The following is a 72,089-nucleotide window of genomic DNA, read 5'->3' on the forward strand; positions in this document are numbered from 1 at the left end:
GGCTTAAACTAAAAAAAGCAGGGGAAACTACTAGGCCAACCAGGTCTGACTAAATCAAATCCATTACGAATATGTAGTAGAGGTAACAAGTAGATTCAAGGGATTAGAACTTGTGAACAGTGTGCCTGAAGAACTGTGAACAGAGCTCCCTATTATTGTACAGGAAGAAGCAAGCAAAACTATTCCAAAGAAAAAGAAAAACAAGAAGGCAAAGTGGTTATCTGAGGAGGCTTTACAAGTAGCTGAAGAAAGAAGAGAAGCAAAAAACAAGGGAGAAAGGGAAAGGTATATCCAGCTAAAGACACAGTTCCAAAGAACAGCACAGAGAGACAAGAAGCCCTTCTTCAACGAGCAGTGCATAAAACTAGAAGACAACAAAAGAAGGAGAAAGACCAGAGATCTCTGCAGTAAAATTGGAAATATCAAGGGAACATTTCACCCAAAGATGGGCACAATAAAAGACAGAAAGGTGGAGACCTAGTAGATGCTGAAGAGATCAAGAAAAGATGGAAAGAATACATGGAAGAACTGTACAAAAAAGATCTTAATGAACCAGATTAATATGATGGTGTGGTGGTCGGACACCCAGAGCCAGACATTCTGGACTGCCAAGTCAAGTGGGCCTTAGGAAGCACTGCTGTTAATGAAGTTAGTGGATGCGATGGAATTCCAGGAGTTACGCAAAACCCTAAAGGATGATGCAATCAAGGTGTTGCATTCAATATGGCAGCAAATCTGGAACACTCAGCAGTGGTCACAGGATAGGAAAAGGTTGATCCTCATCCCAATTCCCAAAAAGGATAGTACTAAAGAATGTGCTAACTGTTGGACAGTTGCACCTACCTCCCATGCTGGTAAAGTCATGCTTGAAATCTTGCATGCTGGGTTTCAGTGTTATGTGAACCAATAACTTCCAGATGTCCAAGCTGGGTTTAAAAAAGGCAGAGGAACCAGAGGCCAAATTGCCAACATTCACTGAATAACAGAGAATGCAAGGGAATTTCATAAAAATATGTACCTCTGTTTCATCAACTATGTCGGTGTAACCCTGTTTGTTTAACCTATACGCTGAGCACATCATGAGAAATGCCAGGCTGGGTGAGTTACAAGCTGGAATCAAGATAGATGAGAGAAACATCAACAACCTCAGATATGTGAATGATACCAGCCTAATGGTAGAAAGCAAAGAGTAACTAAAGAGCTGCTTGATGAGGGTGAAGGAGAAGAGTGAAAGAGCTGGCTCAAACTAAATATTTAAAGAACTAAGATCATGGCATCTGGCCCCATTACTTCATGGCAAATAGAAGGGGAAAATGCAGAAGTAGTGACAGATTTCCTCTAATTTGTCTCTAAAACCACTATGGATGGTGACTGCAGCCATGTAATCAGAAGATGATTGCTTCTTATTAGGAAAACTATGACAAACCTAAACAGTGTGTTGAAAAGCAGAGACATTACTCTGCCAAAAAAGGTCCATATACTCAAGTCTAAGGTCTTCTCAGTGGTCATGTATGGTTCTGAGACCTGGACCAGAAAGAAGGAGGAGCCTGAAGAATTGATACTTACAAACTGTGATGCTGGAGAACACTCCTGCAGGTCCCTTGGACAGCAAAGAGATCAAACTAGTCAATCTTAAGGGAAATCATCCCTGAATACTCATTGGAAGGGTAAGGCTGAAGCTGAAGTTCCAGAATTTTGATTATCTGATGTGAACAGCCAACTCATTGGAAAAATCCCTGATACTAGGACAGACTGAGGGCAGAAAGAGAAGAGAGTGTCAGAGGATGAGATGGCTGGATGGCAAAACTGATGCAATTGACGTGAACTTGGGCAAACTTTGGGAGAGGGACAGGGAGGCCTGGCGTGCTGCAGTCCATGGGGTCGCAAAGAGTGGGACACACCTGGTGACTGAACAATAACAGCAACAGCATAGGACTACTATCACTATTATCGTGTCTGACATTCATCGGATGGTTACTCTGCTAACACTTGAACAAAGCATTTAACAAATACATCTCTTTCACTCTCGTCACAACCGTTTGAGATTGATAGAGAAAGAGAAAAGCAACCTCTGAGTTCCAAGACCTGAGCTGGTACCACAATGGCCCTTCTGTTCTCCTGCTCAGCATAAACATTTTACAATGCTTCCACGTCAATGAGACCATTCTGGGTTGGTGAAAGATCTACACAAAAATAGGACATTGGATAATCATGTTTGAGCACTGAGCAAAGGAAACATTATGCAAACCATCGATATGACCAAACACCTTCCTGTCTTGAGTGACTGTTAGTTTTTGGCCAAGTACAACTCTAACCCCTATCTAGTCTTTGCCTCTTAGAGTTAAGATTAAGATACTCAGAGAACTATCACACTTCCTAAATATCATCCATCCAGACAAAGCCAGCTATCTGAAATCTTCCCCAAATTCAACTCAGAAGCCCACATCTTATAAGTTCTTTTTAAAATTGTCTGAAGAGGACTGACTATTGTTTTCCAAGATAATACCACTTCCTTGGTGCAGTGAGTAATAAACCCAACAAGTTCAACTAGAAATGGGAGTATTTTCGTGTTCTCTGGTTAGAAACATTGACAAGTACAAGCCTTCTCGTTATTTTTATAAAGAAAGCAAAGCTCAGAGATGTTGACAATTTTCCCAGGACTGGGAAGATATGAAAAAGACCACCAACACCCTGTGTGTTCTCCTTTATTCAAAAACTAATACTAATACTTGCTCTGTCCTCTGTGACATAGTGAAACAGATATTGTCTGTTTCCAAAGTTGCCTCCATTCTAAATCTCCCAAGATGCTGAGAAAGAAAGCATCATCAAAGACCCTCTGCTTGGGAGAGTGGGATTCCCTGCCATGTTAGGAAATGAATACAGCAGCTAAGTGCCATCACTATGTCTCCATCTCCTGCCTTGAAGGATTCTTAGCATGATGAATAGAAAAATGCAGGCAAAATGCTAACACAGAGCCAGGGATACTAAACAGTAGTTGCCCTTTCTTTACCTGAAGTTAGAAGCCCCCTCCCCACACGTGACCTCAAGGAATCGGATTTCTTAGAAAAGTGGACAACTGAACCTCATGCCCATTCTCTTCTGAAAGTCAGAAGGACAACCTGCCCCCCAGTTTGACTGAACTTAGAAGTAAGGAAGAAAAGCTGTCATGTTGACATGTGTATCTCCCAGGATTCTGTGCAGTTATTAAAAAGTTGTTTAATGAGTTTGCTTCCTATGCCCAGTAGGGCACAGTCTGTGGAAAGGGAAAGGGGAGGTGCCCACTGTCTGCAGAACAGTGAAAAGGACCACCATTTCCATGGACCCTATTGGGTGAGGTTTGTAGTTACAAACAACAGACTCCACCCCAGTCAGTTTAATTTTGAATGTGCATTTATTAAAATATAACCCATAGTGCTTGAGGCTACAGAAATGAAAATTGCAAATCATTGTACAATCAAGAAACATTTTTAAATGAAACTCTTCTCTCATGACTGATGTTCAGGACTGGATGCTGGAAATACCATCTTGGACACCCACAAGGAGAGCAGTGATGGTGGGGACAGGGATGTAGGTGAGGATGCCGTGAGGATGGGGGTGAAAACAAAAATCCTGTGTTACACTGCAGGCTCTGAATTAATGTCATGAGGAATGTGTTCCTTCCTTACTCCTTCCTTACTCAAATAATTATAAACAGCCTCTTTGGTGTCAGGAACTGTGTGAAGTGCTAGGGGTAAAAGGAAGACATGCTCTCACCGTGATGAGAGTCACCTGGATAGAACAGAATTAGACATGTTGACCAATAGAGGAAAGGAAATAGGCACGCTCTGCTGAGGAGGGTAGGGAGAGAAGGACTGTGAGGAGACTGAAGAGGTTCAGATGTAGACACAGCCCACCCTGCAGGAGTCCTCCTCGGACATCAGAGTTTCAGGGACTACTCTTCACATGTCATCTGCAGAAAGAAAGGAACTTGTTGAGCCATCAGTGTAGCCCCAGACCTAGACAATGGTCAACTTAATAGATCCCATATTTTCAAAACAATATGGAACCACATTCCCGAATCACGAACAAAAAGGAAGTGAATTTTCCAAGCCTAGGTGGGGCACTCAGGAGCACTGTAGACCTGCCCCTGGAGGGTGGCTGAGTCAGTGTTCCCAAATGAGAAAGAGGAGCATGTGATCAGGCTCAGATGATCACAAAGAGATATCTGGGGTTGACCTTCTGCCATCCTCTCCCTGGAGAACTCGCTCAGTGTGGGTTTCACAGGACACTGCAGCCTCTTCTCCTGGCAGCAGCGAGGAGGAAGACACTGTGCAGGGGGAATGGTGTGTGGCCCCCTGAGCTCCACCCATTTCCCCAGCCCTTCCCTCCTCCTGTGCCCTGGCCCCTGTCTTACCACAGGGACTGTGCCTTTGGATAGCAGGTCTTCATGCACTCCTCCAATGTTGGGAAGTTGTTTTCGTTTCCTCCGCAACCGCTATATACAAACAGCTCACAGTGCCCGGTCTGGGCATTGTAGAAGTACCTGGTCATCGAGGCGTTGCAGACACCAACAAATTTAGGCTCCACGCAGAAAGCAGGCATAAAAGCTGGGGAAACTAGAGGGGCAATGGCTCAGTTATGAGGATGGTCATCACTGCTCCGTACAAGGACAACAACTAGAACCACTGGTTTGTTTGCAAGAGAGAATGTTAAGGTTGTGGAGTGTGGTCAAATTGAAATGCCCATTTGAAAACACCCCTTCTGGGACAGAATATGAATGTTGCTAGGGATGACATGATATAGTAATCATATACAAATGTATATCTCCTCATGAAGTCTTCTAAGAAAGATAGGTATAATGCCTTTGATAAGCTGAAGAACATCTGTAAGACTTCTGAGGTGGTCCAGTGGTTAAGAATCTGTATTCCAATTAAGTAGTCCTGGGTTCAGTTCCTTGTCAGGAAACTAAACTTTCAAACGCTGTAGACACTAAGGAGGCAGGGCATAAATTCTTTATATTCATGACTGGAACTCTGTTCAAAGGATGTATGTAATATATTTCCCCTCTTCAGATGAGGAAATTGAAGATAACTTTTCCCATGAAACAGAGCATGTGGATGGTAGAGTCAGGACAAGTTACTATGGTGTCACAATGCATCTGATATAATATATGATTCTACCAGGAATTCGGGAAACACAGTTTACTTGTAAGAGTTTCTGGAGCTGCCGACCTACTTTCATTACTTCCTTGTAAGTAAGGTAACCTAAGCCCCCAAATCAAACGGCAGACTGAGCCTGGATTTATCCTATCACAAATATGTGGTGTCTTTACCAACACTAAGCAATTCTCCAGACACCCACTGGGTGTCCCCCAGTCAATTGATGTCTGGTATGAAATCTATACAGTTACCCCCACAGGTTAAGCACCCAAGATTGTCCTCACTTTAGTGCAAGCAACGTGGTCCCCACTTAGTTTTGCTTATGACCAAATGGTTAAAATGGAGAGGTCCATGATCCCAACTCCATGTTCAATAACTAAGTGTTAATGATGACTAAACTTTGGACAACACTTACCTACTGTTCCCAGATGAATATACATGAAACATCACAGTGAAATGGAGGAGAGGAGTAGGGCCAAGGGGCAGTGGAGGTGTGTGGAGCCTCCATTCCCCAATTAGTACAGCACCTTACAATGGTATTGACCACCCAGAAAACTCTCTGAACCCAAATACTTATGCACTGTTCAGGTTTCAATAGAAAGGCTTATGGAAGGAATCATTGGTCATTGATCTGAATCTCAGTGCCCTTCCCTCTTCCCCAAGGTGCAGATACTGCTGCTGCTGCTAAATTGCTTCAGTCATGTCCGACTCTGTGCAACCCCATAGACGGCAGCTCATCAGGCTCCCCTGTCCCTGGGATTCTCCAGGCAAGAACACTGGAGTGGGTGGTGCAGACACTACAAACCTTTATTCTCCTCATTGAGTGTTGAGTATTCCATATTGAGTGTTGGCAATTCCTCTTGCGTATGGTTATCGAACTGTATTCTGGAAATCATCACCTGACCTATGAAGGAGAGTAAATTTCAAGAATTTCAGGAGGCCTGGTCCGTGAAACAGGAAAAGGATCAAACATGGATAAGATAATACTTACCTTATGTGTGATTACTATAGCGATTACTATAACTACAAGGTATAATTTTACTTTATTTAAATTTTATGAATTTGAATGTTTTTTACACTAACTTTTCCCAATAAAGTCCACTATGAAACCAAGAGAAAAAAAAAAGACAACAAGGGAAGGGGCCTGGAGACTTTCGTTATATTTTATCAGCCTTGCTCCCACAGGCTACCCCACAAGGGCTGTTTCTTGCTTTCCCTGCAGTTGCCCTCCTCCGTGGTTCGACATCTTTTGATTACTCTTAACACAGGAATAAACATTATTTGATAGAGAAATACTTTTACTTGGCCAAACTATGTAGGCAGACATCTTCTTTCAGATTAAAACATTCTGATGGAAAATGGACAAATCTGTTCATGACGTGTGAATAAAGTCTTTCTATTCGTAACTCATCATCCCTTCTAAGAACTAATGTAACATGTTTCCTCATGTTGATGATTTGCCTCAGGAAACAAGCATGTGGCTGGCCTGGTCAGGACAAGATACTGTCATGTCACATCACATTTGATACACTATTGATTGGCTAGGAACTCAACAATACAAATGACCAGTGAGCGTTTCCAGGTCCAGGGTCTTACTTTCACTACTCACCTCTCCCCAAGCCTCACCTGAGCCCTCACATCACAGGGAAGGGTGAACCTGGCTGAGTCTATTTTTCTGACACCAAATACATGGTTTTTCCACCAACCATCCAATTCCCAGCACCCAACAGGCCTCCCATTGTCCATTGACTTCTGATATCATATCTGTGGAGTCAGGGCCGATGCCACAGGTTGAGGTATCAGGAATGCCCTGACCTCAGATGCCAGCCATCTGAGGTCAGGGCATTGAGTGTTCTCGAGTTATCATGCTTCTGACCAAGTGACTGAAACTCGAAATTTCCATGACTCCACCTCCATGCTCAAAAAGTCAATAGAACCAGCGACCAAACTCAGGAAAACTCAATCACTGTTCTCGGACTAACATACAGGAAATAACTCAGAAACCATGAAATGGAGGAGATCCTTCGGACATGGGAGGAGTGGAGGTGGACGGAGCCTCCATGCCTTCCTGAGCAGAGCACCCTCACCTCATGACCATTTCTTCCCACGTCATAAGCTCTCTAAGCCAATATTTATGGATTTTTATTGAGGTTTCACTCAATAGGCATATGTGTTGAATCATCAGCCAGTGGTGACTGACCTCAGGCTCAGTGCCCTCCTCTCTCCCCAGAGGTGCAGAAAGTTCTAACCTTTAAGTGCTTTCTTGACTATCTCAGCCAATCCTGTTAGTATACTGGCTCCCTTTCCGAAAATCTTGGTACCTAAGAAAGACAAACATTTCAAAATTTTCACAACTATTGGACCATGAACAAGGACAACATTCAAATATGAAAAATAAAATCATAGGGAAAAGTGGAGAAAGGAAAAGGCCTGGACAATTTGCTAATATTGTTCAAGCCTTGGTCCCATGAGCCAAGGGCTGGTTTTCATCCTTTCCCAGCAGTTCCATTTCTGAGTGGTCAGGGTCCGTGTAATTAATTTTTAAATAGAAGGATAATCATTATTTGACCCATAAACATTCTTTCTTTTGGCCCCAAGTAAGTAGGTAGAGAAATATTTCATGAACATATCCTTGTGGAAAATGACCAAACATGGCCATGCAATGTGAATAAACTGCTTATATTTATGACTGATAATACGTTCAGTGGAGAAGGAAATGGCAACCCACTCCAGGATTCTTGCCTTGAAAATCCCATGGACAGAGGAATCTAGCAGGCTATAGTCCATGGGTCGCAAAGAGTCGGACATGACTGAAGAAACTTTGCTCCATGTTCAAAGAACTCATGCAGCACTTATCTGCTGATCACATGAGAACTATAGATGACTTGCCAGAGGACACATGGCATGAGGGTGACAGGGTCCAAACAAGATACACCTTGTCACAACCCACTTGATACACTATCCTATTCTGCCCTGAACTCTGAAAATACCAACACCTGGTAACAGCTTCTGGGTGCAGTGTCCCACTTTCATTACTCCCCTGGCCCAGCACTCACCTGAGCTCCCAAAGCACAAGGGAGAGTGAGTTGAGTTTCCTTGACACCAAATATGTGGTGTCCCTTGAAACAACATCCAATTCCCCAAACACCCACTGGGTGTGCAACAACGCAATTTAATTTGGATAGGAAATTGGGGGAGTTAATATACATTCTTCATGCTGAGGTCTCAGAACTGTCCTCGCTTCAGATACCAACCATGTGGGCACATCCCTCATGATTTGACAAAGTGTCTAAAACTGGGAAGTTCCATTACTTCACATCCATGTTCAGTAATTCAGTTAATCTGAGGACCAACCTCAGGAAGACAACTCACATGCGGATCTCACAGTAATATTAAGGATAAATCTAGACACACCAAAATGAGTGAGATGTGCAAGGCAAAGTGGAAGTGAAGTTGTGGGGAGACTCAATTTCCTAGAGAACACAGGACCCTCATATCACCAACCTCCCTAATTTAACAGCCCAAAAGCTTTCTGAATGCCAACTTTTATGGATTCTTCTTCAGGTTTCATTCAACAGGTATTTTGATTGAATCATTGGCCAGTGGTTACTGTTCCCAAAATCAGGGCCCTCTCCTCTCCCCAGAAATACAAGAAGATCAAACCTTTAATCACACCACCTAGGATACTTTTGACCACATGTACTACTGAACGCTTCTCAAGTACCCGCTTCTGGCTTGTCTCCACACCTGTGAAAGACAGAAAATTCCAGATTTCAGGAGGCCTGGTCCATGAACTAAAACAAGGATCAAATATGCATAATAAAATGGTAGTGAAGAGTGGACGAAGGAGGGAACAAATATGGATAATAAACAGCTGTCAAAACAGGACATGGGAAAGGGACTGGAGACTTTCCTAATAATGTCTCAGCTTTGATATCAAGAGTCAACCTACAGAGGACTGTTTCACACATTCCCTACAGAACACTCATACCAGGTTTTTCTAATTTCTTTTCATGATAGCAGAATACTCATTACATGACACCTAAATATTTTTCCTTGCCCAAACTAAGAAGGTAAAGAAATTTTCTGAGAATTATACATCTTGGTGGAACATGCACAAAACTCACCATGAAACATTTATGCAATGTTGAGGTCTCAAGATATAGGTTTATTGATTGAATCATTGGTAATTGGTCATTGATCTGAATCTCAGTACCCTTCCCTCTTCTGCAAGGTCCAGAAAATACAAACCTTTATTCTCCTCACTGAGTGTTGAGTATTCAATCTTGAGTGTTGGCAATTCCTCTTGTGTATGGTTGTCGAATTGTATTCCGGAAATCATCACCTGACCTATGAAAGAGAGTAAATTTCAAGAGTTTCAGGAGGCCTTGGAATGGAAATAGGAAAAGGATCAAGCATGAATGAGATAATAACAATCAAAAGACAACAAGGGTAAGGGCCTGGTCACTTTCATTATACTGCATCAGCCTTGCTCCCACAGGCTACCCTACAAGGGCTGAGCTTCTTTCTTTCCCTGCAGTTGCCCTCCTACATGGCTCAACATCTTTTGATTACTCTTAATACAGGAATGAACATTATTTGATAAAGAAATATTTTACCTGGCCAAGGCATGCAGGTAGAGAATCTTTTTTCACAATAACACATCATGTTGGAAAATGGACAAATCTGTTCTTGACATGTGAATAAAGTCTTTCTATTCGTAACTTGTCATCTGTTCTAAGAACTAGTGTAGCCCTGTTCCATTCTTTTGGAATCCTGTTCCAAAACTAATGTTTCCCTTGTTCAGATGAGGAAACAGCAGATGACTTGGTCAGGACAAAAGCATGTGGGTGGCCTGGTCAGGACAATATACTATCACATCGCAACTAATTTGATACGCTATATATTGGCTAAGAACTCGACAATACAGAGAACTGGTGAGAGTTTCCAGATCCAGGGTCTTACTATCACTACACACCTCTCCCAAGACTCACCTGAACCCTCACATCACAGGGGAGGCTGAGTCTGGGTGAGTCTATTTCTCCTGACACCAAATGCGTGGTCTTTCCACCAACCATCCAATTCCCAACACCCAACGGGCCACCCACTGTCCTTTGATTTCTGATACCGTGTCTGTGGAGTCAGGGCCGATGATGCAGGTTGAGGTATCAAGACTGCCCTGACTATAGATGCCAGCCATGTGTTCTCGAGTTATCATGATTCTGAACAAGTGACTGAAAATGGAACTTTCCACCCTACCTCCATCCTCAAAAACTCAATCAAACCAGTAAACAAACTCAGGAAAACTCTGAATCCCTGTTCTGAGAGTAACGTACAGGAAAAAAACTCAGAAACTGTGAAATGGAGGAGATCTTTAGGACATGAGTGTAGTAGAGTTGGATGGAGCCTCCATGCCTTCCTGAGCAGAGCACCCTCACCTCATGACCGTTTAGCCCCACCTGATAAGCTCTCTGAGCCAATATTTATGGATTTTATTGAGGTTTCACTCAAGACTCATATGTATTGAATCGTCAGCCAGTGGTGACTGACCGCAGGCTCAGTGCCCTCCTCTCTCCCCAGAGGAGCAGAAAGTCCTAACCTTTAAGTGCTTTCTTGATGATTTCAGCCAATCCTGTTAGTACACTGGCTCCCTGTCCAAAAATCTTGACACCTAGGAAAGACAAACATTTCAAGAATATTGCACCATGATCCAGGACAATGTTCACGTATGAAAATAAAACGATAGGAAAATGTAAGACAGAGGAAAGGCACAGAAAATTTTCTAGTATTGTACAAGCCTTGGTCCTTGAACCCACCACAAGGCCTGGGTTTCATGCTTTCCTGGCAGTTGCTGTTCTCAGTGGTCCAGGTCTGTGTGATTAATTTTTATATAGAGGGATAATTATTACTTATCCCATAAATATTCATTCTTTCTGGCCCTAAGTGAGTAGGTACAGAACTGTTTCATGAAGATTTACTGGCATAAAATGATCAAACATAGCCATGAAATGTGAATAAGCTGTTTATATTTATGACTCGTAGTATTTTCCCAGAACTCATGCAGCACTTATTAGCTGTTCAGATGAGGACTATACATGACTTGCTGGAGGACACATGGTTTGAGGGTGACAGGATCCAAACAAGATACACCCTGTCACAACCAACTTGATATACTCTCCTATTCTGCCTGGAACTCTGAAAATACCGATAACTGGTGACAGCTTCTGGGTGCAGTGTCCCACATTCATTACTCTCCTGGCCCAGCACTCACCTGAGCTCCCAAAGCACAAGGGAGAGTGAGTTGGGTTTCCTTGACACCAAATATGTGGTGTCTCTCAAAACAATATCCAGTTACCCAAACACCCATGGGGTGTGCAACAATGCAATTTAATTTGGAGAGGAAATCAGGGGAGGTAACATGCATTCAGCATGTTGAGTCTCAGAATTATCCCGAGTTCAGGGGCCAGCCATGTGCACCCCTTGGTCATTATTTGTCAGTCTAAAACTGGGAAGTTCCATTAACCCACCTCCATGTTCAATAACTCAGTTAATCTCATGACCAAACTCAGGAAGATGCTCACATCACCACCCTCCCTGTTTTAACAGCCCAGAGGCTCTCTGAATGCCCACAATTGTGGATTCTTCTTGCGGTTTCACTAAACAGGAATTTTGATTGACTCGTGAGCCAGTGAGGACTGTTCCCAGTCTCAGTGCCCTCTCCTCTCCCCAGAGCTACAGGAAGAACACCAACCTTTAAGCACGCCGCCGAGGATACCTTTAACCACAGGTAGTACTGCACGCTTCTCAAGTCTCTGTTTATGGCTAGTCTCCACACCTAGGAAAGACAGTAAATCCAAGAGTTGCAGGAGGCCTGGTCCATGGACTAAAACAATGATCAAATATGGATAAAAATAGTCATCAACAGTACAAATGAGGGGAAAAAATATGGGTAATATGCAATAGTCAAAATAGAACATGGGAATGGGCCTGGAGACTTTCCTAATAATGTCTCAGCTTTGGTTCAGGAGTCAACCTACACAGGGCTCTTTCTTATATTCCCTGCAGAACATTCATCCCAGCTTGCCTTAATTATTTCTCGTGATAGCAGAAGACTCATTATTTGACACCCAAATATTCTTTGTGGCACAAAGTAAGTAGGTAAAGAATTTTTTTTGATGAATGCATATTGGCAGAACATGCACTAATTCACCATGAAATATTTATGCGCTGTTGAGATTTCACGAAATAGGTGTATTGACTGAATCATTGATCATGGATCTGATCTCAGTGCCCATCCCTCTTCCCCGAGGTCCAGAAAATACAAACCTTTATTCTCCTCAATGAGTGTTGAGTATTCAATCTGGAGTGTTGGCATTTCCTCTTGCGTATGGTTATCGAACTGTATCCCAGAAATCATCACCTGACCTATGAAAGAGAGTAAATTTCAAGAGTTTCAGAAGACATGGTCCATGAAACTAGAAAAGGAACACAGATGCATAATATAATACCAGTCAAAAGACAACAGGGGAAAGGGCCTGGAGACTTTCCTAATATTGTATCAGCCTTGCTCCCATACGCTACCCCAAAGGGCTGTGTTTCTTGCTTTCCCTGCAGCTGCTCCCCTCGTGGCTCGGATCTTTTGATTACCCTTAATAATATGGGAATAAACATTGTTTGATAAAGAAATATTTTTACTTGGCCACAGAAAGTATGTAGAGAATGATTTTTTCAGGTTAACACACTGTGTTGGAAAATAGACAAATCAGGTCATGACACATGAATAAAGTCTTTCCTTTCATAACTCTTCATCTGTTCTAAGAACTAATGTAACTTGTTTCCCCTGTTCAGATGAGGAAACCCCAGATGACTTCCCCAGGAATAAGCATGTGGGTTGCCTGGTCAAGACAATATATGATGATGTCACAAACCATATGATACACTACTGATTGGCTAGGAACTCAATAATACAAAGAACGGGTGAGAGTTTCTAGGTCCAGGGGATTACTTTTACCACTCACCGCTCCCCAATCCTCACCTGAGCCATCAAATCACAAGGGAGGGTGAGTCTGGGCTTTTTCCTGACACCAAATATGTGGTTTTTCCAACTACCATCCAATTCCCAACACCGAACGGGCCACCCAGTGTCCATTAACCTTGGATACCATATCTGTGGAGTTAGTGCCAATGCCACAAGTTGAGGTATGGAGAAGCCCAGACTTCAGTGCCAGCCATTTGTTCTCAAGTTATCATGTTTCTGAACAAGTGACTGAACCTTGAAATTTCCTCTCTACCTCCATGCTCAAAAGCTCAATCAAACTCAGGAAAACTCTTAATCACTGTTCTCAGAGTAACGTACAGGAAAAAACTCAGAAACACTGAAATGGAGGAGATCTTTAGGGCACAGGTTAGTGGAGTTGGATGTGCCTCCATGACCTTCTGAGTAGAGCACCCTCAACTCATGACCATTTAGCCCCACCTGATAAGCTCTCTGAGCCAATATTTATGGATTTTTATTGAGGTTTAACTCAAGACTTATATGTATTGAGTCGTCAGCCAGTGGTGACTGACCTCAGGCTCAGTGCCCTCCTCTCTCCCCAGAGGAGCAGAAAGTCCTAACCTTTAAGTGCCTTCTTGACTATTTCAGCCAATCCTATTAGTATACTGGCTCCCTTTCCTACAATCTTGACACCTAGAAAAGAAAAACATTTCAGGAATATTGCACCATGATCCAGGACAATGTTCACATGTGAAAATAAAACGATAGGAAAATGTAAGACAGAGGAAAGGCACAGAAAATTTTCTAATATTGTACAAGCCTTGGTCCATGAACCAACCACACAAGGCCTGGGTTTCATGCTTTCCTGGCAGTTGTTGTTCTCAGTGGTCCAGGTTTGTGTGCTTAATTTTTAAATACAGGGATAATCATTACTTGTCCCATAAATATTCATTCTTTCTGGCCTCAAGTAAGTAGGTAGAGAACTGTTTCAGGAACATTTCCTGGTGTAAAATGACCAAACATGGCCATGAAATGTGAATAAGCTCTTTATAAATATATCTTTATATTTATATCTCGTAATATGTTCCCAGAACGCATGCAGCACTTATCTGCTGATCACATGAGGACTATACATGACTTGCCAGAGGACACATGGTTTGAGGGTGACAGGGTCCGGACAAGATGCACCCTGTCACAACCCACTTGATATACTTTCCTATTCTGCCTGGAACTCTGAAAATACCAGTAACTGGTGACAGCTTCTGGGTGCAGTGTCCCACTTTCATTACTCCCTTGGCCCGGCACTCACCTGAGCTCCCAAAGCACAAGGGAGAGTGAGTTGGGTTTCCTTGACACCAAATATGTGGTGTCTCTCAAAACAATATCCAGTTACCCAAACACCCATGGGGTGTGCAACAACACAATTTAATTCAGAGAGGAAATTGGGGGAGGTAACACGCATTCTGCATGTTGAGTCTCAGAATTGTCCCGAGTTCAGGAGCCAACCATGTGCACCCATTTGTCAGTATTTGGCAAAATGTCTAAAACTGGGAAGTTCCGTTACCCACCTCCATGTTCAAAAACTCAGTTAATCTGATGACCAGACTCAGGACAACCACTAACATAGGGATCGCACCTTGTTACTAAAGATAATTCTAGGCACACCACAATGAGTAGATGTGCAAAGCAAAGTGGAAGTGGAGTTGTGGGGAGCCTCCATGTCCTAGAGAACACAGAACCCTCATATCACCACCCTCCCTGTTTTAACAGCCCAGAAGCTCTCTGAATGCCCCACATTTGTGAATTCTTCTTGCAGTTTCACTAAACAGGAATTTTGATTGAATCATAGGCCACTGAGGACTGTTCCCAGTCTCAGTGCCCTCTCCTCTCCCCAGAGCTACAGGACGAACATACCTTTAAGCACTCCACTGAGGATACCTTTAACTGAACGCTTCTCAATGCCCTGTTTATGCATTGTCTCCACACCTAGGAAAGACAGTAAATCCAAGAGTTGCAGGAGGCCTGGTCCATGGATTAAAACAACGATCAAATATATATAATAAAATAGTCGTCAAAAGTGGACAAATGAGGGAACAACTATGGATAATACACAATAGTCGAAAGGGAATGTGGGAATAGGCCTGCAGACATTCCTAATAATGTCTCGGCTTTGGTTCAGGAGTCAACCAACACAGGGCTCTTCTTACATTCCCTGCAGAACATCTCATCTTGCTCTAATTATTTTTCATGATAGGGGAATAATCATTATTTTAACCCAAATATTCTTTGTGCCCAGAGTAAGTAGGTAAAGACATTTTTTGGATGAATACATATTGGCGGAACATTCACTAAATTCACCATGAAATATTTATGCACTGTTGAGGTTTTACAAAAGACGCGTATTGACTGAATCATTGGTCACTGGTCATGGATCTGAATCTCAGTGAGCTTCCCTCTTCCCCGAGGTCCAGAAAATACAAACCTGTGATCTCCTCACTGAGTGTTGCGTATTCAATCTCGAGTGTTGGCAATTCCTCTTGAGTACTGTTATCAAACTGTATCCCGGATATCATCACCTGACCTATGAAAGAGAGTAAATTTCAGGAATTCAGAAGACACGGTCCAAGAAACAAGAAAAGGAACACAGATGCATGATATAATACCAGTCAAAAGACAACAGGGGAAAGGGCATGGAGACTCTCCTAATATTTTATCAGCCTTGCTCCCACAGGCTACCCCACAAGGGCTGTGTTTCTTGCTTTCCCAGCAGCTGTTCCCCTCATGGCTGGATCTTTTCATTACTTTTAATTATATGGGAATAAACATTGTTTGATAAATACTTTTACTGGCCACAGCAAGTAGGTAGAAAATCACTTTTTCCCCTTAACACACTGTGTTGGAAAATAGACAAATCAGGTCATGACACATGAATAAAGTCTTTCCTTTCATAACTCTTCATCTGTTCTAAGAACTAATGTAACGTGTTTCCCCTGTTCAGATGAGGAAACTCCAGATGACTTCCCCAGGAATAAGCATGTGGGTTGCCTGGTCAAGACATTATACGATGACGTCACAAACCATATGATACACTATTGATTGGCTAGGAACTTGACAACACAGAGAACGGGTGAGAGTTTCCAGGTCCAGGGGATTACTTTTACTACTCACCGCTCCCCAAGCCTCACCTGAGCCATCAAATCACAGGGGAGGGTGAGTCTGGGTTTTTTCCTGACAGCAAATATGTGGTTTGTCCAACAACCATCCGATTCCCAACACCCAACAGGCCGCCCAGTGTCCATTGACCTTGGATACCATATCTGGGGAGTTAGTGCTGATGCCACAGGCTGAGGTATCAAGTCTGCCCAGACTTCTGATGCCAGCCAAGTGTTCTTGAGTTATCAAGTTTCTGAACAAGTGATTGAAGCTTGAAATTTCCACTCTACCTCCATGCTCAAAAACTCAGTCAAACCAGTTAATAAACTCAGGAAAAGTCTTATTCACTGTTCTCAGAGTAACGTACGGGAAAAAACTCAGAAACACTGAAATGCAGGGAATGTTTTGGCATTGGTGTAATGGAGTTAGATGGAGCCTCCATGCCTTCCTGAGCAGAGCACCCTCACCTCATGACCGTTTAGCCCCACCTGATAAGCTCTCTGAGCCAATATTTATGGATTTTTATTGAGGTTTCACTCAAGACTCATATGTATTGAATCGTCAGCCAGTGGTGACTGACCGCAGGCTCAGTGCCCTCCTCTCTCCCCAGAGGAGCAGAAAGTCCTAACCTTTAAGTGCTTTCTTGATGATTTCAGCCAATCCTGTTAGTACACTGGCTCCCTTTCCGAAAATCTTGACACCTAGGAAAGACAAACATTTCAGAAATATTGCACCATGGTCCAGGACAATGTTCACGTATGAAAATAAAACGATAGGAAAATGTAAGACAGAGGAAAGGCACAGAAAATTTTCTAATATTGTACAAGCCTTGGTCCATGAACCAACCACAAGGCCTGGGTTTCATGCTTTCCTGGCAGTTGCTGTTCTCAGTGGTCCAGGTCTGTGTGATTAATTTTTATATAGAAGGATAATTATTACTTATCCCATAAATATTCATTCTTTCTGGCCCTAAGTGAGTAGGTACAGAACTGTTTCATGAAGATTTACTGGCATAAAATGACCAAGCATAGCCATGAAATGTGAATAAGCTGTTTATATTTATGACTCGTAATATGTTCCCAGAACTCAGGCAGCACTTATCTGCTGTTCAGATGAGGACTATACATGACTTGCTGGAGGACACAGGGTTTGAGGGTGACAGGGTCCGAACAAGATACACCCTGTCACAACCAACTTGATATACTCTCCTATTCTGCCCTGAACTCTGAAAACACTGATATTGGTAACAGCTTCTGGATGCAGTTTCTCACTTTCATTACTCTCCTGGCCCAGCACTCACCTGAGTTCCCAAAGCACAAGGGAGAGTGAGTTGGGTTTCCTTGACACCAAATATGTGGTGTCTCTCAAAACATCATCCAATTCCCCAAACACCCGTGGGGTATGCAAGAATGCAATTTAATTTGGAGAGGAAATCAGGGGAGGTAACATGCATTCAGCATGTTGAGTCTCAGAATTATCCCGAGTTCAGGAGCCAGCCAATGTGCGCCCATTTGTCATTATTTGGCAAAGTGTCTAAAACTGGGAAGTTCCATTAACCCACCTCCATGTTCAATAACTCAGTTAATCTCATGACCAAACTCAGGAAGATGCTCACATCACCACCCTCCCTGTTTTAACAGCCCAGAGGCTCTCTGAATGCCCACAATTGTGGATTCTTCTTGCGGTTTCACTAAACAGGAATTTTGATCGACTCATGGGCCAGTGAGGACTGTTCCCAGTCTCAGTGCCCTTTCCTCTCCCCAGAGCTACAGGAAGAACACAAACCTTTAAGCACGCCGCCGAGGATACCTTTAACCACGGGCAGTACTGCACGCTTCTCAATGCCTCGTTTATGGATTGTCTCCACACCTAGGAAAGACAATAAATCCAAGAGTTACAGGAGGCCTGGTCCATGGACTAAAACAACGATCAAGTATGCATAATAAAATAGTCGTCAACAGTGGACAAATGAGGGATAAAACATAGATAATACGCAATAATCAAAACAGAACGTGGGATGGGCCTGGAGACTTTCCTAACAATGTCTCAGCTTTGCATCATGAGTCAACCTACACAGGGTTGTTTCTTACATTCCCTGCAGACATTCATTCCAGCTTGCTCTAATTATTTTTCATGATAGCAGAATATTCATTATTTGACACCTAAATATTCTTTGTGGCCCAAAGTAAATAGGTAAAGAAATTTTTTAATTTAAATTTATTTTTTACATGAATGCATATTGGTGTAACATGCACTAAATTCACCATGAAATATTTATGTGCTGTTGAGGTTTCAAGAAACAGACGTTTTGACTGAATCATTGATCATTGGTCATGGATCTGAATCTCAGTGCCCTTCCCTCTTCCTTATGGTCCAGAAAATACAAACCTTCATTCTCCTCAATGAGTGTTGAGTATTCAATCTGGAGTGTTGGAATTTCCTCTTGAGTACTGTTATCAAACTGTATCCCGGATATCATCACCTGACCTATGAAAGACAGTAAATTTCAGGAGTTCAGTAGACATGGTCCGTGAAACAAGAAAAGGAACACAGATGCATGATATAATACCAGTCAAAAGACAATAGGGGAAAGAGCCTGGAGACTTTCTTTATATTGTATCAGCCTTGCTCCCACAGGCTACCCCACAAGGTCTGTGTTTCTTGCTTTCCCTGCAGCTGCTCCCCACCTGGCTCAGATCTTTTGATTACTCTTAATAATATGGGAATAAACATTGTTTGATAAAGAAATATTTTTACTTGGCCACAGAAAGTATGTAGAGAATGATTTTTTCAGGTTAACACACTGTGTTAGAAAATAGACAAATCAGGTCATGACACATGAATAAAGTCTTTCCTTTCATAACTCTTCATCTGTTCTAAGAACTAATGTAACTTGTTTCCCTGTTCAGATGAGGAAACCCAGATGACATCCCCAGGAATAAGCATGTGGGTTGCCTGGTCAAGACAATATATGATGACGTCACAACCCATTTGATGCACTATTGATTGGCTAGGAACTCGACAACACAGAGAACGGGTGAGAGTTTCCAGGTCCAGGGATTACTTTTACTACTCACCACTCCCCAAGCCTCACCTGAGCCATCAAATCACAGGGGAGGGTGAGTCTGGGTTTTTTCCTGACACCAAATATATGGTTTTTCCAACAACCATCCAATTCCCAACACCCAACAGGCCGCCCAGTGTCCATTGACCTTGGATACCATATCTGTGGAGTTAGTGCCAATGCCACAGGTTGAGGTATCGAGACTGCCCAGACTTCAGATGCCAGCCATGTGTTCTCGAGTTGTCACATTTCTGAACAAGTGACTGAAACTCGAAATTTCCACTCTATCTCCATGCTCAGAAACTCAATCAAACCAGGATCAAACTCAGGAAAACTCTTAATCACTGTTCTCAGAGTAACATACAGGAAAAAACTCAGAAACACTGAAATGGAGGAGATCTGTAGGGCGTAGGTGTAGTGGAGTTAGATAGGCCTCCATGACCTTCTGAGTAGAGCACCCTCAACTCATGACCATTTAGCCCCACCTGATAAGCTCTCTGAGCCAATATTTATGGATTTGTATTGAGGTTTCACTCAAGAGTCATATGTATTGAATCGTCAGCCAGTGGTGACTGACCTCAGGCTCAGTGCCCTCCTCTCTCCCCAGAGGAGCAGAAAGTCCTAACCTTTAAGTGCTTTCTTGACTATTTCAGCCAATCCTGTTAGTATACTGGCTCCCTTTCCGACAATCTTGACACCTATGAAAGACAAACATTTCAGGAATATTGTACCATGAACCAAGACAATATTCACATATGAAAAATAAAACATTAGGAAAAAGTAAGACAAAGTAAAGGCCTGGAGAATTTTCTAATATTGTACAAGCCTTGGTCCCATGAACCAACCACCCAACAGCTGGGTTTCATGCCTTCCCAGCATTTGCTCTTCTCAGTGGTTTAGGTCTGTGTGATTAATTTTTAAACAGAGGGATAATTCTCATTTGATCCATAAATATTCTTTCTTTCTTGCACCAAGTAAGCAGGTATAGAATTTTTTCATGAACATTTCCTGGTATAAAATGACCAAACATGGCCATGAAATGTGAATAAGCTCTTTATATTTATGACTCGTAATAAGTTCCCAGAATTCATCCAGCACTTATCTGCTGTTCAGATGAGGACTATGGATGACTTGCCAGAGGACACATGGCATGAGGGTGACATGATCTAAACAAGATATATCATGACACAACCCACTTGATACACTATCCTATTCTGCCTGGAATGCTGAAAATACCAATAATTGTCAGAGCTTCTGGGTACAGTGCCCCACTTTCATTACTCCCCTGGACCAGCAATCTCCTGAACTCCCAAAGCACAAGGGAGAGTGAGTTGGGTTTCCTTGACACCAAATATGTGGTGTCCTTTGAAACAACATCCAATTCTCCAAACACCCACTGGATGTGCAACAACACAATTTAATTCGGATAGGAAATCAGGGGAGTTAATATACATTCTGCATTTTGATGTCTCAGAACTATCCTCAGTTCAAATGCGAACCATGTGGGTCATTGATCTGAATCTCAGCGCCCATCCTTCTTCCCCGAGGTGCCCAAACTACAAACCTTTATTCTCCTCATTGAGTATTGCATATTCAATCTCAAGTGTTGGCAATTCCTCTTGTGTATGGTTATAGAATTGTATTCTCGAAATCATCACCTCATCTATGAAAGAGTAAATTTCAAGAGTTTCAGGAAGTTTGGTATATGAAACAGGAAAAGGATCAAACGTGGATAAGATAATACCAGTCAAAAGACAACAAGGGAAAGGGCCTGGAGACATTCATTATATTGTGAAGCCTTGTTCTCACAGGCTACCCTACAAAGGCTGTGATTTTTGCTTTCCCTGCAGCTGCCCTCCTCCGTGACTCTACATCTTTTTATTACTCTTAATAATATAGGAATAAACCTTTTCCAATGAGAAATATTTTTACTTGGCCACAGCAAGTAGGTAGAGAATATTTTTTCAGATTAACGCATTGTGGTGGGAAGTGGACAAATCTGGTCGTGACACGTGGATAAACTGTTTCTATTCATAACTCATCATCTGTTCTAAGAACTCATGTAACATGATTCCCTGTTCAGATGAGAAAACTGCAGATTACTTGCACCAAGACACACATTCAGGAGGCTTGGTCAGGACATGATACTGTCACATTGATACGCATTTGATACACTATTGCTTGGCTAGGAACTTGACAATACTGACAACTGGTGAGAGTTTCCAGGTCCAGGGTCTTGCTTTCCTAACTCACCTACCCTCAAGCCTCACCTGAGCCATCACGTCACCATCGTGGGTGACTCTGGGATTTTTCCTAACACCAAATACACGGTTTTTCCAACAACCATCCAATTCCCAACACCCAACATGCCAAAGTCCACTGACTTCTGATACCATCTGTGAAGTTCGGGCCAATGCCACAGGTTGATGTAGGGAGATGGCCCTAACATCAGATGCTAGCCATGCCCTCTTGAGTTATCATGTTTCTGACCAAGTAACTGAGACTTTAAATTTCCACAACTCTACCTCCATGCTCAAAAACTCAATCAAACCAGCAACCAAACTCAGGAAAACTCTTAATCACTGCTGTCAGTGTACATTACAGGAAAAATCTCAGAAACAGTGACTACGAGGAGATCTTTAGTACATGGGAGGAGTGGAGATGGATGGAGCCTCCATGCCTTTCTGAGCAGAGCACCTTCAACTCACGACTGCTTCTTCCCCCCTCATAAGTTCTCTGAGCCAATATATATTGAGTTTCATTGAGGCTTCACTAAGAGTTCAATATGTATTCAATCGTAAGCCAGTGGTGACTGATCTCAGTCTCAGTGCCCTCCTCTCTCCCCAGGGGTTCAGAAAGTCCTAACCTTTCATTGTTTCGTTCAGTATTTTAGCCAATCCTCCTAGTATACTGGCTCCCTTTCCGACAATCTTGGAACCTATGGGAGACAAAAATTTCAAACATTTCAGAATATTGGAACATGAACCAGGACAACATTCACATATGAAAAATAAAATGATAGGAAAAAGTGAGAAAAGGGAAGGCCAGCGGAATTTTCTAATATTGTAAAGTCCTTGGTCCCATGAACCAACCACACAAGGCCTGGGTTTCATGCTTTCCTGGCAGCTGCTCTTCTCAGTGTTCTAGGTCTCTGTGATTAATTTTTAAACAGAGGGATAATCATCACTTGAGCCATAAATATTCTTTCTTTCTGGCCCAAGTAAGTAGGTACAGAAATGTTTCATGAACATTTACTGGTGTAAAATGACCAAAAATGGCCATGCAATGTGAATAAGCTGTTTATATTTATGACTGGTATTATATTCCAAGAATTCATGCAGCACTTATCTGCTGTTCAGATGAGGACTGTGGATGACTTGCCAGAGGACACATGGCATGAGGGTGACAGAGTTCGAACAAGATACACCCTGTCACAACCCACTTGATACACTATCCTATTCTGTCCTGAACTCTGAAAATACCAACACCTGGTAACAGCTTCTGGGTGCAGTGTCCCACTTTCATTACTCCCCTGGCCCAGCACTCACCTGAGCTCCCAAAGCACAAGGGAGAGTGAGTTGGGTTTCCTTGACACCAAATATGTGGTGTCTCTAGAAACAACATCCAATTCCCCGAACACCCACTGGGTGTGCAACAACGCAATTTAATTCAGATAGAAACTCGAGGGAGTTAATATACATTCTGCATGTTGAGGTCTCAGAAGTGTCCTCACTTCAGATGCCAGCCATGTGGGCCCATCCCTCATGATTTGACAAAGTGTCTAAAACTGGGAAGTTCCATTACCCCACCTCCGTGTTCAATAACTCAGTTAATCTGATGACCAAACTCAGGAAGACCACTCATATAGGGATTGCACCTTGTTATTAAGGATAATTCTAGGCACACCAAAATGAGTAGATGCGCAAGGCAAAGTGGAAATGGAGTTGTGGGGAGCCTCCTTGTCTTAGAGAACACAAGACCCTGACATCACCACCCTCCCTGTTTTAACAGCCCAGAAGCTCTATGAATGTTCTCTGAATGCCTGAATTCTTCTTGAAGTTTCACTAAACGGGTGTATTGATTGAATCATTGGCCAGTGAGGACTGTTCCCAGTCTCAGTGCCTTCTCCTCTCACCAGAGGTACAGGAAGAACAAACCTTTAATCACACCACCGAGGATCTTTTTAAACACTTCTCTTACTGAACGCTTCTCAAGGCCATGTTTGTGGCTTGTCTTCATACCTATGAGAGACAGTAAATTCCAAGAGTTTCAGGAGGCCTAGCCATGAACTAAAACAATGATCAAATATGGATAATAAAATAGTCATCAACAGTGGACAAATGAGGGAATAACTATGGATAATACACAATAGTCAAAAGGGAACATGGGAAAGGGCCTGGAGACTTTCCTAACAATGTCTCAGCTTTGGTATCAGGAGTCAACCTACTCAGGGCTGTTTCTTTCATTCCCTGCAGAACATTCATCCCAGCTTGTTCTAATTATTTTTCATGATAGAGAAATACTCATTATTTGACACCCAAATATTCTTTGTGGCCCACAGTAAGTAGGTAAAGAAATCTTTTGAGATGAATGCATATTGGCAGAACATGCACTAAATTCACCATGGAATATTTATGCACTGTTGAGGTTTCAACAAACAGGCTTATTGATTGAATCATTGGTCATTGATCATTGATCTGAATCTCAGTGCCCTTCCCTCTTTCGCGAGGTTCAGAAACTACAAACCTTCATTCTCCTCACTGAGTGTTGAGTATTCAATCTCAAGTGTTGGCAATTCCTCTGGCGTGTGGTTATCGAACTGTATCCTGGAAATCATCACCTGACCTATGAAAGAGAGTAAATTTCAAGAGTTTCAGGAGGCCTGGTCCGTGAAACAAGAAAAGGAACAAACATGGATAAGAAAATACCAATCAAAAGACAACAAGAAAAGGGCCTGGAGACTTTCTTATATTGTATCAACCTTGTTCCCACAGGCTACCCCACAAGGGCTATGTTACTTGCTTTCCCTGGAGCTGCTCCCCTCATGGTTCAGATCTTTGATTACTCTTAATAATACAAGAATAACATTATTTGATAAAGAAATATTTTTACTTGGCCACAGCAGGTAGGTAGAGAATTTCTTTTTCAGTTCAACACATTGTGTTGGAAAATGAACAAATCAGGTCATGACACATGAATAAAGTCTTTTCTTTCATAACTCTTCATCTGTTCTAAGAACTAATGTAACATGTTTCCCCTGTCAGATGAGGAAACTCCAGATGACTTCCCCAGGAATAAGCATGTGGGTTGCCTGGTCAAGACAATATATGATGACGTCACAACACATATGATACACTATTGATTGGCTAGGAACTCGACAACACAGAGAACGGGTGAGAGTTTCCAGGTCTAGGGGATTACTTTCACTACTCACCACTCCCCAAGCCTCACCTGAGCCATCAAATCACAGGGAAGGGTGAGTCTGGGTTTTTTCCTGACACCAAATATATGGTTTTTCCACAATCATCCATTCCTAACACCCAACAGGCCACCCAGTGTCCATTGACCTTGGATACCATAGCTGTGGAGTTAGTGCCAATGCCACAGGTTGAGGTATCAAGACTGCCCAGACTTCGGTGCCAGCCATGTGTTCTTGAGTTATCATCTTTCTGAACAACTGACTGAAACTCGAAATTTCCACTCTACTTCCATGCTCAGAAACTCAATCAAACTGTGAACAAACTCAGGAAAACTCTTAATCACTGTTCTCAGAGTAACTCAGAAACAGTGAAATGGAGGAGATCTTTAGGGTATGGGTGTAGTGGAGTTGGATGGGGAGCCTCCATGCCCTTCTGAGCAGAACACCCTCAACTCATGACCGTTTAGCCCCACCTGATAAGCTCTCTGAGCCAATATTTATGGATTTTTATTGAGGTTTCACTCAAGACTCATATGTATTGAATCATCAGCCAGTGGTGACTGACCTCAGGCTCAGTGCCCTCTTCTCTCCCCAGAGGAGCAGAAAGTCCTAACCTTTAAGTGCTTTCTTGATGATTTCAGCCAATCCTGTTAGTATACTGGCTCCCTGTTCGAAAATCTTGACACCTAGGAAAGACAAACATTTCAGGGATATTGTACCATGATCCAGGACAATGTTCACATATGAGAAATAAAACGATAGGAAAATGTAAGACAGAGGAAAGGCACAGAAAATTTTCTAATATTGTACAAGCCTTGGTCCATGAACCAACCACAAGGCCTGGGTTTCATGCTTTCCTGGCAGTTGCTGTTCTCAGTGGTCCAGGTCTATGTGATTAATTTTTAAATACAGGGATAATCATTACTTGCCCCATAAATATTCATTCTTTCTGGCCCCAAGTAAGTAGGTAGAGAACTGTTTCATGAAGATTTACTGGTGTAAAATGACCAAACATGGCCATGAAATGTGAATAAGCTCTTCATATTTATGACTCAAAATATGTTCCCAGAACTCATGCAGCACTTATTAGCTGTTCAGATGAGGACTATACATGACTTGCCGGAGGACACATGGTTTGAGGGTGAGAGGGTCCGAACAAGATACACCCTGTCACAACCCACTTGATATACTCTCCTATTCTGCCCTGAACTCTGAAAACACTGATATTGGTAACAGCTTCTGCGGGCAGTGTCCCACTTTCATTACTCCCCTGGCCCAGCACTCACCTGAGCTCCCAAAGCACAAGGGAGAGTGAGTTGGGTTTCCTTGACACCAAATATGTGGTGTCTCTCGAAACAACATCCAGTTATCCAAACACCCACAGGGTGTGCAACAAGGCAATTTAATTCAGAGAAGAAATCGGGGGAGTTAACATACATTCTGCATGTTGAGTCTCAGTATTGTCCCGAGTTCAGGAGCCAACCATGTGCACCCATTCGTCATTATTTGTCAAAGTGTCTAAAACTGGGAAGTTCCATTAACCCACCTCCATGTTCAATAACTCAGTTAATCTCATGACCAAACTCAGTAAGACATTCACATCACCACCCTCCCTGTTTTAACAGCCCAGAGGCTCTCTGAATGCCCACATTTATGGATTCTTCTTGCAGTTTCACTAAACAGGAATTTTGATTGACTCATGGGCCAGTGAGGACTGTTCCCAGTCTCATGCCCTCTCCTCTCCCCAGAGGTACAGGAAGAACAAACCTTTAAGCACACCACCGAGGATGCCTTTAACCACAGGTAGTACTGCACGCTTCTCAATGCCCTGTTTATGGATTGTCTCCACACCTAGGAAAGACAATAAATCCAAGAGTTGCAGGAGGCCTCGTCCATGGACTAAAAACAACGATCAAATATGGATGATAAAATAGTTGTCAACACTGGACAAATGAGGGAACAACTAAGGATAATATGCAATAGTCAAAACAGAATGTGGGAATGGGCCTGGAGACTTTCCTAATAATGTCTCAGCTTTGGTATCCAGAGTCAACCTACACAGGGCTGTTTCTTATATTCCCTGCAGGACATTCATCCCAGCTTGCTCTAATTATATTTCATGATAGAATAATGCTCATTATTTGACACCCAAATACTCTTTGTGACCCAAATTCTAGGTAAAGAAATTTAAGATTAATACATCTTGGTGGAACATGCACGAGATTCACCATGAAATATTTATGCACTGTTGAGGTTTCAAGAAAGATACTTATTGAGTGAATCATTGGTCTTTGATCATTGATCTGAATCTCAGTGCCCTTCGCTCTTCCCCAAGGTGCAGACACTACAAACCTTTGATCTCCTCACTGAGTGTTGAGTATTCAATCTCGAGTGTTGGCAGTTCCTCTTGTGTATGGTTATCGAATTGTATTCCCGAAATCATCACCTGACCTATGAAAGAGAGTAAGTTTCAGAAGTAAATTTTCAGCCTGGTCCAGTATTATCTTAATAATACTGGAATAAACATTATTTGACAGAGGAATATAATTATTTGGCCACAGCAAGTATGTAGAGAACTTTTTTTTCAGATTAACACATCGTGGTGGGAAATGGACAAATCTGTTCGTGACACATGAATAAAGTCTTTCCTTTCATAACTCGTCATCTGTTCTAAGAACTCATGTAACATGTTTCCCCTGTCAGGTGAGGAAACTGCTGATGACTTGCCCAGGAATAAGCATGTGGGTTGCCTGGTCAAGACATTATACGATAATGTCACAACCCATATAGTACACTATTGATTGGCTAGGAACTCGACAATACAGAGAACTCGGGAGAGTTTCCAGGTCCTGGGTCTTACTTTCACTACTCACCTCTCCCCCAGCCTCACCTGAGCCCTCACATCATAGGAGAGGGTGAGTCTGGGTTTTTTCCTGACACCAAATACATATTTTTTCCACCAACCACCCAATTCCCAACACCCAGTTGGCTGCCCACTCTCAATTGATTTCTGATACCACATCTGTGGAGTTAGTGCCGATGACACAGTTTGGGATAGGAAGACTGCCTTAACTTCAGATGCCCACCATGTCTTCTCAAATTATCATCTTCCTGAACAAGTGACTTAAACCTGAAATTTCCATGATTTCACCTCTATGCTTAAAAACTCAATCGAACCAGTCCCCATTCTCAGGAAAACTCTTAATCACCTTTCTCAGATTAATGTCCAGGAAAAATCTCGGAAACAGTGAAATGGAGGAGATCTTTATGGCACAGGAGGAATGGGGTTGGACAGAGTGTCTGTGTCCTCCTGAGCAGAGCACCGTCACCTCACAACCATTTCCTCCCACCTCATAAGCTCACTGAGCCAATATTTATGGCTTTATATGAAGTTCCAGTCAATAGTCATATGTGTTGAATCGTCAGCCAGTGGTGACTGACCTCAGGCTCAGTGCCCTCCTCTCTCCCCAGAGGAGCAGAAAGTCCTAACCTTTAAGTGCTTTCTTGACTATTTCAGCCAATCCTGTCAGTATACTGGCTCCATTTCCAATAATCTTAGTACCTGTGAAAGACGGAGATTTCAAAATTTTCAGGAATATTGGACTATGAACCAGGACAACATTCAAATATGAACAATAAAACGATATTCAAATGGGACAAAGAAAAAGGCCTGGAGAATTGTCTAATATTGTACAAGCCTTGGCCCCATGAGCCAACCACACAAAGGGTGGGTTTTATGCTTTCCCAACATTTCCTCGTCTGGGTGGTCCAGGTCTGTGTGATTAAATTTTAAATAGAGGGATAATTATTACTTGGCCCATAAATATTTTTTCTTTCGGCCCCTAGTAAGCAGGTATAGAAATCATTCATGAACATATCCTAGTGTAAAATGACCAAGCATGGTCATGAAATGTGAATAAGCTGTTTATATTTATGACTTGTAATATTTTCCAAGAACTCATGCAGCACTTATCTGCTGTTCAGATGAGGACTATGGCTGACCTGCTGGAGGACACATGGCATGAGGGTGACAGGGTCTGAACAAGATACAACCCAACTGATACACTATCCTATTCTGCCAGGAACTCTGAAAATACCGGTAACCGGTGACAGCTTCTGGGTGCAGTGTCCCACTTTCATTACTCCCCTGGCCCAGCACTCACCTGAGCTCCCAAAGCACAAGGGAGAGTGAGTTGGGTTTCCTTGACACCAAATATGTGGTGTCTCTAGAAACAATATCCAATTCCCCGAACACCCACTGGGTGTGCAACAATGCAATTTAATTCGGATAGGAAATCAGGGGAGTTAACGTACATTCTGCATGTTGAGGTCTCAGAAGTGTCCTCACTTCAGATGCCAGCCATGTGGGCCCATCCCTCATGATTTGACAAAGTGTCTAAAACTGGGAAGTTCCGTTACCCCACCTCCAAGTTCAATAACTCAGTTAATCTGATGACCAAACTCAGGAAGACTATTCACATAGCGGTCACACCTTGTTATTAAGGATAATTCTAGGCACACCAAAATGAGTAGATGTGCAAGGCAAAGTGGAAGTGGAGTTGTGGGGAGCCTCCATGTCCTAGAGAATACAGGGCCCTCACATCACCACCCTCCCTGTTTTAACACCCCAGAAGCTCTCTGAATACCCGCATTTATGGATTCTTCTTGAGGTTTCATCAAACAGGTATTTTGCTTAAATCATTGGCCAGTGGGGACTGTTCCCAATCTCAGTGCCCTGTCCTTTCCCCAGAAGTGCAGAAAGCTCAAACCTGTAATCACACTGCCAAGGACACTTTTAACCACATTTACTACTGAACGCTTCTCAAGTTCCCGTGTGTGGTTTGTCTCCAGACCTATGAAAGACAGTAAATTCCAAGAGTTTTAGGATGCCTGGTTTATGAACTAAAACAAGGATCAAATATGGATAATAAAATAGTAGTCAACAATGTACAAAGGAGGGAAAACATATGGATAATACACAATAGTCAAAAGGGAACATGGGAAAGGGCCTGGAGACTTTCCTAATAATGTCTCAGCTTTAGTATCAGGAGTCAACCTTCAACTGGTTGTTTCTTACATTTCCTGCAGACAATTCATCCCAGATCTTTCTGATTATTTTTCAGATAGAGGAATACTCATTATCTGACACATAAATATTCTTTGTTTCCCAAACTAAATAGTTAAAGAAATTTTTTTAGAGTAATACATCTTGGCAGAGCATGCACAAAATTCACCATGAAATGTAATTCAATTTTTATTTTAATTAATTAAAATAAATAATTTAATGAATTAAATGTAATTCAATTTATTTTAATTAAATATTTAATTTAATTAATTAATTTAATTAATTGTTTTAATAAATTAATTATTTAATTAAATTAAAATTAATTAAATTTTAATTTAATCTTTTCAAAAAGCCATGTAACATGTATCCCCTGTTCTGGTGAGAAAATTGCAGATGACTTGCCCCAGGACATGGCATGTGTGTTTCAGGGCCAGGACAAGATTCTGGCATGTTACAACCTATTTGATACAGTCCTTGATTATCCCAGGAACTCTGAAAATACAGATAACTGGAAACAATTTATGGGTGCAATATGTACTTCCATTGCTCCCCCTCTTTGAAGCATCACCTGAACCGCCAGTCACAGGGGAGAGTGATTCTGGGTTTTTCCCTCACACCAAATATGCGGTGTGTCTACCAACAGCAGCCAATTCCCCAAACACCCACTGGGTGTTCAACAAGTCCATTTACTTCTGATGGGAATCGATGGAGTTACTGCAGATTCTGAAGGCTGGGGGCTCAAGACTGTCCTCAGTTCAGATGCCAGCCATGAGATCCTGAGTCAATCATGCTTGTGACCAAATAACTAAAATGGAGGGGCAGGCAAGTCTATGACCCCAACTTCAAATTCAACAACTCAACAGAACCGGTGGCTGAACTTCGGGAAACCATTGCTTACTATTCACAGATTAATGTACAAAATATAACTTGAAGCAGCAAAATGGAAGAGATGTGCAGGGCAAAGGGAGAGGGAGATGTCCCCAGCCTCTGTGCCCTAGTGAGCACAGCACCCTCACTTCAACTTCCTATATTCGCCAACCCACAAGCTCTCTGAGCCCAGTTCTTATGTATTTCTCCCTAGGGTTCACTAAGCAGGCATGTTGGTTGGATTATCAGCCACTGTGATTGATCTCACTCTCAGTTTCCTCCCTTCTCCTCAGAGGTGCTGGAGTGGCAGCTGTTGAAAACTGTAAACATTAAATGGGTGCTTGTGGTTTCTTGGACACAAACCACACCTCAAGGTTACCTTGAGCTGCCTTTTGTTACTCATCTCATAACATCTAAAGTAAGGAAACCTCAAGAGTTTTAGGAGACCTGGGCCATTAGCTAAGAGATGGTTCAAATTTTAAGCTTTTTATTACTATACAGGGTTTCCCTGGTGGCTCAGCTGGTAAAGAATCCACCAGCAATGCGGGAGACCTGGATTCAATCCCTGTGTTTGAAAGATCCCCTGTAGAAGGCAAAGGGATCCCATTCCAGTATTCTGGCCTGGAGAATTCCATGGATGATAGAGTTCATGGGGTCTCAAAGAGTTGGACACGGCTGAACAACTTTCACTTTACTTACTTTTATTACTGCACTACAGCGAGGTTCACAGACATAGCAGGGAACAAGAATAGAGATTCTCAGAAATGGGGCCCCTGATCTGGCAGAATTTTGGGACACATATATAGACATAGATATAGATAGATAGATGGATATAAAATTCTAATAAATACAAAAGTTTAATAAATATCCTCATGAGAGTCATGATGTCAGTGGAGTTAAAAGTCTGCAACTAAAGACTTCCCTGGTAGTCCAGTAGGAAAGAATCCACATGCTAATGCACAGGGCTTGGGTTCTATCCCTTGTTGGGAAGATTCCATTTGCCTTGCGGCAACTAAGAAGGTGAACTGCAACTACTGAGCCCAGATGCCTAGAGCCCCTGATCTGCAACAAGAGAAGCCACCCCAGTGAGATTCCACACTCTGCAACCAGAGGGAAGACTCCGGAACTAGAGAATACTCTTGAATAGGGAGGAAGACCAGTGCTGCCAAAACCAAAGAAACAAACAAAAATCCTGGCCAGCATGACAGAGAAATCCGAAGACGGTTGGCAACACCCAATCCACACCTGCCCCACCCACTTTCATGGACTTCCATTGTTTTCCCGAAAGCTGTAGAAGAGAGGTGAGGCCGGACCTACCTTCATCCTGGATATGGTGTATATTCAGTGGGGTGCTGTCCACCAGGATAACCAGGAGGACGAGGAGGGCTGCGGAGAGGCAGAGCTGTCTCATCTTGGTAGCCTTCCAGGAGGGCTCCTGAGGATGCTGAGGACAGACTGAGCTTTTAATATGCTGGCTGAGGGGTGGGATCAGGTGATGAGGAGGGGGGTGGGCAAGGGGAGGAGCTGTTTATTGCGTAATCTCCCTACCTAACCATGCCTCCTGCTTCTGTCTGCAGGGGTCAAATATCCAGTAAGAACAATTCTCAGACTTGATGATGCCTGTGGGTCTCATGTAAACACAGATTGTGATCAGACAGATGGAGGGATCATCCCAGCCCCTAGAGCAGTGCCTGGCATGTGATGGATGATAAGTAAGTGGTTGAGAGTAGATCAGAAGACAGATAAGTGACTAGCAATGTGTTAGCCCAGGTTCTCCATTTCAGCCTTCTGCATGAGTCGTCTCACCTGGATCTCAATGCCCTGACCCCCATCACCTACCTCAGATGACAGGTGTGATACAGGTCACCTTCCTACAACCATTGCCACAACTTCTCCCGTGAATGGACACATGCACTTTACCAGACATTTGTCCAGGCAGGAACTTAGCTGGTGAAGGTGAAGTCAACCTGGGCTCTAACCCTGTTTATGCATCAAAAAACGAATAAGGGGAGAGACTGAGGAGAAGCAGGGAGCTGATCATGTATTCACAGCATGACCCACAGTTGTCCCTCATCTGGTTTCATCAACTAAATAGTTAAAAAGCTAAGATCATGGAATCTGCTATTATTTCATGGCAAATAGAAGGGGAAAATGTGTAAGTAGTGACAGATTTACCCTAATTAGGCTCTAAAATCACTGTGGTTGGTGACTGCAGGTGTGAAATCAGAAGAAGATTCTCTTTTTTTAGCAAAGCTATGACAAACCTAGACAGTGTGTTGAAAAGTAGAGACATCACTCTGCCAAAAAGTTCCATATAGTCAAGTCTATGGTCTTCTCATTGGTCACATATGCTTGTGAGATCTGGACCAGAAAGAAGGCAGAGTGCCAAAGAATTGATGCTTTGGAACTGTGGTGCTGGAGAACACTCCTGAAGTCCCTTAGACAGCAACAAGATCAAACTAGTCAATCTTAAGGGAAATGAACCCTGAATACTCATTGGAAGGTCTGATGGTGAAGCTGAAGCTCCAGTATTTTGATCATCTGATGTGAACAGCCAACTCATTGGAAAAGTCCTTGATGCTGGAAAAGATTGAGGGCAGAAGGAGAAGAGGGTGTCAGAGGAAGAGATTACTGGATGGCATCACCGATGCAATGGACATGAACTTGGGCAAACTTGGGTGGTGGTGAGAGACAGGGAGGCCTGGTGTGCTGCTCTCCATGGGGTCGCAAAGAGTGGGACACACCTGCGTGACTGAACAACAGCAATAATGTGGTATTACTATCACTATTATCATATCTGACATTCAGTAAATGGTTACTCTGCTAACATTTGAACAAAGCATTTAACAAATACATCTCTTTCACTCTCATCACGATCCTTTGAGATTGATAGAGAAAGAGAAAAGCAACCTCTGAGTTCCAAGACCTGAGCTGGTACCACCAACAGCCCTTCTGTTCTCCTGCTCAACATAAACATTTTACGAAGCTTCAACATCAGATGAGACCATACTGGATTGGTGAAAGTTGGATAATCATGCTTGAGCACTGAGCAAAAGAGCTACATTACACAAATCACCAATATGATCAAACATCTTATCTTGTGTGAGTGTTATTTCTTGGCCAGGTACAGATCAAACCTCTATCTAGTCTTTCCTTCTTGAAGTTAAGATTAAGATACTCAGAGAACTACTCCATTTCCTAAACATCATCCATCCAGACAAAGCCAGCTTTCTGAAACCCTCCCCAAATTCAACTCACAGAAGCCCATGTCTTTTAATTTCTGTGGACGAGGGAAAGCAGGGAGCTGAACCTGTACCAACAGTCACCCCTCATCTGGTTTCACCAACAGGAAAGAGCTGTCTGCCTGAGTGGACATCAGGGGACCTCGGAAGACCACCAGTAGCCACCCCCTTCCTCCTGCTCTCTCCCTCAGTGGTAACGGGGACATAGGACCTCGGTTTGGGTACCAGCTCTGCATTTTCCTAACATTGTGCCTGAGGGTTTAAGCCTCTCAGAACCCCGTGTCTTCAGGTGTTACCTGAGATCCATGTGGCATACTCATGTGGTTGCCATGGAAGCAATGGATGCAACAGACATATATTCCTTCTCCCTAGAAGTCAAAATCTTTGTAGTAGTAACAATAACAGTAATGAGTAATTACTCTAATTAAAATTTAAATTCTTCATTGTAGCAGGCATTATCCTAGACACATGAAACATAAAATTCATCTAATCCTAAGAAATCTTTAAAGAAAAGGGGAGAAACTGTTGACATATCTGTGTGTTACTGAGGAGGTACCTGAGATAACAAGAAATAAAGTAATTTGCTTAGATCATAGCTTGTAGAGAGAGGATTTGGGCCCAGCGATCTGACTTAGAGTCTGTGCACATGCATTCTGCTGCAATGCAAGCTGTAAATTAGAGTGCACACATGTCACACCCACCATCCCTTCACTCACTCTAGTTTATTACTTGTAGTTACAAACATAGAGCACCATTGAGAATGGCAGGAGCTCTCAATACCAAGCTGGCTTAGTACACATGTGCACCAGGAGTGGGCGACTCACAAAAGAAGCCGCTGTGAATGGAGAGTCCCTCTCTCCTGAGACATTCCATGTGCATGATTTCATTTAGCCTCATGTCAATCCTACAATATCTGGGATTCTCATACCACAGTGTCAAGCAGAAAGGAGAGGCTCAGATAGGTAAAGCCACTTGCTCAGGACACACAACCCGCGGATGGTACAACTAGGATTCACATTCAGGAGGCGCTCTGGCCCTGCCCCTCTTCCTGCCTCAATGTCTGCATCTGAGACCACAGAGTGGCTGAGACTCTCCCCAAAAGAAACTCCTCTTTTGTCTCCTCTCCTCTCTCATTGGTATGTCTTTTTCTCCCATTGTCCTCCTTACTCTGGTCAAAATTAGACGCCCCCAGTTCTGCAAGCCCCCTGATGGGCCAGTTCTGACTCCACCTCCATGCTCCTTGCTCATGTAAGTGTAGTCTCTAATTAGAAACCTGCAGGCAGGCCTCTTTAGAGAAATTGCAGGACAGGAACAAACAGTGGATGTACACTGGATGAAGACAAGTGATGCCAACCCTCTGGGACCCCAAGTCATATCTCTGCTTCTGTTCCTCAGTATCTCCATCTGAATAATGGGAATCTTCAATTCCATGCTATCTAAGGCCACATCTTCAAATGGATGGAATGCACCGGGGCAGAGATAAGATTTTAGATATTTCAGATGCTGTGCCGTCGGAGAGGTACTTTCACATCTGAGTTATGGGTGATTGTTTTCTTGCTACATGACACAGAGGACCTGACTTTTTAAGCCCCATGGTATATTTTTTTGAAATTATGTCTGAGATTAAAAGGGAGCGTAAACTAGAGGTTACACGTCTGGCTAGACTATATGTAATATAAGTTCACAGAGGTGATTTTACAATTTTAGGCATTTATAAGACTTCACAATGGGAGATTTAATTTAAAAAATTTCTATCAGTGCAGGACAAGTAACCCAATTGGCATTACAGTCCTGGTATTTAATAAGGACTGTGGGTCTCGATGTGAGTGAGCATCAGAATCCCTTAACCATTTGGCTAAACACAGATTTGAGATCTTCACCCCCAGACTTTGGATTCAGTAGCACATGGTGGGACCTGAGTAGCTGCATCAACAAGGTTTCCAAGGCACTGAGGGTGCTGCTTAAGGGACCACACTTTCAAAACCCTGAACTAAGCTAACAAGAGTGGCTCTCTTTTCAGGAGGGGCACATTCTCTCCAGTTTCAATCATCCCCAGCGTTCCTTATGGTCCACCTGCCTCCACCCGACTCCAAATACTTAAATGCACATTACTCACTTGTCCTGGAGGGCATTTAAAATTGTGACCTGTGAGGTGGGTTCATGTAAGTGTTGATAAAAAGATAGCTTGCTCTTCTTTAACAATCTTATCAATTAACTATCATTATTCCTTTTTCAGAGATGAAGATACCGAACTACAGCTATGGAAAAATAACTTTCTGGAAGACAAACAGCTGAAAATCAGGAGAAAGACATTTGGCTGTTTGTCAAGTGTCACTAGATATTTTAAAATCACTAACAAACAAACATATGAACACCACCCAGGCAAATCTATTTGGTATTAACACAGATGATGCATCAAAGATTTTGGGCATGACTTCATGAATGTCACATCATACTCGTAAGAATATCAGGTGGTCCCAGCCTCTCTGGCAGCATCCAGGCAGCCACGTTCCCAAGGCTTTCAAAGTGCTGGTGGGGTGGAGGATGAAGGTGAGGATGCAGTGATGGAGAAGATTACAGCAAGAATCAGGAATTCAGATTTCAGGCTCCACGTTCACTCCAGACTGGAGGAGCTTTTCTCCTGCATTGTTTCCATCTGTACTTTAATATTCATGGACTGTACCCTTTGTGCCTGGAGCCGTGCAAAGTTCTAGGGATAAAGGGAAGACTTGCTCTCATGGTGCTTAGAGCCAACTAATTGAGACAGAAGTAAAGCAAGTACTCATATGGGAGAGAGGAAAGAGGCAGATTTCAGCCGAGGAAGGTTTAGTTGAGAAGCAAGAAGGAAAGGTTGAATAATGTCACAAGCAGTCAGAGCTCAGCCCTGACCGGGTGCTCCTTGGACTTCAGTTTCTCAGGGTAGACCAGTTTCCATGACCTCTGCAAAAGAGAGGAACTTGCAGATTGAATCTCTGAAGCCCCAAACCTGGACCCTGTGTACCTGGATAGGACCTAGGCCTTCCTAAAAATGAGCAACAACAGTCCTCTAAGGATCACAATGACCACCAAGAAGGAAGTGAATTTTTGAAGCCAAGGCGGGGGACTCAGTAGCACTACTGACCTGCTCTGGAGGTAGCTGACTTACCATGACAGTGCTTCTAGGGCTGACTTTTGCCAAGCTGGTCCCTGGAGGACTTGCTCAGCCCATAACTTCTGAGGACACTGCATCCACTTCTCCTGGGAGGTAGCAAAGAAAATAGTCGCTGTGGGCAGTTGTGAGGAGTGTGTACCCTCCTGAGCTCCACCTTTTCCCCTAGCCCTTGCCCTCTCCCCATGCCCTGCCTGCTGTCTTACTCAGGATAGGATATCACCTTCTGGGGCCTTAACACAGCCTGGCCCCCATTGTAGTCTTTGATTTTAACAGTTTAGCTACCATATACAAAGGTCTCTTAAAACCTGGACTTGGCAATGTAGAAGTGTCTGCTTATTTTGGCCTTGTAGGGACCTATGTACAGTAGTTCCAGACAGATGTCAGGCCACGGGGCTGTAGGAATGGGAGGATCTCCATGAAATAGGACAATGTTCATTATAGCTGGGTCTAAAAGGCGAACAACAGAAAATATCAGTTTGTTTGCACTGAGAGTGGTAGGGATGCAGGGGTGTGAAAACTCAGAGGGATGGGTTGAGGAGGGAGATGGGAGTGGGTTCAGGATGGTGGCAGGGGGGACACATGCACATTCATGGCTGATTCTTGTCAATGTATGGCAAAAGTTACCACAATATTGTAAAGTTAATTAGCCTCCAATTAAAATAAATTAATTTTAAAAATTAAAGAAAATACCAGTTTGCTTCCAATAGAGAGTGGTAGGGGTGCAGGGCTGTGAATGTGAAAAGGCCCTTTCATATCCTGCTTTGTAGGACATTATTACTAATGTTGTTAGGATTCAGATAAACAGGGTAATATTGTAAATATTTACATATCATTACTGAATAGTTATATATGAATTGGCATGTTGCCAATGATTAGCTGCAAATAGAACAAGAATAAAGGATACATATTAAGGATATTCTCCATATGTTGATCAAGACTGGAGCTAGACAATGGTCCACGAGTTTATAACCACTCATGAGTTTACTGGTCACTCTCCACACTACAGTCACAAGCATCCTGTTTCAAAGTGAATCATATTCCATGGCTCCAATGACCAGTCCCTCAGTGACCCCCTAGCTTTCTGAGAGTCATATTCTGATTCTTAAAATTCTACACGCCTCTTCATGACTTGTCCCCAGGCCCTCTGTTTCATCTCGTCCACTCCCCTGCCCCTCAACCCTCTCAGCCTCAGCCACTCTGGTCCTGGCTGCTGCTCAAACTTTCAGGCACTTTTTTGGAAGGAGCTGATCAAAACCTCCTTATCACAGAGCCTTTCTCTGGTGCTTGCCAGCCACCTTTACCCCCATCACTCTCTTTCTTCACAACACTCATCATAACCTGGCATAGGATTTTCCCCATTCTTTACTGTGTGTTTCCCTCCATTATTGTGTGCATATTATTTTCCTATATTTTGTTTAGAGTTGTTTCCCTACTGAAAAAACTATGGTCTCAGAATCAAAAAGATACATTTTGATAAGTATTTCTCAAGTAAATGACTCTCCTGTTTTGGACTCATGCCAAGTGTATCATCATTGAAGAGAGTGGATAGAGTAAAAATCCTATTAATCTCTATGATAATGAGGCATATATATATATATGTACGAGTGCAACAGTCATGTATATCATTATAGAAAATTAAAATATACTCTGATAGAACAGCAAGGGGAAGGGCATTCGGCCTTGACTAACATCCTATCAGCCTGGGGAAAGCAATTTTGGCCCCAAGAGCAAACTCAACAAAGTATGGCATTTCTTGCTCTGCCTGCAGTTGCCTCTGAAGAGAAGACCCTCAGCTGTCATGCAACTCTCTGATTAATTTCATCACAGGGATATGATCATTATTTGACACATATGGCTTTTTTTTTTTTTTTTTCGATATGTCATGGAGAAAAATAGGTCGACAAGACTTTCAGATGAAAATTTTTGCTGGAAAATGGACACAACTGATCACAAAGGTGTAAATTCTTTGTCCTCATGACTGGTAATCCTTCTAAAAATCTGTAAAACATGGTGCCCCTGCTCTCATGAAAGAGCTGCAGATGGGACTATCCCAGGACATACAGCATGTAGGTGGCAGGATGAGGACAAGACGCAATCTGTTAAAACCCATTTAATCAAGCCCCTGATTCTGTCGGCAATTCTGAAAATGCAGAGAACTACTGAGGGGTTCTAAATGCTCTGTTCAGCACATTACAGTCCCCTTACCCCGGATCTCACCTGAGACACATATGGAAGAAAACAGCGAGTCTGGGTTTTGTCCCTGACAACAAACATGTGGGGTCTCTGCCAACAGAACCCAGTTCCCCCACACCCACTGGGCATCCAGCAGTCTATTCACTTTTGACACTAAATCTGCAGAGGTGACCCAGACCCCACATGGTGAGGGCTCCACCCTTGAGGACAGCCCACACTTCCAAGTATTGATCACAAGCCTTGGGGTCACTTACACGTGTGGCCAACTGACTGTTAATTCAGATATTGTTTGACCCAACTCCCATGCTGAACAAGTTATCAGGATCGCTCACAGAAATGGGGACCTTTACTTATGGTCCCCTCTTATATAAAGTCCGCACTGAATAAAATAAAACTCCAAGACAGCAAAAGTGATGAGAAGCATAAGGCAAAGAGGAAGAAGGAAATTCTGAGCATCCATTCCATCTCAAGACACTCCTCCCTTAAACCATTGATGTTATTACCCCTCTTAAAGTCTCTGAATGCAGTGTTCAAGGGTTTTAATTGACAGTTTGAAGTGGTCAGTTTGACTAAATCTTTGGCCATTTCTCGATGGAACTCAGTATCCATTCTCTCTCCCCCAGAAGACCGGGGACTGAAAATTCAAACCTTCTAATCATATGATGGCATATTCTGGAGTCCAGGTGTGCATAGATACTATCTAAGGTCTGATCCTTCACAGATTTCAGTACTTAGAGAAAGACAATAAATTTCAAGAGTTTCCGGATTCCTGGGGCATAAACCAGGATAAGGATCCTGGATATTTTAACTATCCTAAATGGCGTTTAGAGACAAGGTAGAGACTAGGAATAGACAGTCTCAGAGATGAAATTCATGATTTTGTAAAATGAGGTGGGATAATTTTATTAAAAGCAGAACACATATTGATACTTTTTGAGAGTCAAGAAATGTACTGGAGTTCAACTGCTCACTTCCCAGAAGAAATCCAGAGAGGGCTGGCAGCATCCTCCATACCTGTATTCCCACCCCTTCCATGCACTCACCTTCTTTCCCTCCAGTCTGTAGAGGAGAGGTGACCTGGGACATACCCCAGACCTGGTTGCTAGTTTCATTCCCTGGAATGCTGGCCAGAATGGTGCCCAGGGAAAATGAGCAAGGCTTCAGAGAAGCAGATTCTGCTCATGTTTGTGACCTTGCAGAAGGGCATCTATGGAAAGACAGATGTTCACAGATCTGTTTACACCCCAGCAGATGGGTAAGAACAGATGAGAAGGAGGGAAGTGAAGAAATAGAGGATTTGGGGTCAGTCATGTACAACATGTAATCTCTCCACATTCCATTGTCCTGTTTCTCCCTATGCTTGTGTGTTTGCTCAATCACTTCATCTTGTCTGACTCTTTGACACCCCATGGACTGCAGCTCACCAGGCTCCTCTGTCCTGCTTGTCTGCTCAGGGCAAATGAACAGTGACTTCAGTCTTCAAATTTGACTCTCTCTGTGGTCTCATGAAAACACAGAATGTGAATCTACAGGTGAAATTTTGTCCAATATGGTCCTCAAGAAGCATCCCAGCACCTAGAGCACTGCATGGCCCGTGAAAGATGGTCTGTGGGTGAATGAGAGCAAATCAAAGGACTGCTAGGTGATCAGCAGTGTGTTAGGCCAGGTCCTCCTTTACAGCCTCAGGCAGCCGTCTTCATATCTACATGTCAGTGCTCTCACATTAACCCCATTTATTTCAGAGGACTGGTATGACACGGGTAAGTTTCCTGCAACTGTTCTGACAGCACCTCTACTGGACACACAAGTTATTTACTTTGAACTGGTTCAAAGAGATGTTGAGCCAAGGAAAAACATCTCTATCTGGGCCACAAACCCTGACATTCTGGATAGAAATAAAGGAAAGGGCATGGGCAGAATGGAAATGGAAGAATAATGTGTCTCCAGAGCATGAAACCCACTGCCCCTTGCCTGGTTTCACATAACAGGAGAGCTATGTGCCAGAATGGACCTCAGAAGCTAGAGTAAATCTCAGGAACTGGAAGATTGCCTACCACCAATACCCCAACCCACAACTCAGACTCTACACTGTAGTTTTTGGAACCGAGGAACCCTGGCCCTGACATTGGTCCAGGCAGGAACTTAGCTGGTGAAGGCGATGTCATCCTGGACTATAACTGTTCATGCATCAAAAAGCAAGGGGAGGGAGCAGAGGGGAAGAAGGGAACTGAACCTGTATCCACAGCATGACCAACAGTCATCTATCATCTGGTTTCACCAACAGGAGAGCTGTATGCCTGAGTGGACATCAGGGGAACTTGGAAACACTGGTAGCCACCCATTCCTCCTGCTCTCTCTGTCACTGATGATGGGGCCATGGGATCTTGGTTTGGGTACCAGCTCTGCATTTTCCTAACTTTGTGCCTGAGGATTTAAAACTCTCAGAACCCTGTGTCTTCAGGTGTCACATGAGACCGATGATGCCCACATGATGTGGTTGCTGTGGAAGCAATGGATGCAACAGGCTTTCCTTCCCCCTAGAAGGCAAAGTCTTTTGTAGTAGTATTACTCTAGGTAAAACTTAAATTCTTCATTGTATCAGGCAATATCCTAGATACATGAAACATATAATTCATCTAATCCTAAAAATCCTTAAAGAAAGGGGGAAAGTGTTGACATATCCTCATGCGGCTCTCTTCTCAGGAGGGGAGCATTCTCTCAAACTTCCACAAGCCCCACCATTTTGCATGGTCCACCTGCCTCCACCTCACACAAAATACTTCCATTCACATTACTCACTTGTCCTGGAGGCATTTAAAATTGTGACCTGTCATGTGGGCTCACAGGAAATGTTGATTAAAAGATAGCTTGCTCTTTAACAATCTTATCAATCAACTATCATTATTCCTGTATTAGAGATGAAGATACCAAACTACAGCTACAGAAAAGTGACTTGCTGCAAGACAAACAACTGAAAATCAGGAGGAAAACACTTGCCTATTTTTCAAGTATTCCCAGATATTTCCGTTTCACTAACACACAAACAAACACCACCCAGGCAAATCTTGATACTAACACAGATGACGCATGAAAGATTTTGGATGTGATTTCATGACTGGCAATCACATTTACAAGGAAACGAGGTGGTCCCAGCCTCTCTGGCAGCATCCAGGCAGCCACGTACCCAAGGCTCTCGAGGTGCTGTTGGCGTGGAAGATGAAGGTGAGGATGTATTGACAAAAAAGATTACAACAAGAGTCAGGAATTCACATCCAGGTTCTTCTTCTCCTGCAGTCATGAAGAGCTTTTCTCCTGCATTATTTCCATCCTTACTTCAATATTAATGGACTGTATCCTATGTGCCTGGAGCTGTGCAAAGTTCTAGGGATAAAGAGAAGACTTGATCTCATGGTGCTTAGAGCCAACTGGATGAGACAGGAGTAAAGCAAGTAGTCCTATGGAAGAGAGAAAAGAGGCAGATTTCTGCCGAGGAAGGTAGGGTTGAGAAGCAAGAGGGAAAGGCTGAATATTCTCACAAGCCATGACTGGCTGCTCCTTAGACTTCAGCATCTCAGGGGAGCCCAGTTCCCATGGTCTTTGCAAAAGTAGAGGAATTTGCTGATTGAATCTCTGAAGCCCCACACCTGGACACTGTGTACCTGGTCAGTACCTAGGCCATCCTAAAAATGAGCAATAACAAGTCCTCCCAGGATCACAGTGACCACCAGAAAGAAGTGAATTTTTGAAGCCGATGTGGGGAACTCAGTAGCACTACCAACCTGTCTCTTGCATGGCTGAATTACTCTTCCCATCTAAGAAAGGGGAGCATGAGAATGAGCTTCAGATCACCAGGATGGTGCTTCTAGGGCTAACCTTTTGCCAAGCTGGCCCCTGGAGGACATGCTTAGCCCATAATTTCTTTTTTTTTAAATATAAATTTATTTATTTTGATTGGAGGCTAATTACTTAACAATATTGTATTGGTTTTGAAATACATCAACATGAATCCGCCATGGGTGTACCCGTGTTCCCCATCCTGAACCCTCCTCCCACATCCCTCCCCATACCATCCCTCTGGGTTATCTCAGTGCACCAGCCCATGCATTCTGTATCATGCATTGAACCTGGACTCACAATTAGTTTCACATATGATATTATACATGTTTCAATGCCATGCTCCCAAATCATCCCACTCTCGCCCTCTCCCACAGAGTCCAAAAGACTGTTCTATAACTTGTGTCTCTTTTGCTATCTCGCATACAGGGTTATCGTTACTTTCTAAATTCCATATATATGCGTTAGTATACTGTATTGGTGTTTTTCTTTCTGGCTTCAGATCAGATCAGTCGCTCAGTCGTGTCCGACTCTTTGCGACCCCATGAATTGCAGCACGCCAGGCCTCCCTGTCCATCACCAACTCCCGGAGTTCACTGAGACTCACGTCCATCGAGTCAGTGATGCCATCCAGCCATCTCATCCTCTGTCGTCCCCTTCTCCTCCTGCCCCCAATCCCTCCCAGCCTCAGAGTCTTTTCCAATGAGTCAACTCTTCGCATGAGGTGGCCAAAGTACTGGAATTTCAGCTTTAGCATCGTTCCTTCCAAAGAAATCCCAGGGCTGATCTCCTTCAAAATGGACTGGTTGGATCTCCTTGCAGTCCAAGGGACTTTCAAGAATCTTCACCAACACCACAGTTCAAAAGCATCAATTCTTTTGCGCTCAGCCTTCTTCACAGTCCAACTCTCACATCCATACATGACCACAGGAAAAACCATAGCCTTGGCTAGATGAACCTTTGTTGGCAAAGTAATGTCTCTGCTTTTCAATATGCTATCTAGGTTGGTCATAACTTTCCTTCCAAGGAGTAAGCGTCTTTTAATTTCATGGCTGCAGTCACCATCTGTAGTGATTTTGGAGCCCAGAAAAATAAAGTCTGACGCTGTTTCCACTGTTTCCCCATCTATTTCCCATGAAGTGATGGGACCGAATGCCATGATCTTCGTTTTCTGAATGCTGAGTTTTAAGCCAACTTTTTCACTCTCCTCTTTCACTTTCATCAAGAGGCTTTTTAGTTCCTCTTCACTTTCTGCCATAAGGGTGGTGTCATCTGCATATCTGAGGTTATTGATATTTCTCCCGGCAATCTTGATTCCAGCTTGTGTTTCTTCTAGTCCAGCGTTTCTCATGATGTACTCTGCACATAAGGTAAATAAACAGGGTGACAATATACAGACTTGATGAACTCCTTTTCCTATTTGGAACCAGTCTGTTGTTCCATGTCCAGTTCTAACTGTTGCTTCCTGACCTGCATAAAAATTTCTCAAGAGGCAGATCAGGTGGTCTGGTATTCCCATCTCTTGAAGATTTTTCCACAGTTTATTGCGATCCACACTCTGTATAATAGGCTCCAGTTTTATCCACCTCATTAGAACTGATTCAAATGTATTCTTTTTAATGACTAATACTCCATTGTGTATATGTACCACAGCTTTCTTATCCATTTGTCTGCTGATGGACATCTTGGTTGCTTCCATGTCCTGGCTATTATAAACAGTGCTGCAATGAACATTGGGGTACACGTGTCTCTTTCAATTCTGGTTTCCTCAGTGTGTATGCCCAGCAGTGGGATTGCTGGGTCATATGGCAGTTCTATTTCCAGTTTTTTAAGGAATCTCCACACTGTTCTCCATAGTGGCTGTACTAGTTTGCATTCCCACCAACAGTGTAAGAGGGTTCCCTTTTCTCCACACTCTCTCCAGCATTTATTTCTTGTAGACTTTTGGATACCCGCCATTCTGACTGGCATGAAGTGGTACTTCATTGTGGTTTTGATTTGCATTTCTCTGATAATGAGTGATGTTGAGCATCTTTTCATGTGTTTGTTAGCCATCTGTATGTCTTCTTTGGAGAACTGTCTGTTTAGTTCTTTGGCCCATTTTTTGATTGGGTCGTTTATTTTTCTGGAGTTGAGCTGCAGGAGTTGCTTGTATATTTTTGAGATTAGTTCTTTGTCAGTTGCTTCATTTGCTATTATTTTCTCCCATTCTGAAGGCTGTCTTTTCACCTTGCTTATAGTTTCCTTTGTTGTGCAGAAGCTTTTAATTTTAATCAGGTCCCATTTGTTTATTTTTGCTTTTATTTCCAATATTCTGGGGGCTGGGTCATAGAGGATCCTGCTGTGGTTTATGTTGGAGAGTGTTTTGCCTATGTTCTCCTCTAGGAGTTTTATAGTTTCTGGTCTTACGTTTAGATCTTTAATCCATTTTGAGTTTATTTTTGTGTATGGTGTTAGAAAGTGTTCTAGTTTCATTCTTTTACAAGTGGTTGATGAGTTTGTCCAGCACAACTTGTTAAAGAAATTGTCTTTAATCCATTGTATATTCTTGCCTCCTTTGCCAAAGATAGGTGTCCATAGGTGCGTGGATTTACCTCTGGGCTTTCTATTTTGTTCCATTGATCTATATTTCTGACTTTGTGCAAGTACCATACTGTCTTGATGACTGTGGCTTTGTAGTAGAGCCTGAAGTCAGGTAGGTTGATTCCTCCAGTTCCATTCTTCTTTCTCAAGATTGCTTTGGTTATTTGAGTTTTTTTGTATTTCCATACAAATTGTGAGGTTATTTGTTCCAGCTCTGTGAAGAATACCGTTGGTAGCTTGATAGGGATTGCATTGAATCTATAAATTGCTTTGGGTAGTATACTTATTTTCACTACATTGATTCTTCCAATCCATGAACACAATATATTTCTCCATCTATTAGTGTCCTTTTTGATTTCTTTCACCAGTGTTTTATAGTTTTCTATATATAGGTCTTTAGTTTCTTTAGGTAGATACATTCCTAAGTATTTTATTCTTTTCGTTGCAATGGTGAATGGAATTGTTTCCTTAATTTCTCTTTATATTTTCTCATTATATAGGAATGCAATGGATTTCTGTGTGTTGATTTTATATCCTGCAACTTTACTATAATCATTGATTAGTTCTAGTAATTTTCTGGTGGAGTCTTTAGGGTTTTCTATGTAGAGGATCATGTCATCTGCAAACAGTGAGAGTTTTACTTCTTCTTTTCCAATTTGGATTCCTTTTATTTCTTTTTCTGCTCTGATTGCTGTGGCCAAAACTTCCAAAACTATGTTGAATAGTAGTGGTGAGAGTGGGCACCCTTGTCTTGTTCCTGACTTTAGGGGAAATGCTTTCAATTTTTCACCATTGAGGATAATGTTTGCTGTGGGTTTTTCATATATAGCTTTTATTATGTTGATCAGCCCATGATTTCTAAGGACGCTGCAGCCACTTCTCCCAGGAATCAGCGAGGAAAATAGTCTCTGTGTGCAGTTTTGAGGAGTGTGTACCCTCCTGAGTTCCACTTCTTTCCCCAGCCCTTCCCCTATCCCATGCCCTGCCTACTGTCTTACCCAGGATAGGACAGCACCAGCAGGGGTCTTAAAACAGCAAGGCCACCACTGTAGTCTTTGTTCTTAATATTTTAGCTACCATATCCAAAAATCTGCCAGAACCTGGACGTGGCATTATAACTGTGTCTGCTTAGTTTGGCCTTGCAGGGACCCGTGAATGGAGGCTACAGACAGATGTGAGGCCACAAGGCTGTAGGAATGTGAGAATCTCAGTGAAATAGGAAAATGGTCATTACAGCTGGGTCTAAAAGGTGAAATACAGAAAATACCAGTTTGTTTGCAATAGAGAATGGTATGGGTGTGAATGTGAAAAGACCATTTCATATCCTGCTTTGTAGTACATTATTATTAATGTTGTTAGGCTTCAGATTGACAGAGTAATATTGTAAATAATTACATATCATTACTGACATTTATACATGATTTGGCATTTTCCCACTGCTTAGCTACAAATAGAACAAGAAAAAGGTACATATTAAGAATATTCTCCATATAATACAGTGATCTGTAGATGTATATAGTTGTAAGATTCCAGTATAAAAAAGAAACTGTGGAGGCATCATGATTTAATGGAGGAATGACTGGAAGAAAACCTCCCACTGTGTTCACTTCGTTTACATCATGGGCACTATAATTAAGGAATATTGAGGGAATATTGATCTTCTGGTTTATATAAGAAGTATTAGTTTGATCTTCTAACTGGTCCTGGAACTGAACACCAAAAACTACTGGATTTTCTTAGAGGTGACAGCACCAAGGGAGTCTTTTATGATGTGAGAGAGGTAATCAGCAAAGCCTCAACATAACCTTAGAAAGGAGGTTGTTTGCTTGGGTAACTAACAGCTGATTTGGTGGTTGATTTGTTTTTATTTTTATATATTTTTTAATTGAAGGAAAATTGCTTTACAGAATGTTGTTGCTTTCTGTCAAACATCAACATGAATCAGCCATAGGTATAGGTTTTAATTTCAGCCTCTGCTTTTCCTTCCCCCAAAACTCAGAGAGACAAGGGTTAGAATGGTGAATACATCACAAATGGCTAAAGATTCAGTTAATCCTGATTTGTGATGAAGCCGCCACAGAAATCTCAACAGAGCAAGTGATTCATGTAGTTCTAATGTACTGAATTCAATCCAGGCAACAAAATGGATACACACTTCATCATGGCTCACCTGGAAAATGCAGCAGCCCACCCAGGGGCCTCTGCCTTGGCCCTTTGCCCCCTAGAAGCCACTTTCCATTCTACAGCAACAAAGATCCTGTTTCAAAGTGAATCCTATCCCATGGCTCCCATGACCCGTCCCTCATTGACCCCCTTGCTTTCTGAGAGTCAAATTCTGATTCTTAAAGTTCTACAAGCCTCTTCATTACTTGCCCTCAGGCCCTCTCTGTCTCATCTCCTCCACTTCCCTGTCCCTCAACCCTCTCAGCCTCAGCCACTCTGGTCGTGGCTGCTGCTCAAACATTCAGACACTTTTTTGGAAGCATCTGTCCAAAATCTCCTTATCACAGAGCATTTCCCTGACCCTTGCCAGCCTCTTTTATCCCCATCTGTCTCTCTCTTCACAACACTCATCATAACCTGGCATAGGATTTTCCCCAACTTTATTGTGTGTTCCCCTCCTTTATTGTGTGTATATTATTTTACTATATTTTGTTTATAGCTGTTTCCTACTTAAAGACTATGCTCTCAGAATCAAAAATACACATTTGGGTAAATATTTCTCAAGTAAATGACTCTCCTGTTTTGTACTCATGCCAAGTGCACCATCATTGAAGAGAGTGGATAGAGTAAAATTATTCTATGATGATGAGGCCTGTCCATATAATTATGCATGTAACTGTCATCTATATCATTATAGGAAAATAAAATGTAGTCTGATAGGGGCACAAGGGGAAGGGCATTGATTCTTGACTAAGATCGTACCAGCCTGAAGAAAGCAATCCTGGCCCCAAGAGCAAACTCAACAAAGTACTGCATTTCTTCCTCTGCCTGCCATTGCCTCTGAAGAGAAGACCCTCAGGTGTCACTCAACTCTCTGATTAATTTCATCACTGGGATATAATAATTATTTGATGCATATGTTTTTTAGGATATGTCATGGAAAAGGTAGATAGGTTGACAAGTCTTTCAGATGAAAATTTTTGGTGGAAAATGGACACTTCTGACCACAAAGGTATGAATTCTTTGTACTCATAACTATTAATCCTTTCAAAAAATCTCTAGAAATTTGGTGCCCCTGCTCTCATGAAAAAGTTGCAGGTCAGACTATTGCAGGACACACAGCATGTAGGTGGTAGGATGAGGACAAGACACAATCTGTCACAACCCATTTAATCAAGTCCCTGATTCTGTTGGGAATTCTAAAAATGCAGAGAAATACTGAGGGGTTCTAAACGCTCTGTTCAACATAGTATAGTCCCCTGTCCCTGAATCTCACCCCAGATACAAATGGAAGAAAACAGTGAGTCTTGGTTTTGTCCCTGACAACAAACATGTGGGGTCTCTGCCAACAGCAACCTATTCCCTCACATGCACTGGGCATCCAGCAGTCAATTCACTTCTGAAGCAAAATCCGCAGAGGTGACCCATATCTCACATAGTGAGGGCTCCATCCTTGAGATCGGCCCACACTTCAAGTGTTTATCACAAGCCTTGGGGTAACTTACACCTGTGACCAACTGACTGTTAATTGAGATATTCTTTGACTGAACTCCCATGTTGAATAAGTTATCAGAATTGCTCAGAGAAATGGGGACCTTTTACTTATCAGTTCAGTTCAGTAACTCAGTTGTGTCCGACTCTTTGCGACCCCATGAACCCCAGGACGCCAGGCCTCCCTGTCCATCACCAACTCCCGGAGTCCACCCAAACCCATGTCCATTGAGTCGGTGATGCCATCCAACCATCTCATCCTCTGTCATCCCCTTCTCCCCCTGCCCTCAATCTTTCCAGCATCAGGGTCTTTTCAAATGAGTCAGCTCTTTGCATCAGGTGGCCAAAGTATTGGAGTTTCAGCTTCAACATCAACCCTTCCAATGAACACCCAGGACTGATCTCCTTTAGGATGGACTGGTTGGATCTCCTTGCAGTCCAACGGACTCTTGAGAGTCTTCTCCAACACCATAGTTTAAAAGCATTAATTCTTCTGCCCTCAGCTTTCTTTATAGTCCAACTCTCACATCCATACATGACCACTGGAAAAACCATAGCCTTGACTATATGGACCTTTGTTGGCAAAGTAATGTCTCTGCTTTTTAATATGCTCTCTAGGTTGGTCATAACTTGCCTTTCAAGGAATAAGCATCTTTTAATTTCATGGCTGCAATCACCATCTGCAGCGATTTTGGAGCCCAGAAAAATAAAGTCTGACACTGTTTCCACTGTTTCCCCATCTGTTTCCCATGAAGTGGTGGGACCAGATGACCTGATCTTAGTTTTCTGAATGTTGAGTTTTAAGCCAACTTTTTCACTCTCTTCTTTCACTTTCATCAAATGGCTCTTTAGTTTTTCTTCACTTTCTGCCATAAGGGTGGTGTCATCTGCATATCCGAGGTTATTGATATTTCTCCCAGCAATCTTGATTCCAGCATGTGCTTCCTCCAGCCCAGCATTTCTCATGATGGACTCTGCATAGAAGTTAAATAAGCAGGGTGAGCATATACAGCCTTGACGTACTCCTTTTCCTATTTGGAACCAGTCTGTTGTTCCATGTCCATTTCTAACTGTTGCTTCCTGACCTGCATACAGATTTCTCAAGAGGCAGGTCAGGTGGTCTGGTATTCCCATCTCTTTTAGAATTTTCCACAGTTTATTGTGATCCACACAGTCAAAGGCTTTGGCATAGTCAATAAAGCAGAAATAGATGTTTTTCTGGAACTCTCTTGATTTTTCGATGATCCAGTGGATGTTGGCAATTTGATCTCTGGTTCCTCTGCCTTTTCTAAAACCAGCTTAAACATCAGGAAGTTCATGGCTCACATGTTGCTGAAGCCTGGCTTGGAGAATTTAAAGCATTACTTTACTAGCATGTGAGATGAGTGCAATTGTGTGGTAGTTTGAGCATTCTTTGGCATTGCCTTTCTTTGGGATTGGAATGAAAACTGACCTTTTCCAGTCCTGTGGCCACTGCTGAGTTTTCCAAATTAGCTGGCATATTGAGTGCAGCACTTTCACAGCATCATCTTTCAGGATTTGAATTAAATCAATTGGATTCCATCACCTCCACTAGCTTTGTTCGTAGTAATGCTTTCTAAGGCCCACTTGACTTCACATTCCAGGATGTGTGGCTCTAGGTGAGTGACCACACTTTCGTGATTATCTGGGCTGTGAAGATCTTTTTTGTATAGTTCTGTGTATTCTTGCCACCTCTTCTTAATATCTTCTGCTTCTGATAGGTCCATACCACTTCTGTCCTTTATTGAGCCCATCTTTGCATGAAATGTTCCCTTGGTATCTCTAATTTTCTTGAAGAGATCTCTAGTCTTTCCCATTCTATTGTTTTCCTCTGTTTCTTTGCACTGATCACTGAGGAAGGCTTTCTTATCTCTCCTTGCTATTCTTTGGAACTCTGCATTCAGATGGGTATATCTTTCCTTTCCTCCTTTGCTTTTCACTTCCCTTCTTTCACAGCTATTTGTAAGGCCTCCTCAGACAGCTATTTTGCTTTTTGCATTTCTTTTTCTTGGGGATGGTCTTGATTCCTGTCTCCTGTACAATGTCACAAACCTCCATCCATAGTTCATCAGGCACTCTATCTATCAGATCTAGTCCCTTAAATCTATTTCTCACTTTCACTGTATAGTCATAAGGGATTTGATTTAGGTCATACCTGAATGGTCTAGTGGTTTTCTCCACTTTCTCCAATTTCAGTCTGAATTTGGAAATAAGGAGTTCATAATCTGAGCCACAATCAGCTCCCAGTCTTGTTTTTGCTGACTGTATAGAGCTTCTCCATCTTTGGCTGCACAGAATATAATCAATCTGATTTTAGTGTCAAAATCAGACTCTACAAGAGTCTTCTCTTGTGTAGAGTCTTCTCTTGTGTTGTTGGAAGAGGGTGTTTGCTATGACCAGTGTGTTCTCTTGGCAGAACTCTATTAGCCTTTGCCCTGCTTCATTCTGTACTCCAAGGCCAAATTTGCCTGTTACTCCAGGTGTTTCTTGACTTCCTAGTTTGCATTCCAGTCCCTTATAATGAAAAGGACATCTTACGGGGGTGTTAGTTCTAGAAGGTCTTGTAGGTCTTCATAGAACTGTTCAACTTCAGCTTCTTCAGTGTTACTGGTTGGGGCATAGACTTGGATTACCATGATATTGAATGCTTTGCCTTGGAAATGAACAGAGATCATTCTGTCGTTTTTGAGATTGCATCCAAGTACTGCATTTTGGACTCTTTTGTTGACTATGATGGCTACTCCATTTCTTCTAAGGGATTCCTGCCCACAGTAGTAGATACAATGGTCATCTGAGTTAAATTCACCCATTCCAGTCCATCTTAGTTCGCTTATTCCTAGAATGTCGATGTTCACTCTTGTCATCTCCTGTTTGACCACTTCCAATTTGCCTTGATTCATGGACCTGACATTCCAGGTTCCTATGCAATATTGCTGTTTACAGCATCAAACCTTGCTTCTATCGCCAGTCCCATCCACAACTGGATGTTGTTTTTGTTTTGGCTCCATCCCTTTATTCTTTCTGAAGTTATTTCTCCACTGATCTCCAGTAGCATACGGGGCACCTACTGACCCGAGGAGTTCCTCTTTTAGTGTCCTATATTTTTGCCTTTTCATACTGTTCATGGGGTTCTCAAGGCAAGAATACTGAGTGGTTTGCCATTCCCTTCTCCAGTGGACCACATTCTGTCAGACCTCTCCACCATGACCCGCCCATCTTGGGTGGCCCCACATGGCATGGCTTAGTTTCATTGAGTTAGACAAGGCTGTGGTCCATGTGATCAGATTGCCTAGCTGTCTGTGATTGTGGTTTCAGTCTGTCTGCCCTCTGATGCCCTCTCTCAGTGCCTACCATCTCACTTGGTTTTCTTTTACCTTGGATGTGGGGTATCTCTTCACAGCTGCTAAAGCCAAGTGCAGCCGCTGCATCTTACCTTGGATGTGGGGTAGCTCCTCCCAACCTTTACTTATGGTCCCCTATTATAAAATATAAAACTCCTAGAAAGCAAAAGGGAGGAGAAGCATAAGGAAAGAGATAGTAGGAAATGCTGACCCTCCACACCATCTCAGAACAAGCCACCCTTACAAAACCTTGATGATATTACCCCTTTGAAATTCTCTGAATGCAGTATTCATGGATTTTAATCGACAGTTTGAAGTGGTCAGTATGACTGAATCTTTGGCCATTCTTGATGGAACTCAGTATCCATTGTCTCTTCCCTAGAGAGGCTGGGGACAGATAACTCTAACCTTCTGATCATATGATGGCATATTCTGGAGTCCAGGTGTGCGCAGATACTATCTAAGGTCTGATCCTTCAGAGATTTCAGTACTTAGAGAAAGACAATAAATTCCAAGAGTTTCTGGATTCCTGGGGCATGAACCAGGACAAAAATCAAATATGAATATTTTTACTGTTCTAAATGATATTTAGGGACAAGGTAGAGACTAAGAATAGACAGTCTCAGAGATGAAATTCATGATTTTGTAAAATGAGGTGGGATAATTTTATTAAAAGCAGAACACATATTGATACTTTTTGAGAGTCAAGAAATGTACTGGAGTTCAATTGCTCACTTCCCAGAAGAAATCCAGAGAGGGCTGGCAGCATCCTCCACTCCCCTCTTCTCACCCCTTCCATGCACTCACCTCCTTTCCCTCCAGTCTGTAGAGGAGAGGTGAGCTGGGATGTACCCCAGAGCTGGTTGCTGGTTTCATCCCCCAGAATGCTGGCCAGAACAGTGTTCAAGAAAATGAGCAGGGCTGCAGAGAAGCAGAGTCTGCTCATGTTTGCAGTCTTGCAGAAGGGCGTCTATGGAAAAATGGATGTTCACAGATCTGTTTACACCCCAGTAGATGGGTATGAACAGGCCAGAACCAGGGGAGTGTGGAAATGGAAGATTTTGGGTCAGTCACATACAATGTGTAATCTCCCAACCTCCCATTCTCCTGCTTCTTCCTGTGTTTTTGTGTCTGCTGAGTCACTTAGTATTGTCTGACTCTTTGACACCCCATAGACTGCAGCTCCTCAGGCTCCTCTGTCCTGCTTGTGTCTACTCAGGGCAAATGAACAGTGACTTCACTCTTCAAACTTGACTCTGTGGTTTCATGAAAACACAGAATGTGATTCTACAGGTGGAATTTTGTCCAGTATGATCCTCAAAAAACATCTCAGCACCTAAAACACTGCATGGCACGTGAAGGATGCTTTGTGGCTGGATGAGAGCAGATCGAAGGACTGCTAGGTGATCAGCAGTGTGTTAGGCCAGGTCCTCCATTACAGCCTCAGGCAGCTGTCTTCATATCAACATGTCAGTGCTCTCACATTAACCCCATTTATTTCAGAACAGGTATGACACAGGTAAGCTTCCTACAAACGTGTGGCAACAACAAATATCTACAACAAATATCTCTACTGGAACACAGAAGATATTTACATGGAACTGGTCCAAACAGATGTTGAGCCAGGGAAAAGAATCTCCACTGGGGCACAAACCCTGTATTCTGGGTAGAAATAAAGTAAAGGGAGTGGGCAGAAGGGAAGTAGAGACATAAACATGTCTCCAGAGCGTGACCACCCACTACCCTCCCTTGGTTTCATGTAACAGGAGAGCTACCTGCCAGAGTGGGCCTCAGGGGCTCGAGTGGATCTCAGAACCTTGGAAGATGAAGTACCAGCAATCCACCCAACCACAACTCAGGACTCTACACTGGTGGTTTTTGGAACCAAGGAACTCTGGCCCTGACATAGGTCCAAGCAGGAACTTACTGGTCAGGGTGATGTCGTCCTGGGCTATAACTCTGTTTATGCATCAAAAAGCAAGTAAGGGGAGGGAGCAGAGAGGAGGAAGGGAGCAGAACCTGTATACACAGCATGACCAACAGTCATCTGTCATCTAGTTTCACCAACAGGAGAGCTGTCTGCCTAAGTGGACCTCAGGGACCTTGGAAGAACACCAGTGGCCACCCCATTCCTCCTGCTCTCTCCCCAGTGGTGATGGGGCCACTGGACCTTGGTTTGGGTGCCAGCTCTGCATTTTCCTAACTTTGTGCCTGAGGATTTAAAACTCTCAGAACCCTGTGTCTTCCGGTGTCACATGAGACCGATAATGCCCACATGATGTGGTTGCTATGGAAGAATGGATGCAACAGGCATATATTCCTCTCCCTAGAGGCAAAGTCCTTTGTGGTAGTAATAATAACAATAATGAGTAATTACTCCAGGTAAAACTTAAATTCTTCATTGTAGCAGGCATTATCCTAGACACATGAAACATATAATTCATCTAATCCTAAAACTCCTTAAAGAAAGCGAGCAAACTTGTGACATATCCTCGTGGGGCTCTCTTCTCAGGAGGGGAGCATTCTCTCAAACTTCCACAAGCCCCACCATTTCGTATGGTCCACCTGCCTCCACCTCACATTACTCCATTCACATTACTCACTTGTCCTGGAGGGCATTTAAAATGGTGACCTGTCATGTGGGCTCACAAGAAGTGTTGATAAAAAGATAGCTTGTTCTTCTTTAACAATCTTAGCAATCAACTATCATTATTCCTGTATTAGAGATGAAGATACCGAACTACAGCTACAGAAAAGTGACTTGCTGCAAGACAAACAGCTGAAAATCAGGAGGAAGACACTCACGTGTTTTTCAAGTATTCCCAGATATTTCAATTTCACTAACACACAAACAAACAAACACCACCCAGGCAAATCTCCTTGATACTAACACAGATGATGCATCAAAGATTTTGGATGTGATTTCATGACTGGCAATCACATTTACAAGGAAATGAGGTGGTCCCAGCCTCTCTGGCAGCATCCAGGCAGCCACGTACCCAAGGCTCTCAAAGTGCTGGTGGGGTGGAGGATGAAGGTGAGGTTGTAATGATGAAGAAGATTACAGAAAGAGTCAGGAATTCACATCCCAGGCTCTACTTTCACTGCAGTCATGAGGAGATTTTCTCCCGCATTGTTTCCATCCTTACTTCAATATTTATGGACTGTATCTTATGGGCGTGGAGCTGTGCAAATTCTAGGGACAAAGGGAAAACTTGGTCTCATGGTGCTTAGAGCCAACTGGATGAGGCAGGAGTAAAGCAAGTAGTCCTATGAGAGAGGAAAGATACGGATTTCTGCTGAGGAAGGTAGGGTTTAGAAGCAAGAGGGAAAGGCTGAATATTCTCACAAGCAGCCAGAGAGCAGCCCTGACTGGGTGCTCCTTGGACTTCAGCATCTCAGGGGAGCCCAGTTCCCATGGCCTATGCAAAAGAAGAGGAACTTGCTGATTGAACCTCTGAAGTCCCATACCTTGTACCTGGACAGAACCTAGGGTACATTTCTAGGACCTCATCCTAGAGATGAGCAACCACAGTGCTCTCAGGATCACAATGACAAACAAGAAGGAAGTGACACAGGAGCACTGCAGACCTGCTTTGTAGCTGGCTTACTTACTCTTCCCATCTAAGAAAGGGGAGCATGAGAGTAAGCTTGTATTATCAGGATGGTGCTTCTAGGGCTGACCTTGTCCCAAGCTGGCCCCTGGAGGACATGCTCAGCCCATGATTTCTAAGGATACTGCACTCACTTTTCCCAGGACACAGTGAAGAAAATAATCACTGTGGGTGGTTTAGAGAAGTGTGTACCCTCCTGAGCTCCACTTCTTTCCCCAGCACTTCCCCTCTCTTTATGCCCTGCCTGCTATCTTAACCAGGATAGGATAGTACCAGCAGGGGTCTTAACACAGCGAGGGTGCCACTGTAGTCTTTGTTCTTATCATTTTAGCTACCATATACAATACTGCCTGAAACTGGATGTGGCATTGTAGCTGTGTCTGCTTAGTTTGGCCTTGCAGGGACCCATGAATGGAGGCTCCAGGCAGACTCAGGCCACAGGGCTGTAGTGATGGGAAGATCTCAGTGAAATACGAAGATGGTCATCACAGCTGGGCCTAAAAGGTAAAATACAGAAAATACCAGTTTGTTTGCAATAGCGAGTAGTATGGGTGTGAATGTGAAAAGGCCATTTCATATCCTGTTTTGCAGGACATTATTATTCCTGTTGTTAATTTCAGATCGACAGGGTAATATTGTAAATAATTGCATATCATTACTGATATTTATACATGAATTGGCATGTTTCCACTGATTAGCTGCAAATGGAACAAAAATAAAAGATACACATTAAGGTTATTCACCATATTTTGATCATGACTGGAGCTGGACAATGCTTCACCAGTTTATAATATATGACCTGTACATGGGTATAGTTGAAAGTTTCCACTATGAGAAACAGTGTGAAGCTGTCATGGTTTAATGGAGAAGGGCATGAAAAAAAACCTCCCACTATGTCCACTTTGTCTACGCCATGGGCACTGGAATAAAGGAATATTGAGGAATACTGATACTGTGACTTATACAAGAAGTATTAATTTGGTCTTCTAACCAGTCCTGGAACCTATCTCCTAAAATGATTGGATTTCCTAAGAGATGGCAGTATCAAGGGAGTCTTTTATGATGTGCAGAAGGTGACCAGCAAAACTCTAATCTAATCTTAGAAAGGAGGTTGTTTGCCTGGGTAACGAACACCTGATTGGGAGGTTGAGTTTTTTTTTTTCTCTTAATTTATGTATTTTTCATGTAGGATAATTACTTTACAGAATTTTGTTGTTTTCTGTCAGTCATCAACATGAATCAGCCATCAGATCAGATCAGTCGCTCAGTCGTGTCCGACTCTTTGCGACCCCATGAATCGCAGCACACCAGGCCTCCCTGTCCATCACCAACTCCCAGAGTTCACTGAGACTCACGTCCATCGAGTCAGTGATGCCATCCAGCCATCTCATCCTCTGTCGTCCCCTTCTCCTCCTGCCCCCAATCCCTCCCAGCCTCAGAGTCTTTTCCAATGAGTCAACTCTTCACATGAGGTGGCCAAAGTACTGGAGTTTCAGCTTTAGCATCATTCCTTCCAAAGAAATCCCAGGGCTGATCTCCTTCAGAATGGACTGGTAGGATCTCCTTGCAGTCCAAGGGACTCTCAAGAGTCTTCTCCAACACCACAGTTCAAAAGCATCAATTCTTCGACACTCAGCCTTCTTCACAGTCCAACTCTCACATCCATACATGACCACAGAAAAAACCATAGCCTTGACTAGATGAAACTTTGTTGGCAAAGTAATATCTCTGCTTTTGAATATGCTATCTAGGTTGGTCATAACTTTCCTTCCAAGGAGTAAGCGTCTTTTAATTTCATGGCTGCAGTCACCATCTGTAGTGATTTTGGAGCCCAGAAAAATAAAGTCTGACACTGTTTCCACTGTTTCCCCATCTATTTCCCATGAAGTGGTGGGACCGGATGCCATGATCTTCGTTTTCTGAATGTTGAGCTTTAAGCCAACTTTTTCACTCTCCTCTTTCACCTTCATCAAGAGGCTTTTGAGTTCCTCTTCACTTTCTGCCATAAAGGTGGTGTCATCTGCATATCTGAGTTATAGATATTTCTCCCGGCAATCTTGATTCCAGCTTGTGTTTCTTCCAGCCCAGCATTTCTCATGATGTACTCTGCATATAAGGTAAATAAACAGGGTGACAATATACAGCCTTGATGAACTCCTCTTCCTATTTGGAACCAGTCTGTTGTTCCATGTCCAGTTCTAACTGTTGCTTCCTGACCTGCATACAAATTTCTCAAGAGGCAGATCAGGTGGTCTGGTGTTCCCATCTCTTGAAGAATTTTCCACAGTTTATTGTGATCCACACAGTCAAAGGCTTTGGCATAGTCAATAAAGCAGAAATAGATGTTTTTCTGGAACTCTCTTGATTTTTCGATGATCCAGTGGATGTTGGCAATTTGATCTCTGGTTCCTCTGCCTTTTCAAAAACCAGCTTGAACATCACGAAGTTCACGGTTCACATATTGCTGAAGCCTGGCTTGGAGAATTTTGAGCATTACTTTACTAGCATGTGAGATGAGTGCAATTGTGTGGTAGTCTGAGCATTCTTTGGCATTGCCTTTCTTTGGGATTGGAATGAAAACTGACCTTTTCCAGTCCTGTGGCCACTGCTGAGTTTTCCAAATTTGCTGGCATATTGAGTGCAGCACTTTCACAGCATCATCTTTCAGGATTTGGAATAGCTCAACTGGAATTCCATCACCTCCACTAGCTTTGTTCATAGTAATGCTTTCTAAGGCCCACTTGACTTCACATTCCAGGATGTCTGGCTCTAGGTCAGTGATCACACCATCGTGATTATCTGGGTCATGAAGATCTTTTTTGTACAGTTCTTCTGTGTATTCTTGCCACCTCTTCTTAATATCTTCTGCTTCTGTTAGGTCCATACCATTTCTGTCCTTTATTGAGCCCATCTTTGCATGAAATATTCCTTTGGTATCTCTGATTTTCTTGAAGAGATCTCTAGTCTTTCCCATTCTGTTGTTTTCCTCTATTTCTTTGCATTGATCGCTGAAGAAGGCTTTCTTATCTCTTCTTGCTATTCTTTGGAACTCTGCATTCAGATGTTTATATCTTTCCTTTTCTCCTTTGCTTTTCGCTTCTCTTCTTTTCACAGCTATTTGTAAGGCCTCCCCAGACAGCCATTTTGCTTTTTTGCATTTCTTTTCTATGGGAATGGTCTTGATCCCTGTCTCCTGTACAGTGTCACAAACCTCATTCCATAGTTCATCAGGCACTCTTATCTATCAGATCTAGGCCTTTAAATCTATTTCTCACTTCCACTGTATAATCATAAGGGATTTGATTTAGGTCATACCTGAATGGTCTAGTAGTTTTCCCTACTTTCTTCAATTTAAGTCTGAATTTGGCAATAAGGAGTTCATGGTCTGAGCCACAGTCAGCTCCCCGTCTTGTTTTTGCTGACTGTATAGAGCTTCTCCATCTTTGGCTGCAAAGAATATAATCAATCTGATTTTGGTGTTGACCATCTGGTGATGTCCATGTATAGAGTCTTCTCTTGTGTTGTTGGAAGAAGGTGTTTGTTATGACCAGTGCATTTTCTTGGCAATACTCTATTAGTCTTTGCCCTGCTTCATTGCGTATTCCAAGGCCAAATTTGCCTGTTACTCCAGGTGTTTCTTGACTTCCTACTTTTGCATGCCAGTCCCCTATAATGAAAAGGACATCTTTTTTGGGTGTTAGTTCTAAAAGGTCTTGTAGGTCTTCATAGAACCGTTCAACTTCAGCTTCTTCAGCGTGACTGGTTGGGGCATAGACTTGGATTACTGTGATATTGAATGGTTTGCCTTGGAAACGAACAGAGATCATTCTATCATTTTTGAGATTGCATCCAAGTACTGCATTTTGGACTCTTTTGTTGACCATGATGGCCACTCCATTTCTTCTGAGGGATTCCTGCCTGCAGTAGTAGATATATGGTCATCTGAGTTAAATTCACCCATTCCAGTCCATTTCAGTTTGCTGATTCCTAGAAAGTGGACATTCACTCTTGCCATCTCTTGTTTGACCACTTCCAATTTGTCTTGATTCATGGACCTGACATTCCAGGTTCCTATGCAATATTGCTCTTTACAGCATCAGACCTTGCTTCTATCACCAGTCACATCCACAGCTGGGTATTGTTTTTGCTTTGGCTCCATCCCTTCATTCTTTCTGAAGTTATTTCTCCACTGATCTCCAGTAGCATATTGGGCACCTACTGACCTGGGGAGTTTCACTTTCAGTATCCTATCATATTGCCTTTTCATACTGTTCATGGGGTTCTCAAGGCAAGAATACTGAAATGGTTTGCTATTCCCTTCTCCAGTGGACCACATTCTGTCAGATCTCTCCACCATGACCCGCCCGTCTTGGGTTGCCCCATGGGCATGGCTTAGTTTCATTGAGTTAGACAAGGGTGTGGTCCTAGTGTGATTAGATTGACTAGTTTTCTGTGAGTATGGTTTCAGTGTGTTTGCCCTCTGATGCTCTCTTGCAACACCTACCGTCTTACTTGGGTTTCTCTTACCTTGGGCATGGGGTAGCTCTTCACGGCTGCTCCAGCAAAGCGCAGCCATTGCTCCTTACCTTGGACGAGGGGTATCTCCTCACCGCCGCCCTTCCTGACCTTCAATGTGGGATAGCTCCTCTAGGCCCTCCTGCACCTGCGCAGCCAGGGCTCTGGGTAACTTCGGCAAACACACACATAGCAGCCTTGCCTTCAGGTGAAGATTTTAAGTATCCAGTCTCAGTTCCTCATCTTTCATCGTTGTCAGCGAGTCCAAGCTCCCTCCAAGACGAGTTGTTCAGGCAAACAACGAGACTGTATTCAGACTCAAGAGGAGGACAGAGGAAGACCTCTGTCCTCCTCTTGAGTCTGAATACAGTCTCGTTGCTTGCCTGAATCAGCCATAGGTATGTTTTATTTTTATTTTTTTTTTTCATAGGTATGTTTTAATTCTCACCTTCTGCTTTCCCCTGTTTCCAAACCTCAAGGAGAGGCAAGGGTTAGAAGTGTGAATACATCACAAATGCCTAAAGATTTAATGAATCCTGATTTGTGATGATACCTCTACAGAAGTCTAAACAGAGCAAGTTGTTATTCTAATGACCTGACATCAATCCAGGCAACAATAGGGATACACACTTCAGCGTGTCTCACCTGGACAATTCAGCAGTCTGCCAGAGTCCTGTCTCTGCCCTTCGGCTCCTAGAGGCCACTCTCCACACTACAGCCACAAGGATCCTGTATCAAAGTGAAACTTTACTCTGGACGTGGATGCTGGTTTCATTCCCCGGAATGCTGGCCAGAATGATGTCCAGGAAGATGAGCGAGGCTGCAGAAAGACTGCATCTGCTCATGTTTGTGGCCTTGCAGAAGGGCGTCTATAGAAAGAAGGATGCTGACAGATCTGTTTACATACAACCAGATGGGTAAGAACAGGCCAGTAGGAAGGGAGTGTGGAAATGGAGGATTTGGGGTCAGTCGTGTACAACGTGTAATCTCCCCACCTTCCATTGCCTGTGAATGCATGTCTGCTGAGTCACTTCATCTTGTCTGACTCTTTGACACCCCATGGACTGCAGTTCACCAGGCTCCTCTGTCCTGCTTGTATCTACTCAGGGCAAATGAACAGTGACTTCTGTCCTCAAACTTGACTCTGTCTGTGGTCTCGTGAAAACACAGAACGTGATTCTGCAGGTGGAATTTTGTCCAATATGGTCCTCAAGAAGCATCCCAGCACCTACAGCACTGCAGGGCACATGAAGGATAGTCTGTGGGTGGATGACAGCAGATCAAAGGACTGCTAGGTGATCGGCAGTGTGTTAGGCCAGGTCCTCCTTTACAGCCTCAGGCAGCTGTCTTCATATCTACATGTCAGTGCTCTCACATTAACCCTACTCACTTCAGAAGGCAGGAATGACACAGGTAAGTTTCCTGCAACTGTTGTGGCAGCATCTCTGCTGGACACATAAGCTGTTTACTTGGAACTGGTCCAAAGAGATGTTGAGCCGGGGGAAAGAATCTCCACTGGGGCACAAACCCTGATATTCTGGGTAGAAATAAAGTAAAGGGAGTGGGCAGAATGGAAGTAGAGACATAAACATGTCTCCAGAGCATGACCACCCACTGCCCCTCACCTGGTTTCACCAACAGGAGAGCTACATGCCAAAATAGACCTCCAGGGCTAGAGTGGATCTCAGGGACCTTGGAAGGTTACTTACCACCCAACCACCCCAACCACAACTCGGGACTCTGCACTAGTGGATTTTGGAACCGAGGAACTCTGGCCCTGGCGTTGGTGCAGGCAGGAATGTAGCTGGTGAAGGTGATGTCATCCTGGACCATAACTCTGTTTATGCTTCAAAAAACAAGTAAGGGGAGAGGGCAGAAGGGAAGCAGGGAGCTGAACCTGTATCCACAGCATGACCCACAGTTGTCCCACATCTGGCTTCACAACAGGAGAGCTGTCTGCCTGAGTGGACATCAGGGGACCTTGGAGGAACACCAGTAGCCACCCCATTCCTCCTGCTCTCTCCCTCACTGGTGATGGGGCCACAGGACCTCAGTTTGGGTACCAGCTCTGCATTTTCCTAATTTGATCCTGAGGATTTAAGATTCTCATAATCCTGCGTTTTCAGGTATCACATGAGACCCGTGCTGTCTGCATCATGTGGCAGCAATGGATGCAACAGGCAAATATCCCTTCTCCCTAGAAGGCAAAATCCTTTGTAGTAGTAATAATAACAGTAGTGAGTAATTACTCCAGGTAAAACTTAAGTTCTTCTTTTTAGCAAGCATTGTCCCAGATACATGAAACATATAATTCATCTAATCCTAAAAATCCTTAAAGAGTGGGGGAAACTGGTGATGTATCCTTGTGGGGCTCTCTTCTCAGGAGGGGAGCATTCTCTCAAACTTCCACTAACCCCACCATTTTGCATGGTCCACCTGCCTCCACCTCACACAAAATACTTCCATTCACATTACTCACTTGTCCTGGAGGGCATTTAAAATGGTGACCTGTCATGTGGGCTCACAGTAAGTGTTGATAAAAAGATAGCTTGCTCTTCTTTAATGATCTTATCAATCAACTATCATTATTCTCGTTTTAGAGATGAAGATACCGAACTACAGCTACAGAAAAGTGACTTGCTGCAAGACAAACAGCTGAAAATCAGGAGGAAGACACTCACGTGTTTTTCAAGTATTCCCAGATATTTCAATTTCACTAACACACAAACAAACAAACACCCAGGCAAATCTTGATACTAACACAGATGACGCATCAAAGATTTTGGATGTGATTTCATGACTGGCAATCACATTTACAAGGAAATGAGGTGGTCCCAGCTTCTCTGGCAGCATCCAGGCAGCTACGTTCCCAAGGCTCTTGAAGTGCTGGTGGGGTGGAGGATAAAGCTGAGGATGTATTGTCGAAGAAGATTACAGCAAGAGTCAAGAATTCACATTCCCAGGCTCTTCTTTTCCTGCAGTCATGAAGAGCTTTTCTCCTGCATTGTTTCCATCTTTACTTCAATATTTATGGACTGTATCCTATGTGCCTGGAGCTGTGCAAAGTTCAAAGGATAAAGAGAAGGCTTGATCTCATGGTACCTAGAGCCAATGGTTGAGGCAGGAGTAAAGCAAGTAGTCCTATGGGAGAGAAGAAAGAGGCAGATTTCTGCCGAGGAAGGTAGGGTTGAGAAGCAAGAGGGAAAGGCTGAATATTCTCACAAGCAGCCAGAGAGCAGCCCTAACTGGGTGCTCCTTGGACTTCAGCATCCCAGGGGAGCCCAGTTCCCACGGCCTCTGCAAAGTAGAGGAACTTTCTGATTGAATCTCTGAAGTCACAGATCTGGACATTGTGTACCTGGACAGGACCTAGGCCATCCTGGAAATGAGCAACCACAGACCTCTCAGGATCACAATAATCAGCAGAAGGAAGTGAATTTTTGAAGCTGAAGTGGGGGACTCAGGAGCACTACAGACCTGCTCTGTGGGGGTGCTGAATTACTCTTCCCATCTAAGAAATGAGAGTAAGCTCATTTCTTAGTAAGCATGAGAGTAAGCTCCGATTATCAGGATGGTGCCTCTAGGGCTAACCTTTTCCCAAGTTGGTCCCTCAAGGACATGCTCAGCCCATGATTTCTAAAGACACCGCAGCCACTTCTCCCGGGAGGCAGCGAGGAAAACAGACACTGTGGGTGGTTTGAGGAGTGTGTACCCTCCTGAGCTCCACCTCTTTCCCCAGCCCTTCCAATATCCCATGCCCTTGCTTGCCCTGTCTTACACTAGATAGGATAGCACCAGCAGGGGTCTTAACACAGCCTGGCCCCCACTGTAGTCTTTGTTCTTAACATTTTAGCTACCGTATACAAAAATCTGCCAGAAACTGGATGTGGCATCGTAGCTGCGTCTGCTTAGTTTGGCCTTGCAGGGATCCGTGAATGGAGGCTCCAGGCAGACGTCAGGCCACAGGGCTATAGGGAAGGGAGGATCTCAGTGAAATACCAAAATGGTCATCACAGCTGGGTCTAAAAGGTAAAATGTATATAATACCAGTTTATTTGCAATAGAGAGTGGTGTGGGTGTGAATGTGAAAAGGCCATTTCATATCATGCTCTGTACGACATTATTATTCATGTTGTTAGGCTTCAGATCGACAGGGTAATACTGTAAATAATTGCATATCATTGCTGAATTGGCATGTTTCCTCTGATTAGCTGTAACTAGAACAAGAATAAAAGATACACATTAAGAATATTCTCCATATGTTGATCATGACTGGAGCTGGACAATGGTCCACCATTTTATAATACTCTGATCTGTAGATGTATATAGTTAAAAGCTTTTGGTATAAAAAGAAAAGTGTGAAGGCATCACGATTTAATGCAGGCAGTCATGGAAGAAAACCCCCCAAAGTGTTTACTTTGTTTACATCATGTGAACTGGAATTAAGGAACTGTTGCTCCTAAAACGATTGGATTTCCTTAGAGATGACAGCACTCAGGGTCTTTTATGATGTGAGAAAGGTGACCAGCACAGCCTCAATCTAACCTTAGAATGGAGGTTGGTTGCCTAGGTAACTAACACCTGATTTGGTGGTTGAGTTTTTTTTTTAATTTATATATATATATTTTTTTTTTTTAACTTGAAGGATAATTGTTTTATGGATTTTTGTTGTTTTCTGTCAAACATCAACATGAATTAGCCATAAGTATAGGTTTTAATTCTCACCTTCTGCTTTTCCCTGCCCCAAAAACTAAGAGGAGGCTAGGCTTTGAAGGATGACTACATCACAAATGGCTAAAGATTCAGTTAATCCTGATTTGTGATGAAGCCGCCACAGAAATCTCAACAGAGCAAGTGATTCATGCTGTTCTAATGTACCAAGTTCAATCCAGGCAACAATATGGATACACACTTCATCATGGCTCACCTGTAAAATGTAGCAGCCTGCCCAGGGGCCTCTGTCTCCGCCCTTCACTCCCTAGAGGCCACTTTCCACGCTACAGCCACAAGGATCCTGTTTCAAAGTGAATCCTATCCCATGGCTCCCATGACCTGTCCCTCAGTGACCCCCTAGCTTTCTGAGAGTCAAATTCTGATTCTCACAGTTCTACAAGCCTCTTCATAACTTGTCCCCAGGCCCTCTCCATCTCATCTCCTCCACTCCCCTGTCCCTCAACCCTCTCAGCCTCAGCCACTCTGGTCGTGGCTGCTGCTCAAACATTCAGACACTTTTTTGGAAGCATATGCTCAAAATCTTATCACAGAGCATTTCCCTGACCCTTGCCAGCCTCCTTTATCCCCATCTGTCTCTCTCTTCACGACACCTTCACAACACCTCTCTCAACACAACACCTTCATAACCTGGCATAGGATTTTCCCCAACTTTATTGTGTATTCCCCTCCTTTATTGTGTGTATATTATTTTACTATATTTTGTTTATAGCTGTTTCCTACTTAAAGACTATGCTCTCAGAATCAAAAATATACATTTGGATAAATATTTCTCAAGTAAGTGACTCTCCTGTTTTGTACTCATGCCAAGTGCACCATCATTGAAGAGAGTCAAGAGAGTAAAATTATTCTATGATGATGAGGCCTGTCTATATAATTATGCATGTAACTGTCATCTATATCATCATAGGAAAATAAAATGTAGTCTGATTGGGGCTCAAGGAAAAGGTCATTGACTCTTGACTAAGATCATACCAATTCTGGCCCCAAGAGCAAACTCAACCAAGTACTACATTTCTTGCTCTTCCTGCCATTGTCTCTGAAGAGAAGACCCTCAGCTGTTACTCAACTCTGATTAATTTCATCACAGAGAAATGATCACTATTTTTCACATTTTTTTGGATATTTCATGGAAAAATGTAAGTAGGTCAACAAGTCTTTCAGATGAAAATATTTTGGTGGAAAATGGACACTGCTGACCACAAAGGTGTGAAATCTTTGTACTCACTTTCAAAAATCTCTAGAAACTTGGTGCCATTGATCTCATGTAAAAGTTGCAGATGGGACTATCCCAGGATATACAGCATGTAGGTGGTAGGATAAGGACAAGACACATTCTGTCACAACCCATTTAATCAAGTCCCTGATTCTGTCGGCAATTCTGAAAATGCAGAGAACTACTGAGGGGTTCTAAACGCTCTGTTCAACATAGTATAGTCCCCTTACCCCGGATCTCACCTGAGACACATATGGAAGAAAACAGCGAGTCTGGGTTTTGTCCCTGACAACAAACATGTGGGGTCTCTGCCAACAGAACCCAGTTCCCCCACACCCACTGGGCATCCAGCAGTCTATTCACTTTTGACACTGAATCCGTAGAGGTGACCCAGACCCCACAGGGTGACGGCTTCATCCTTGAGGTCAGCTCACACTTCAAGTGTTGATCACGAGCCCTGGGGTCACTTAGACCTGTGACCAACTGACTGTTAATTCAGATATTGTTTGACCCAACTCCCATGTTCAAGAAGTTATCACAACCACTCACAGAACTGGGGAACTTTTACATATGGTCCCCTCTTATAATAAAAAATAAAACTCTGAGACAGCGAAAGGGAAGAGAAGCATAAGGCAAAGAGGGAGTAGGAAATTCTGAGCATCCATGCCATCTCAGGACACTTCCCCCTTACAAACCACTTATGTTATCACCCCTCTGAAGCTCTCTGAATGCAGTGTTCATGGGTTTTAATTAAGGGTTTGAGGTAGGCAATTTTATTGAATCTTTGGCCATTGTTGATGGAACTCGGTATCCATTCTCTCTTCCCCAGAGGGTCTAGGGACTGATCATTCTAACCCTCTAATCATATGATGGCATATCCTGGAGTCCAGGTGCACACAGATACTATCTAAGGTCTCATCCTTCAGAGATTTCAGTACTTAGAGAAAGACAATAAATTCCAAGAGTTTCTGGATTCCTGGGGCGTGAACCAGGTTATGGATCAAATATGGATCTTTTTACTTTTCTAAAGTGGCATTTAGGGACAAGGTAGAGACTAGAAATTGACAGTCTCAGAGATGAAGTTCATGATTTTGTAAAATGAGGTGGGATATTTTTATTAAAAGCAGACCACATGCTTTTTGAGAATCAAGAAGTGTCCCTGGAGTTCAACTGCTCACTTCCCAGAAGAAATCCAGAGAGGGCTGGCAGCATCCACCACACCCCTCTTCCCACCCCTTCCATGCACTCACCTCCTTTTCCTCCAGTCTGCAGAGGAGAGGTGATTTGGGACTTACTCTGGACCTGGTTGCTGGCTTCACTCCCTGAGATTCCAGCCACTAGGGTGCCCTGGAGCACTAGCAGGACTGCAGAAATGTCGATTCTGCTCATGTTTTTTGCCTTGAAGAGGGCATCTATGGAAAGACGCATGCTGACAGATCTATTTACACCCCAGCAGGTGAGTAAGAACGGGTGAGAAGGAGGGGAGTGTGGAGATGGAGGATTTGGGGTCAATCACGTACAATGTGCAATCTCCCCACCTTCCATTGGCCTGCTTCTGCCTGTGTGTATCTTCTGCTCAGTCACTCAGTCTGTTCTGACTCTTTGAGTTTCCATGGACTGTAGCCCACCAGGCTCCTCTGTCCTGCTAGTGTCTGCTCTGGGCAAATAACCAGTGACTTCGGTCCTCAAACTTGACTCTGTGGCCAAGAAAACACAGAATGTGATTCTACAAGTGGAATTTTGTCCAATATGGTCCTCAAGAAGCATCCCAGCACCTAGAGCACTGAATGGCATCTGAAGGATGGTCCATGAGTGGATGAGAGCAAATCAAAGACTGCTAGGTGATCAGCAGTGTGTTAGCCCAGGTCCTCCTTCACAGCCTCATTCAGGGGTCTGCATATCTACATGTCAATGCTCCCCCTCTCACATTAACCCCACCTACTTCAGAAGACAGGTATGACACAGGTAATTTCCTGCAACCATTGTGGCAGCATCTCTACTGGAACACATAAGCTCTTGACCTGGCAGTGGTCCAAAGAGATATTGAGCCGGGGAAGAACATCTCCATCTGGGGCACAAACCCTGATATTCTGGATAGAAATAAAATAAAGGGAGTGAGCAGAAGGGAAGCAGAGACATAAACACATCTCTTGAGCATGACCACCCACTGCCCCTCACCTGGTTTCACCAACAGGAGATCTACCTGCCAGAGTGGACCTCAGAGGCTAGAGTGGATCCCAGGGACCTTGGAAGGTTACCTACGACCCATCTACCCCCACCACAACTCTGGACTCTTCACTCTTTTGGAACAGAGGAACTCAGTCTGAGTCTCAATTCTGCCATTTCCTAGCTGTGTGATCTGGGGCAGCAAATTACCCTCTTCTTTACTTGTAGCATGATATCATGTTGCTCATATCATGAGGCTGTTCTGAATCATCAGAGACCATAGACATATATTCTTCTCCCTGCAAAGTCAAAGTCCTTTGAAATAATAATAATAATGAGTAATTATTGTAATTAACACTTAATGGCATTGACCAAAGAGTCACACAAAGACAAAGGAGGGTTGCGAAAAGAGCTGGACCTGGGTGAGGTCAATCACTGAAGCGAGAGGGCTTTCAGTTATCTCTGAGGAAGGAGACCTAATTGGAATTGGGGCTATGACTCCACTCTGGCACTGCTCCAGTTACTTGAGGGGGAACTTCTAGAAGATGACATTACTAGTCAATGTTATTTGTTCCTTTCTTACTACAGTCAACAGCACATCTAAAGAGCAATCAGGAGTGGAGGAATCTAATACTTCATGTGCTTCTATTTATTTTGGTATTCAATACCATTAGCAGTGTAATCAACATGGTTTTTAAAGGTGTGCAAATCTAGGGATTTCTTAATGCAGATATCACCATCTTCTTTCATTAAAAGCATAAATAAAATCTGTGTCTCAGGGAGATGAAATGACTTGCCAAAGACCAGAAAATACAGTCAGTTGCTGAAGCTAAGCTTTTTCATTAATACCAAGTCATTTTCTTTATACTGTTATCAACTAAAAATTATTAAAAATTAGGTAACATATATTTATACTACTAATATCACTATTATCATATCTGACCTTCATTAAATGGTTACTCAGGCAGTCTTGGACAAAGAATTTAGCAAATACATCTCTTTCATTCTCACCAATACTCTATGAGATTGATAGAGAAAGAGAAAAGCAACCTCTGAGTTCTAAGACCTGACCTGATACCACAATGGCCCTTATGTTCTTCTGCTCAAGATAAACATTTTACAAAGCTTCAACATCAGATAAGGTCATTCTGGGTTGGTGAAAGATTTAGACAAAAACAGGACATTGGGTAATCATGTTTTAGCCCTGGGCAAAGGAGCTACATTACACAAACTACCGATATGACCAAATACCTTCCTATCTTGAGTGACAGCTTTTCTTGAACAAGTACACCTCTAAACTCTATCTAGTCTTCCCTTCTTAGAGTGAAAATTAAGATATCAATCAGATAACCCTAAGTGCAAGACAGCAAAAGAGACACAGATGTATAGAACAGTCTTTTGGACTCTGTGGGAGAGGGCGAGGGTGGGATGATTTGGAAGAATGCCATTGAAACATGTATATTATCATATGCGAAACAGATCACCAGTCCAAGTTCGATGCATGGGACAGGGTTCTCAGGGCTGGTGCACTGGGATGACCCTGAGGGATGGGATGGGGAGGGCGGTGGGAGGGGGGTTCAGGATGGGGACACAGGTACACACATGGCTGATTCATGTCAATGTATGGCAAAAACCACTACAATATTGCAAAGTAATTGGCCTCCAATTAAAATGAATAAACTTTTGAAAAATAAATTAAATAAAACATAAAATCAAAAAAATAAATAAATAAATGCTTTACATATTTTGCTCCAAAAAAAGAAAAGAAAAGATACCAATCAGAGAACTACCCCACGTCCTAAACACCATCCTTCCAGAGCAAAGCCATCTTCCTGATACCTTCCCCAAATTCAAATCACAGAAGCCAACATCTTATAAGTTCCTTTGAACATGGTCTTAATATGACAGCGTATTGTTTTCCAAGATGATTTCTGTTCCTTGATGCTGTGAGTAGTAAATAAATGCAGTGAGCTCAACTAGAAACAGGAGTATTTCTAGTGGTCTCTGGCTAGAAACATGAACAAGCACTAGCCTGACCCTTATTTTATACTAAAGAATGCCAGGTTCAGAGATGTTAAGAATTTGCCCAAGACTGGAAAGATATCAAAACCAGCACCAGCACGCTATGTGTTCTCATCTATTTAAGTAATATACTTGCTTCGTTCCCCTGGTAAACTTCACTCATTTGTAGTGGCATAGATACTGTTTCCGAAGTTGCCTCCATTCTAAATCTTCCCAGAAACAGAACAGGAAAGCATCACCAAAGTCCTTCTGCTTGGAAAAGTGGGGCCCCGCCATGTTAGGAAAAGAATACAGCAGCTAAGTGCCATCTCTATGATTCCATTTCCTCCCTTGAAGGATTCTTAGCATGATTAATAGAATAATGCAAGCGAAATGCTTGCACAGAGCCTGGGACACTAAATGAGAGTTGCTCTTCTTTACTACAACTAAAAAAACCCCTCCCCAAATGTGACATCAGAGAACAGGATTCCTTAGAAATTGGACAACTGAGCCCCAAGCCCTTTCTCCTTCTGAGAGTCCAGGAGAACAACCTGGCCTCAAGTTTGAACTGAACTTAGAAGTAAGAAATGAAGTTTTCATGTGCAGGTGTGAGCCTCCCAGATTTCTGTGTGGCTTGGGGTGACTACCAAGATGATGATGCTAAAACGGGTTTGCTTCCTATACCTGGTAGGGCACAGTCTCTGGACAGGAAAGGGGAGGTGCCCAATCCTCTGCAGAACCATGAGAAGGATCATTTCCATGGACTCTGCTGGTTAAGTTTTGTACTTGCAAACCACAGACTCCAGTCAGTTTAATTTTTAATATGTATTTATTTAAATATAAACCACAGTGTTTGAAGCTATGGAAAGGAAAATCACAGCATCATTGTGGGGTCAAGAAGCTTCTTTATCCCAAACCCTTCTCTCATTACTGACAATGAGAACTGAATGCTGGAAATTCCTCCTGGCCACCCAGAAGGAGAGCAGTGATTGTGGGGATGGGTTGAAGGTGAGGATACCGTGAGGATGGAGGTAAAAACAAAAATCCTGTGTTATACCGCAGCCTTGTACTTAACCTGGTCATGAGGAATGTGCTCCTACATTCCTTCCTTCTTTCCTCAAATAA

General features: G+C 43.0%; 1 protein-coding gene across 2 annotated transcripts; it reads right to left on the reverse strand.

The window, feature by feature from the left end:
* Positions 1-3,372: 3,372 nt before the first annotated feature.
* Positions 3,373-32,158, reverse strand: LOC147360147 (uncharacterized). Of its 2 annotated transcripts, XM_086331610.1 has the most exons (26): positions 32,020-32,158; positions 29,540-29,623; positions 28,261-28,332; positions 27,123-27,221; positions 26,538-26,621; positions 25,385-25,456; positions 24,098-24,196; positions 23,509-23,592; positions 22,218-22,289; positions 20,916-21,014; positions 19,978-20,049; positions 18,676-18,774; positions 18,073-18,156; positions 16,917-16,988; positions 15,617-15,715; positions 15,049-15,120; positions 13,756-13,827; positions 12,465-12,563; positions 11,890-11,973; positions 10,738-10,809; positions 9,390-9,488; positions 8,802-8,885; positions 7,388-7,459; positions 5,944-6,042; positions 4,394-4,595; positions 3,373-3,949 (listed from the first exon to the last, which is right to left on the reverse strand). In XM_086331610.1, coding segments are annotated over exons 1-26 (2,241 nt in total). In that variant the 5' UTR covers positions 32,114-32,158; the 3' UTR covers positions 3,373-3,948. The 2 variants fall into 2 exon arrangements, with proteins under 2 accessions (XP_086187736.1, XP_086187737.1); XM_086331611.1 differs by lacking the exon at positions 13,756-13,827.
* Between the last annotated feature and the right edge of the window lie 39,931 nt (positions 32,159-72,089).

The sequence above is a fragment of the Bos grunniens genome, chromosome 13 (assembly GCF_055505025.1).
Source record: "Bos grunniens cultivar Pamir isolate PY7600 chromosome 13, Bosgru_T2T1.0, whole genome shotgun sequence".
NCBI lineage: Eukaryota > Metazoa > Chordata > Mammalia > Artiodactyla > Bovidae > Bos > Bos grunniens.

Bases quoted from the DNA above. Each gene is read 5' to 3' on its own strand.
- LOC147360147 (XM_086331610.1), bottom strand. From the start codon at position 32,113: ATGAGACAGCTCTGCCTCTCCGCAGCCCTCCTCGTCCTCCTGGTTATC. The intron at 24,197-25,384 runs GTTAGGACTTTC...TCTCTTTCATAG, and splicing joins CATCAAGAAAGCACTTAAAG to GTCAGGTGATGATTTCCAGG. The intron at 8,886-9,389 runs GTTTGTATTTTC...TGTCTTTCACAG, and splicing joins ACTCAGTGAGGAGAATAAAG to GTGTGGAGACAAGCCAGAAG.